Source organism: Vigna umbellata, chromosome 9, assembly GCF_029865625.1.
Source record: "Vigna umbellata cultivar VRB3 chromosome 9, Vumbellata_1.0, whole genome shotgun sequence".
Lineage (NCBI taxonomy): Eukaryota > Viridiplantae > Streptophyta > Magnoliopsida > Fabales > Fabaceae > Vigna > Vigna umbellata.
Window position 1 is genome coordinate 43895375 of NC_142173.1, and position 72089 is coordinate 43967463.

General features: G+C 36.5%; 1 protein-coding gene and 1 pseudogene across 3 annotated transcripts; one reads left to right on the forward strand and one right to left on the reverse strand.

Annotated features, from left to right (window-relative positions):
- Positions 1 to 11424: 11424 nt before the first annotated feature.
- LOC148193647 (uncharacterized) lies at positions 11425 to 14791 on the reverse strand. 3 transcript variants are annotated; one of them, XR_015782350.1, is made up of 8 exons: positions 14333 to 14791; positions 14075 to 14197; positions 13737 to 13857; positions 13602 to 13659; positions 12727 to 12827; positions 12253 to 12330; positions 12013 to 12166; positions 11425 to 11780 (listed from the first exon to the last, which is right to left on the reverse strand). XR_015782350.1 is itself a non-coding variant. In XM_088099648.1 (6 exons), the coding sequence occupies exons 1-6, from the start codon at positions 14425 to 14427 to the stop codon at positions 12316 to 12318; spliced, it is 513 nt and encodes a 170-aa protein (XP_087955774.1). In that variant the 5' UTR covers positions 14428 to 14791; the 3' UTR covers positions 11425 to 12315. The 3 variants fall into 3 exon arrangements, 1 of the variants encoding a protein (XP_087955774.1); XR_015782349.1 differs by having other exon boundaries at positions 11425 to 12166; XM_088099648.1 differs by having other exon boundaries at positions 11425 to 12330.
- A 16221-nt stretch (positions 14792 to 31012) lies between these two features.
- LOC148193648 (uncharacterized) lies at positions 31013 to 33195 on the forward strand (annotated as a pseudogene).
- The last annotated feature ends 38894 nt before the right edge of the window (positions 33196 to 72089 follow it).

Sequence of the window (72089 nt, forward strand, 5' to 3'; positions counted from 1 at the left end):
ATCATACCTGATAGCATGGCCTCTAACATAGCCCAAATAATTCTCAGCTGGATAATCACCAATCTTCTTTGCATTGGTGTAGAATTCTTTCACCACAGCTATGTTGGCAGGTGATGGATAAGTGGCTAGCTTCCCCAATCATTCCCTAACACTTGCTCTCCAAATTGAGGAGCAAAGTTAGGTATCATTCCAACCTTTCTCTCCATTAGAAGTCTCCTGTCCTGAACCACCCTAAAGTGCTTCTCATGTTTCCTAGAGAGGAACCTGCCATTATGGGGCTGCTCTGGTTCCTTTTCCTTTCTCTTGGTTGCCATGGTTTTCAATCTCTTTCCTGAAGAGGATGCCATTCCTGCATTCAAACATAAATCCAAAACCACAGAACATGATGTTAATCATTAGTAAACACAAAACAAACTCCTTTGAAGCTAAACCACCGCTGAGGGCCAGAATTTCCCCTCAGCGCCACCAGCCACATTCAAACACGCAAAAACCAGAAAAAACAAATCTGGCAGAGTGCCGCTCAGCGGTAATACCCTCAGCGGTAATCTGCAGATTTTTGCAAATCAGTTTTAAAGCTTCCTAACTCCACCCAAATGCAATTTTCAGTTTTCCAGTTCATAATCAGCAGTTTAATCGGTTCAAACATCAAATATATCATCAAATCATGCATAGAAATCAAAACCCCTAAATATTCATGCTTTGACAATCACATTCAAATTCAAGAACCCTAGAATGAACAAAATGCATTTTACTTACTTGGGTGGAGATACTAGATGCAATGAGAATGCCTTCAAACTAGAATGCTCTCTTCCAACCCCAAACTTTGATGGCACACTAGTGAAAAAGTGAATAGAAGAGATTTTCTTAAGAGGGAAGAGTGAAAAGATGTGGAAAACCTAGGAGAAGGTGTGTGGAAGTGTTTGTGCAGAGAGAAGTCTGGAAATAAACCCTAAAACGCAGCTTGGGGTATAAAAATACCCTAATGGGCTCGGGTCCCGCTAAGGGGAACTTAAGCCCCTCTGCGATAGTACCGCTCAGCGGTAATTGCCGCTCAGCGGCACTTTCGTGAAGTGCTCCCCTCCTTCTTTTCTTGACCTACGTGCCTTCCCTACATGTCTCTCATAGGTTCCCTGCAATTCAATGTTAAAAATGCTTATGCAAATCCTAACTAAAAATAAACAAACAAAAACAATCAATCAACTGGGTTGCCTCCCAGGTAGCGCTTGTTTAACGTCACGAGCCTGACCCAAAATCCACCAACACCCATCAGTAGGTGTTTCAAACTTACCAGCACCCATCAGTAGGTGCAAAATCTTCTCACCAACACCCATCAGTAGGTGTTACAAACTTAGTATCCTTCAGTAGATACTTAACCACCTAGCATCCTTCAGTAGATGCTAGATCAAACAAAATAATTACAGAATAATATTCACAAATTATAAATTACAAAACCAAATCAAAAGTTTGTAAATCCACTGGGTTGCCTCCCAGCAAGCGCTTCTTTAACGTCACTAGCTTGACCCTGTTAAAGCTCACATTCCATCTTCTTTATAGTTGATGTAGTCCTTCCACCAACCTTTCAACTGCTTCCTTTGGACTGTTTAACTCTCTAGAATATGGAGACTCTATCTCTATCATCTCCTTCTCTTTAAAGCCTTTAATAACCCACAACTTGTTCTTGAGTCTTACAGGTGTGCCAAGTTGGAGTCTTAATTTTTTCCAGTCTCTAGGAACTTCTTCTCCTTTTCCAATCTCTTCTACCTTGGGTGCCTGAAAATACAAACAATGGTTATCAGAAACCTTAAGATTTTTATTTTTACCTCTAGTTATGGGTGCATCTCGAAATGCAGCTTTATAACTGGCTTCTTCCTCCTTTGCTTGTATCTCATCTTTGAACACATCCACCACCACTCTCTCCTCTCTGTCTTGGAGAACCACTATACCTTCATTCACATCAATGATAGCCCTGGCCGTTTTCATAAACGGTCTTCCAAGTATGATAGGTATCTTCTCGGTCTCCATCTTCATCACCACAAAGTCTGCCAAGAACTGAAGTTTGCCAACACAAACTATAATGTCCTCTACAATTCCACTTGACTCCTTTGAAGATCCATCGGCCATTACTATTCTAACCTTTGCAGGTTTCATTTTAACCTTGCCAATTTGCTCCAGTAAAGAATAAGGCATCAAGTTAACACTTGAACCTAAATCAAGGAGAGCTTTCTTTACCTTTTTCTTCCCTATAGAACAAGGGATAGAAAAGCTGCCTGGATCAGATGCTTTAGGAGGGAATGGCTCTTTTTTAACAGCTATACACTTCTTTGCTTCCTCATCTCTACGTCTTTTCTTTAGAGATGTTCTCATCAGATTTTGTGTAAACTGTGATTTTCTGTAGAATCTGCTCCCAAGGTGCTTCATTATCCAACATATTAAATAATTCTGTGAAATCCATTTGTTTCTCCTGATTTATTGGAAAAGGAAAATTATTTTCACTCTCTATTTCTCTTCTTTCTTCTGTTTCTTCTTCTTCTTCCAACTCAATGATCTCTTCATTTACACTCTTGACCACTTTGCACTCTTCTCTGGGGTTAACCTCAGTATTAGCCCCAAAGTTTCTGTTGGGTCTTTCTTCCAATTGCTTGGTGATCTGACCCATCTGAATCTCCAGATTCTTTATAGCAGCTTCAGTGCTCTTTTGAGAAGATTCAGTTTTTGGATGAATTGCTGAAGAGTTTCTTCCAACTTTGTTGATCTGTCATTAAGCATAGATAATTGTTGCCACAAAGTTGGTTGCTGCTGCTGCTTATTAAACTGATTAGCCTGCCCAGTTTGTCCTTGGCCAATGCTTGGATGTGGTTTCCAACCCTGATTATAATTCCCTTGACGGTATGGAAACTGATTAGCCATGAAGTTAACATCCTCCAAGGCCTCTACTGGAAAAGCACACTGGCCATTGATGTGATCACCTCCACATAGTTCGCACAACTGGGTTTGTACCTGTGCAGCAGATTTTAACTCTTTAGGTAGTGAAGCAAGAGTTTTGGTCAGAGTTTCCAGCTGTTGAGTTAGAATCTTATTCTGTGCTAGCAGAGCATCATGGGTTTGTAATTGAAGAACCCCTTTCTGTTGCATAGGGGCGCCTCTTTCATTGTGAAGCTCATTATCACTTGTAGCCATATTTTCAATAATTTCAGTTGCTTCCTCTGGAGTCTTCCATTTGATATTGCCTCCAGCTGAGGCATCCAACATCATCTTGGTTTGTGAACCAAGCCCTCCAAGGAAAGTTAGGACTACTTCTTGATCTTCAAAGCCATGCGTGGGAGTTTTACGTAACAAGCTTTTATACCTGTCCCATGCATGTCCCAGTGATTCCTCCATGCCCTGCTTGAATGAAGATATCTCTTGCTTTCCTTTAGTCACTTTAGATTGTGGGAAGTATTTGCTTAGAAACTTTGTAACCACTGCTTCCCACTCCGTGAAACTTTCTTCTGGAAAAGAGTTCAACCAAAGCTTAGCATTGCCTCCCAATGAGAAAGGAAACAAGCTAAGTTTGATAGCTTCGTCTGGCACCCCATTGATCTTGACCGTGTTGCAGATCTCATTAAATGTTGTAAGGTGCTCATATGGGCTTTCATGTGATAACCCATTAAATTGATTACTCTTTACCAGTTGAATTAATGCTGGTTTGACCTCCATGTTGGCTGCATTGACTCTAGGCCGAGCTATGCTATTGAAGTGCTGAGGTCCAGCAAGATTAGTGTAATCTGCAAGAGTTCTTCTAGCATTATTATTGTTCTCCATACTCCCTGTGCTGTGAACAGAACCTTGTGGTGATGATTGTAGGAGAGTTTCAGGAGAAGGGAAAAGTTCTCTGGACGTTCTGATTCTTCTCCTCCTTCTACTCTCGTCTAGTCCTTCAAGTAGTGGTTCTGTTGTTTTCTTACTTCTAGTTCGAATTGCCTTCTGCATGCACAAGAAAACAAAACCCTAGAAAAGATTTGTTAGCACAAAAAGATATAGAAGAAAATAAAGATTGAAAAGATATAAGAAGATAAAAGATTTAGAAGATAGAATCAAATAAAATAAAACCTAATCTAAAAAATAAAATCTAATCTAAAAGATAAAATAAAATAAAATCTAACCTAACCTAAAAGATAGAATAAGAATAAAATAAAATCTAACCTAAAAAGATAAAAATAAAATCTAACCTAAAAGATAAAAATAAAATCTAATAAAATCTAACCTAAAAATAAAAAAACAGAAAACAGAAAAACAGAAAACAGAAAAATAAAATAAAAATTCGAAATAAAATAAAATAAAATCTAATCTAAAAAGATAAAAATAAAATCTAACCTAAAAGATAAAAATCAAATCTAAAAAATAAAAAATAAAAACAGAAAAAATAAAAACAGAAATTCAAAATTAAAGTCAAAGGTAATCAATAATCACACAAATTAACCAGTTAAACCACGAATCCCCGGCAACGGCGCCAAAAACTTGATGGACAAATTTGTAAGCACCAAAATATGATGTCACAAACTTGTTTCACAATCGGCAAGTATGACCGAATCGTTCAAGTAATAAAACTTGGTAAGACCAAGTATCGTTCTTCCCAAAGGACTCACGGCCTAGTTTAGTTATGTGATTTCTTGATTAGCTAAGACTTAAGAAAACAATATTGAAATTTTAATATGCAAGACGAAAATAAACATGTATGCATGAATTGATCAATGGCAAAGACATAAGATAAACACTTTCAATGGAATATATGAATGAATATGTTGTTGGGGGTCAATTTCATCTCATCCACTCTCATATATTTTAGGAATTCAACATTCAAATCATCATTGTTAATGCCACTCTCTAATGTACCATTCTAGATGGCTTCTCCCTAATCAAATAGTTCATACAATTCCTAGCATTCCTAATGATTAGTTCATAGTGCAGGAGCTTAAGGCAACCAATATAATATTGTCAGTAAAATATTGGGAGAAATTCTCCGTATCTAGATTCCCCGTACGTGTCCGTATCAACAAAACCAATAATCATGCATTAGAATGAGTTAAACAATGCAAGCATTGAGCAAAGAGGAAAAACCCTAACTAATGATGAAAAGAAAGCATATGTCTTAATTCAAAGATGTATTCAACAAATCCATATATGAGAGCTTCAAGAGATTACATTGATTCCCCAACAAACATACAAGGTTTAGTTCACCATATTCATGGTGAACCTAGATGAATAACAATGAAAGTATGAAAGAATAAACCCAATAAAGGTGAAGAGGTAGCCTGAGCATCCAAGATCCTCCTTCAAAGGGGTGGAAGAGAGAGTGTTTGCCTCGTTTCTGCCAAAGATCTCTAACTAAAGGACGTGCAAGCCCTTATATACTAATCTAGAGTTACAAAAGATTACAAAAGCCCAAGCCCAAAAAGTGCCGCTCAGCGCCATTTACCGCTCAGCGGTGGTTACGCGTCTTCTTTCTTCCCCTCAGCGGCCATTTGCCCCTCAGCGGTTCCAACGCCACCTCTTGAGTGCCGCTCAGCGGTAGTTTGCCGCTGAGCGGTGCCTTCGACTTCTCTTTTTGCACTCTTTCTTGTCTTTTCTAATGTCCTCTCTCTCATTCTTCACTTCTTTCACCAAATTCACCTCAAAACCTGCACAAAAACACTCAAATCAAGCATAAACCTGTCCAGCTCTCTTATTTCTGAAAATATAAACAAAATGCATGATTTCAAGCTAGTTTCTAAGTCTAAAGGTTGCTTTTAGTATCACTTTTAAGCATGAAAATAACAGTTTTTCAACTGTTATCAATTACCAACCTAGACATAGGAGTATGATAGTTGGTTGCCTTTAAGCTTTTGTTCATTATAATGCATGATTAATTGCTAGTGAGTCAAGACATTGTAAACTAGTGATTATGATTAGGCTTTCTTCGCCGAGACATCGAGTTTTAAGTAATTTAGAAAGTGGCATTAACATTAATGAAAAGACTGATGAATTCCTAAATACAAGAGAGTGGATAGGATGAAATTGATAAACCCCAACAACATATTCATTCATATAATTCAAATCACGTGTTTTGTTTCTTTTTGCCCATTGATCAATAATGCATACATATTTACTTTTGAGTATTTGCATTAAAATCTTAATCAATCGGTTTTGCAAGTCTTAGCTAATCAACAAACCACACAACTGTCTAGGTCGTGAGTCCTTTGCGAAAACGATACTTGGTCTTACCAGGTTATTACTTGATACGATTCGGTTACACTTGCCGAGGGTTAACAAGTCTTTAACTCCGTTTTCGGGGTTTGAAGATTTGTTCATCACAAGTCTGTATGTTGTTAGAAAATGTTATGCAGGTCTGTTTGTGCTGTGAAAAAATTTATACAGGTTTGTTTGGTTTGATAAGCAATCCAATTTTGCTTGACATTTGAGTGGAACTTACCGAAGGCTTATACCCTTCAGTAATTACCGAAGGTTTGTGCCCTTCGGTAATTACCAAAGGCTTCTACCCTTCGATAATTACCGAAGGTTTGTGCCCTTCGGTAATTACCAAAGGCTTCTGCCCTTCGATAATTACCGAGGGTCAAAGCCCGTCGGTAATGGTTAGCGACAACATGTTTACCGACGGTCTTATGGTCATCACTAAGCCCTCGGTAAATAGACATTATCGACAGCTTTTGGATGTTACCGAAGGATTGTAGCCTTCGGTAATTCCCTCCTTTTTTGTAGTGACTCTTCAACGGAGCAACGTCCACCGCCTCTGACACCGTCTTAAAGTCTCCTCTGTCGTTCGCAGCCACTAGCCTTCACTACCATCTTAAAGTCTTTAGGCACCTTCACCATCTTTATTTTTCTTGCTATCAGACAAAGCCATGACTAACCCAAAACTTCCCTACACTAGAATCTCATATTCGGGCAACCACCTAGTGCAAGCCGCTGCGACTGGCCATCACCGTGCCGGTCTCCGAAAAGCGAAACTGCTTGCTACCACGTCGCAACTGTGTCGCCACCACCCACACTGTCAATGCCGCAAAGCCTTAACGAACCGCTAGTTGTCGTCACGCGCAACCATCATGGTCGCTGCAAAGTTGCCGCGAATGTGCCATAGCCACCATCTCCAACAAGCTTCAACCTCCAGAAACCTGCAGAAGAAGAACTGAGATCGCGAACAATGTCGTTTCTCACGCACAACCTCAGGCTTCCATCAACAACGGCGAGTTCAACGGAGAAACCTAAACAGAGAAACCGAGAATCCCAATTCAGGAACCCTAATTGCGAATCCATCTTCTCACGCAACCTCCATCTCATTCGCGGCGCAAAAACTTTCCCTTCATGCACAAAGCCAACACAAAGCTACAAGGAAACCAAAGAAGCAAAAACTAAAACCAGATCATGAATTCCTCCCTAAACTAAGTGAAGCCGCCGTGAAGGAAAGGGAGAAGCCCTGTTCTCCCACCATAAGCAGAAGCAGTATTCCCCCAAAATCAAAAACCCTATTTTTTTGGTGAGGAAAGGGCTGCCACGTGGACCCTCGAAACCCTAATTAGAAACGTGGCACACACTTATCAGGGATGTTGGCATCCCAAGTGGCTCACCGTTAAACCCCTCACAGAAAATATAAGGTCGTTACCTTTTAAGGACTAAAAATACGAGTTTCCTAACTAAGAGGACAAAAATGAACAAATCTATCGAAGAGTGACGAAACCCAAAATAACATGATAGTTTAGTGACGAAAAGCATATTTAACCCTAAATAAAAATCACTAAAATAATAAATATCAAAATGTTAAATACAAGAAAAAAATATTCTTTTAATAAATATTAAACTTAAAAGTATTTAAATTTGTAGAAAACTTAAACCGTAATAAACTCAAGCTAAGTAGTACGTACCTTCAAAAATATGAATCCGTTTTTTTATTTGCATCACCTGCCAATGTGTAATTTGTATTTGTATATGATATTTTAGAATATTTCTATGATAATTATGGATGAAGCATTCAAAATTTCTGAAACACTAGTTTTTTTTGTTATAAACGAAATGTATATTTTTATTTTTTTTTGTCAATACATGATTTTAATTTCAATCCACACAATTATAATTATATATTTATTATCTTTTAAAAGAATATATACATTTTTTAATATGTATATTTTCTAAATAACGTGTCAGGTCTCTATCATAACTTCAAAATAATCACACAAAGAAACACTATATTATCAAACATTCCAATAAACATAAATGTCCACCCAAATTCATAATAATGACATTTTAGATGTGTAGCATCTTTAGTTTTTTTTATTATTATTATTAATAAAACTAAGATCTAGTAAATTTAATATCATCCCGAGGCAATTTGTTGTTTTCTTAGTTTAAAAATAGGTCTATTTTGCATCTGCTTAAAAAACTTCCCAATGTATTTACTCCATATGGAAGAACACAGCAATAATCAAAATGGAAGAAGAAGAAGACTGTTTAGGGGAACACAGTGAGAGGTACTAAGTTTTATTGTCTTCTGAAATGATGATAATGAAAACCAATAGAATTTATTACAAACAGCAACCTGTGATTCAACATTAGTAATAAACTATATCTATTATGAGATGGTTTTTGTTTTAAGGAAGTCATGCAAAGAGGTTGTAATAAGCTATAATATATTTGAAGTAAAGGAGAGGTAAGTGTGTTCTGGTCCAGATAGAAATCCATTGATTGAGGGATTCTTGTAACCATTTATTGGTTGGGATACATGCATTAAAAGTTGGTTGTGTGAGGAAGTTTCTTGTTGCAGTTGGATTATAGAGCAGAAGATGTAGCAGCAGTAGCCTACCAAGCACTGCCCAGAAAGGTACAGTGAGAAGAAGGGAAGAGAAAGAGGTTTGCTTGTGGTTGTGACAGTGCCAGAGGACCAGTGGTACCTACTGTACCCACCATGCCTATGTCTTCTGCCCTCAGATTGGTCCACACTATGCACTGTACCACTCCATATTCATTCTCAATAACATAATCAATATTCATCATTCCACTCCTCTTGTTTATTACACTTTTTTTTTTAACCACCACCTTTGACTCTCCAAATTACAATCCTGATTCGTCCTTAAAGTTTGTTCATTAATCTCTTCAAAGACTGATTCCTTGTCTCAAGTTTAATAGAATAATCGAGACTAAATCTTCCATTAAATAGAAATAATATAATTAAATAGTATATAAAAAAATATATGATTCAAATGCTTTGAAATTTTAAATTAAAAGTTCCTATTTAAATTCAAAATAAATTATATATATATATATATATATATGTATATATATATATGTATGTACATACATATATATATATATATGTACATATATATATATATATATATATATATACATATATATATATGTATATATGTACATACATATATATATATATATGTATATATATATATATATATATGTATATATATATATGTATATATATATATATATATATATATATATATGTATATACCTATGAAACCCATAAGAAAAAACATGTCCGAAATCAAACTCAGTTTTTTTTTCATACAAATTTCATGCGTATTTGGGTAGTTTAAGTTAGGATTAGGTCTCTTTCAAAAACCTAATTTTACTGTCAATGTTTATTCAAACATTGGAATAGTGTGTTTTTGTTGTAGGTTATAAAATTTGCAAAGCACTTCAAGGAGAAACATGTCTCTTGTTGAATGGCTAAAAGTAAAGGTTGTGTGTGGTCAAATGTTTGATTAAATTTTATTAATGGTTAGTGAGAAGAGTTTTTGGCTTAAGAAGGACCCATGATAGAAGAAGAGTGATGTAAATTAAACTCACTTGTAAAATAAGAAAAACTATAACCATGATTGAATTTTACTAAATTGAAATTAGATGTGTCAAATCTGATTGAAAGTACATATATGTTGATGACTAATTTGTTTCATCAGAAAACATTAAAAAGTATAATAAAAATAAATTAATCTTTTTAAGGTTGGTTTGCTTGGTGTGACATAATGGGAGTGATTCCAATCTCCATTAATAAAAATTAATGTATATTAACAATTAATATTTATCAGCAAAGCAAACAATTTTACAACAAACATATTTAGAAGCATTCATAAAAAGTTGTTCTATACTTACAATGAAATAGAAATACATATACATATCACCGAATTTTTGAACGAACAAAATTTTACACCACTTTTTTGTTTTTCTATCTTTTGAGAATCGCTTAAGTGTTTTTTTAACCAAGAACTATAGAAATTATTTAATTTCTCATAACAAAATTTTATTTATTTTATCACTACTTTGAAAATTATTTTTCATTTAAAAAAAATAAGAACACATATTTTATTATGTCTAATTTGCCACATTAATTGATTGATTTAAATATTAAATGAAAACAATTACAATTGCAAATGAAAAAAAAAAAAGAGAATGTTCAATCAAATTGTAATTTCAGCAACTAAAACTCTGCAGTGCATAAGGGAAAAAAGTATACATTTAAGAAGATTTAGAAGAAGAATATGAAAAGATGAAATAAAATGATTTTTTCATAAAGTAAAATTAACATACAGGATAGTTAATCCATAGAAATTTTCCTATAATTTTTCTAAAAACATGTTTAGAGAATTATATTCGTTCACGGAAACAGTTAAGAGAGAAAAATAAGATTTTTCTTCAAATGAAAATGAATTTATATATAAAATGAAAAGAAACTTTTAAAAGTTAATTTATACATAATTTTAACATTTGATGAAATCCTTTTACATTTTTTTATTTGTTTTTATTCTGAAAAAAAAGAAGTATTTATTAAGAAGATACAAACATGTTCAGTAAGATAGAAATTTCAAAAGTTGTTAAAATGACTGCCTCAACCTTTCTACTGCTACAAGTTAAATTTAGCTCCATAGAAGCAGCAGACTATTGTTCTACTATAGAATCACATCAACACCAGACTATTTGAGCCTAAAGATACACTAATTTATTTATAACAACCCCAAACTACAATAGATTTGAGGAAGTAGGTAACACTCCAAATTCAATCTCAATATGGCACAAAGAACCAAACAACAAGGAGGTTTTTTCAATTTGTAGGGGTTTTTACCCTCCGCAAAATAATTTCCGGAAGTTTTTCAAACCACCGCAGTTTGAGTCGCCACAACCTATCTGCGGGGGTTTTTCACAACCCCTGGTATGAAATTCAATTTGCGGAGGTTTTTTTGCGAAGGGTAAAAACCTCCTTTATTACTGACTATTATTTTGTGGGAGTTTTTAACCTCCTTTATTTTCAACTATTTGATTACAAAAAATATTTGTATTTTTTACACTATTTTTTGTATTAATATATGTTATTCAATTCACAAGCTTGCTAAAATAATAATAAAAAATAATAAAATATATAAAATTGTAAAATATACAAAATTAATTCAAATTAATTTTATTAATGATTTAAAATAATATAAGTACATTCGTTGACAATTACAATGTAAATATAAAAAAGTACATAATATTTAGATAACATTACAAGATTGATCTGGTCGAAAACTACAAGACCAATTAAAAACATATAGACTAATGTTGATAACCTAAACAAAATCCCTAACTCAGATAAAAGTTTAACATGAGACACTCTGCATTTGCTTCCTATGCTGCAAAGTAAAAGAGCTTCACTTCATCAACTACTTCCCTTAAACTCATTCCTCCATCACTACTTTTTTAAAATTCAACAATGTATGTCCAACAAGTCATTGTTCGTAGACTCTCCTGCTTCCATTGCTTTTAATCTTTGGTTGATGATATACATACAAAGTTTTGTGAGATTGTAAGCATGATAAACAAGATGAACAATGGATTCATCATCCATTTCTGAACCTACAAAGTTGAGATTCTTCATACAAAAATTTATGACAATATGCAAACTAGAAAAAGCAAGATAAATATATAGAAAGGAATTTACCTGTCTTTGATATGCAAACTAGAAAGAACAATAAGATAAATATATAGAAAGAAATTTACCTGTCTTTGATGTTGGCACTAGGTTGCATCATCTCTTGCTTGACAAAAACATATGCTCCACATCTTTCAGTGAATTTGTTAAGATAAACCAATGCTCCACATCTTTCAGCTACATCATATTTATAAGCACACGACCCTTTTTCCTTTACATAGCCTACCAATTTCCCATAACCCAAAGATTCAACAGGGTAACAAATATTCAAACCCATTTCAAATAGAACACACAAAATTGAACAATACCTTTTACAAAGCTTATCACCAATACTAGTATTACTTCACACAGTCACCAATGACATATCAAAACTACACGGACTCAACCTGCATATTCAACAAAACCAGCTATTTCTTTACTTCATCACTCAAATCCCTCATCCACTTAATACATATAGAGAGTTGTTACTGTCACTAATTAAATCATCATTATTTAATATACAAAAGAAACGAATCTGTCAATGAAAAGTCAAGAAACTGGTAGAACTCAAAGTTGTAATACTCTGCATATAACAGATGCTCTCATTTTCCATGATCATGAAGTTTAAATTTAGTAAACAGATTAGTTAATTCGATAAATAATGAGAAGAGAAAAAAGGAGTCATTATTAGCTACTTCAATTATCCAAATCAGTTTGACAATTTCATTTGATAAGCAAAACAAGAAGTTACTATCAAGGGGAAACAAACAATGATATTTATACATATAAAAATTTAGTCATACATGTAGTTGCAGCAATGCTGAATGTAGCAGGCTGGCCTCTTCAATAAGATCAGGAGATATCTCAACCCCGCTGACCTCAACATCGTAGTCAGCTTTCTTATCTGAGATAGCAATAGTTTATTCAATAACGATAAAAAAAAAGAAGTAATATAGTGCAACAAAACATCAATAAATAATTAAATAATAAGACTTATCAAAGAGATAAAAATTCTTAGAAACTAAAAGACAATTTCCAAGCAGTAGCCAATACGTTAAATCAACTCAGCAAAACTCATTATTTAGTTATACTCATATTATTATACAAATAAAAAAATCTCCCCAACTGAATAAAACCCCAAATCAAGGAAACAATATTCATTTAAAGAATATAGATCCGGGGTTTGAAAAAACCCGCCACCGAAATTTTGGGGGTTTTATTCCCATAATTTTCCGCATCACCAAGAATTGGCCTATAAATGCTTCTGGATCTACAATTTGAAACCTTATTCCCATAATAAACAAACAGTGATTTATACATATAAAAATTCAGCAATGAAATTGCTAAATGGTACTCCATCACATGCTTGAAATGTCAATGCTTTTCATTCCATAATCTGTTAAAAGAAATTTTATGATGATTAATTAATTAGTAGTAAGGAATCTCGGTAACTATATCCCAAAATTTGAATTCATGATCAGAGCATATAGCTACAATTGAGCTTCCAAAATTTCAGTAAACAGATTAGTCTTCCTGCCTGAGCAAAGCCAACAGATCTTCTTAGTTACAGCAATTATAAATTTCAGCAAAGCTTTATATATATATATATATATATCCATTTTTGTTGAATACAAGTTAGTTAATAGTTTCAAAGCATAACCCTATGAAATACATGTACCTGTTCTTTCAAAATTCCCTTCAGTGCTTTCCACATGTTTTATTTGGTTTTCCTCTACCTGTAGATATACAAGTTAAATTAAACAGACCTTTACTTGATGCCATTGAATTTAAAAATTGCTAGATATTTACTTACAAAGCTCATCCCTACAGAATTATTTCCTTGAATTGCAATTGCCTCTTCAATTTGTGCAATTTCGGATTCTATAGTATAAACACGTTCCAATATCTTTGGAGTGCTCACAAAGCGAACAAACCTAAAGAAGCAGAGGAAATTAGTTCAGCATGCAAATCTATGTGAAATTAAATGTCAACCTAGAATCATTTGTAAGAGGACAAACTTTGAGCTTACAACCTTATAGTTACAATTCATGTAGTCTGTGTGTTTAACTTTCAAAGGAATCCCAGTATTCCCTCTACTTTCGAAAGTGTAAGAACACAAAAAATATAATAGCTCCTACAGTGTTGGAACACCTTCGAGTGAGCTCACTGGCGGTAGTGGTAACGCCGAAGCGGCAAAAATACCCTCTGATGTCGTTTCCCAGAGTCAGATCCCCCATTGTTTGCTTTAAACTCTTCAATATTACTTTCAGTGACCTATTGGCAAATATTACAAAAATTACATAGGAAAAGGAAATTAATCGCATCATGCAAAAATGAAATTAACTTGTGTCGCATTGCATTCCTGTGATTCACAAATCAACTACCAAGAAAAGAAAGATGGCGAAGCACCTGCAATTGACGATCCGTGTCCGTGGCGGGATCCTACATGTTGTGGTCGTGCGTGTTGAAACTGAGCGCAGAGAAGAACGGAACGAAGAAGGCATTGGCGAGTTGCGGATCTGAAACCCTAACCACTTCTCTGCCCTCGACGTCGTAGAGAAGCGACCCCATCATCCAGTACTCCATGCTGTGCTGCTTCTTCAGCCCCCCAATTCGTGGGCCACGGTGGCCAGTCCTCCACGGTGACGGGCGTCTCCACCGTATTGAGGTGGTCAATCAAGGGTGAAGAGAAAACTAAGACAGTGAAAGGTCAGGGAATAAGCTGAGACACGAAGGGTTTCTTTCTTTTGAGTTTGTTGTGTTTTAATTCTAGAAAAGAAGAATCTAAAATTTGGAGTGAAAAAAAAGTAAAATTTTGGGAGGGAATGCTAAAAAAATGTGAGGGAAATGAAAAAAAAAGTATTATAATCTATTAAGCTAACCAACCTCTTCCAAAAGAAATCAAAACCTCCGCTATTCTTGGCTTTAAGATGATTTATCAAAATAATTTTAGATAATGTTTATTTGAGGGGGTTTTTAATAACCTCCCCAAAATAATCCCCACTAAATACAATATTTTTTGTAGTGTATATATATAGTCTTCTGTTACAAACATTTAGCATAGTACCTGTCATTCCCTCTCTGCTGGAACTGGTATAGAACTCAGTCTCTCAGCATATATATATATATATATATATATATATATATATATATATATATATGCTGGAGCATTCCTTCCTTCATGACTTTGAGTAGTTGCACAACCCATCTGCAACATATAGAAGAGAAAAAGGAATTATAGTGATGAGAAAAGAGGGCACAACATAAAATTCCTAGCCAGTTTCTCACAAAAGCCACAAAATGAAAACTGAATCATGATCACCAAATGGGTATATCAATACTTGATATATATATATTTAGAGAGAGAATAAAAATTGATAAATTTATAGATTATACAATATGATAAGAAAAGAGATATACAAAGAAAAAACTAAGTGTATACTAGATATAGAAAAATTAAGATTTATATTTATCATTGCTTCCAAAAAATTTGTTATGAATCTCCCACCTAATATCATGTTACTGTTTTCTTAATGTTTTATTCTCCTGTTTTAAATGAAGTGTTCAGTGACCAATTTGTCATATTTATATAAAGATTTTTATTTTAAAAAAAATTACCCAAATAAATCTATTTACATTTTAATTTCTGAAACTATCTCTTGTATTACCGCCCAGGTTAAGAGTTCCCGTCACCAGAAACCAAATTCTATTTGTGAAATAGTCCTTTAATGTTTTTTCCTAATTTTAAATATTTTAAGAAAAGTCAGATTAAAATTCAATTTTTCAAAAAACTAAATTCCTGCTGTAACATCCCAAAATATATAGTATAAACTATATTAAAGAGAAGTCACATGCATAATAAAGTATTATAGTTATCTATCTAAAATAGAAAGTGTTACCTTTACAATCATCCAAAAACAACTATAAATTTAAAACTTTATATACTTACTATAGGATACTCCAAAACTATCCACAAACGTCTACAATACTAACTACTCCACAGCATCACCTCCATCCAATGCCTGCTCCAGAGACACCTCTTCTTCCGCTGCTCACACCCAAAAGAATGATCATTGTAGAAGAAGAACACCAGAACATACAAAATACAAGCGCACAACAAGATAAGCTAGTTTAAACAAAGATCAATCATATACAATTTCATTAAACTTCATACAATCATACTTATTCATTCGCTCAACATAAACTCTTCACACATAACACCACACTTACTTGACTGTCCGGACTTAGAATGATTGCTGAACTATGGTGAGTCGTGCACTTATGGTGGCTTCTACTGCTTTGCAAAGCCATTGCCAATGGGTTTCACCCTACCACACTCACGAGGTTAGTCCGTTATCACTCACATTGGGCCATACTGGAAGCACCCAAGACTAGGAGCTCCTGCTACTCCTCACGACATGGATCAATCCTCTCTACTTGAGAATGAAAGACCATTGGAGTTTCAGGATAACCCCCAAGACTAAGCTCCTGCATTCATTCTAAATTTACTTGAATCTCAACAAGAGATTGCACTTTGAATCACAACATAGGACAACACCATGTATCCTCTCCTTGAGGATCATGGAATTACGTCCATTAACCATACTTTGAACTTTATGATAACAATTGAAAAACTGTTATTTTTATACTTAATTTTGACATCAAAAACAACCTTTATGACTTAAAAACTAGCTTGGAACATGCTTTTGCTTATGTTTTGGAAATAAGAGAGTTGGATGGGTTTTATTCTTGGTTTTCCTTGTTTTCGTAGGAATTAAGATGAATTAGATGAAAGAAGTTGAAGTATAAGGAGCTGGACTCAGGAAAGGAAGTGAAAGTGCACAAAAGAGGAGCCGCAGTTACCGCTGAGCGGCATTCAAAGGACCGCAGTCAACGCTCAGGGCCAAAACTACAGTTGAGCGTCAAAATAGAAGAACCGCACTTACCGCTGAGAGCTAATTACCGCTGAGCGCCCTTTTATTGGGCTTTGGGCCAATTTTCTGTAATATTTGGAAAGCTATATAAGGTTTTAGTCGACCTAACGATCATATCTTTGGACAGAAAGAGGCGAAATCACACTTTTTTCACCCCTTGGAGGAGGATTTTGGGTGCTTAAGCTCTATTCTTCAACTTCTAGGGTTTTATCTTTCATTCTTTCATTGTTTTTCATCTATTTTCACCATGTCTATGGCGAACTAAACCTTCATTGTTGTTGGGGAACCGATGTAATCCTTTGAAACACTCATGTATTGAATTGGTTCTATGTTTTATATGCTTTCTTTCATTAATTGTTAGGGTTTTTCTTCTATACTCTATGCATGATTTGTTTAACTCATTCAATTGCATGATTATTGATGGTATTTGTATGGACACATATAAGTAAATCTAGAACTGAAGAAATTCTCTCGAGAGCAATATTTCCTGGACATAGGGATAGGACGATTGGTTGCCTTTAAGCTTCTGTGCGAATGTAATGCATGAATAATTGCTAGGGAGACAAGACATTGTAAACTAGTGACTAGGAGTAGGCTTTCTTCATCGAGACATCGGGTTTAAGGTAAATTAGAAAAGTGACATTAACATTAATGAAGAAAGATGAATTTGAATACATGAGATTGAATAGGATGAATCGGAAACCCCAACAACATAATCATTCATATTCTACATCAACCGTTTTTGCATCTTTCTATTCCATTGATAAAAACTTTGCATTCATGTTTATTGTTCGTAATTCAACAACAACGTTTTCGTTTACAAGTCTAATTTAATCAACAAATCACATAACTCTTTAGGCCGTGAGTCCTTTGGGAAACGATACTTGGTCTAACCATTTTATTATTACTTGATACGATTCGGTACACTTGCCGAGTGTTAACACTTTACACTTTAAAATCACCAACTTTCACTTTGAAACACAACTTACATCACTAACCAATTGATGGAAGCAGCTTCAGTCTTCAAGAATGAGTGGCTTCTCGGACCAGAGGTGGCAGCGGAATTGGAAAACGTAGATGTAGTTGGAGGTGCATGGAAGGTGATACAAGAAGGTCTAACACCATAGGACCCATCACAAGAGGAATGGCCAAAAAGCTCCAAGATGAATATTCTCCTCAAGGTCAAGTACTATTTGCTATCTTTGGATGGAAAATTGGAGAACAAGAAGATATGCCAAATCTGCCAAAACATGGAGAAGGGTAAAAAGGACATTTCTATACAAAAAGGGGTGTACTTATCCTTCTATGGGGCTGCATTAGTAAATGTTTTTTTCACATAAAACTCAATTTTCACGTGTTTTAGAAGCCATACATGTAGCACATGGGTTCAGATCTACAACGTGAAAATTGCTTGCTTAAAGCCTTGAGATTAATCTATAAAATCTCATAGGAAAAGCTTGTAAATAACTTTTGGATTTTTAGTAAAGAATTTCTGCTGAAATGCATAGTAAATTCCTTCTCCAAGAGTCTCTTCTTAGCTTGATTTCCATTGCAACTTCCTTCCAATCTAGGAAGCCTTCTGAGTTGTGAATCACCTCTCCAAGCTAGCCTCCATCTCCATTCACCATAAACACCTCTCATCCGCTGCTTCACATCCTAAGTTCTTCACCAATCTGCTCCTGAAATTCCAATTCTGCACCACAATCTGCAGCTGCTACTGCTACTGTTCCATTGGTTTCAGCTGCTGTTCAAGTCTCCTTGCGCCTCCAATCTCTCGGTTCTGCTCCTCTACATCTTCTAGGATGTATCAAGTGGTATTCAGAGCTTAGGTTCTAACTTGAACCGTGAGATAAGTGGTTTCATCTTTCATTTTCCAAACTGTTATTCAATTCCTACTATGTCTTGTTGTTATTCTGAAGTCTGTTTCTGTTTCAGCATCTATGATGTGTTTAGGCTTCTATGTTTTGAGTTTTATTGATACCAGCTCTATTTGCTTGAGTCTATCATCATTTTATTCGGTTATCTCTTGCTGTTTTGAGTCATTTTAATCATTTGAGCATCAATTCCGTTTTGTCTTAGTCATGTTTGGTTAATTTGCTGTTTTGTCATCAAATTTGGTTTTTAACCAAGTTTTTACGGTTCTGAAAGTGTTGGATGTGGCTACACCAATTAAGAGCAATGAACAATCAAGAGATGAGCTCAGGTGTTTAAATTTGCCAACCAAACTCAGATCTGCATGGTTTTTTTAGTTCTGTTCTGTTATTCCAGAAAGTGTTACTGCTGTAACAAAAACTTCACTGTTCATTTAGCATTGTGCACTGTTCTATTGAACAACAACTGAATGAGTTAATGTCTGAATCATTTGGAACATCAAATGATTTGATTCCAAGTGTTTTGTAATGTTGTAAGCATAAAAAATGCAGTAGCCGATCTGCAAGTGTTTTGAGTTAAAAATTCTGCATAATTTGAGTTGGATTGGTACTAGATCATTGCCAATCATTTTTAAGTTGACTCTTCTGTGTTGAGCAACTTTCAAATACCATTTTCAAACTCCTTTTGATGCTTTTAATCCAGAATCAAAGCCAATCTACATTTTGAACCTTGTGGTTGTGAATTTGAGCTGAAAATGACCACTGCAGTATTCCAATTCTGTTACACAATGATTTAGCTCATTATAGCTGTTTCTGCAAGTCTTCACTCATCATTGAAATATGTTTAAGTCATTGGAATGAGCATATAAAATGTATTGTGCATTTGGTCATTTTTCTGGGTAGACTTGTGTTGGCTGCCAAGAGCTATGCAGTAATTTTTTTTTTGGTCCAGAGATTCAAAGTTTGGCTGTTTGATTCAATAAGGGTGGATGTAGTAAAAGCCATTGGTCCATAACATATCAAAAGTTCAAGTTAAAAAGAGTAATTAAAACATTAAAAGGCAGAATAGGACCAATACATCCTGTTTTCGAAATTCTGGTTGCACCTTTGAACATTGCTGTCAACAATTAATGCAAGTTCATTGAGACATTTCAACAAACAGTTTGGTCCACTTTTATTGCATAGCTATTTCGTGCTTGATTCTGGTTTCTGGTCTTTTATTGCGTTTTAAATCTGTTCTAGAGCCATTCCTAAGATCATTTTGATGTGCCACCGTGATTGATAGCCATTTAATTGTTTGTTTTTCTGAATTTTGAACACTCTGCACACCAGCTGTTTGACAAAAGTCCTGGTGTTGCTGTCACTTGGATGTGATTTTGTTGGCAATTGTGGTGGTAGTTTCTGTGATTAACTGGCTTGTTGGATAGGTGAACTATAATTCAAATGGCACAATGCAAGTGGAAGCATCAAAGGAAGTTCAATTGGTGAGGAAAGTGAATGAAGTTGAGTCTTGAAGAAGGAAAAACCGTGACTTGCAGCAGAGTTTTATACTGCAGAAAAATTAATTTCTCTGTTTAAGCACTTTGCAGCTGAGAGAATTGTTTGGAATCCAGTAGATTCAAGTTCTTTGAGAGCAACCAAAGCTGCACACATTGTTTTCCTTAGCCTATTCTAACTTTTCCTTTCCAATTTACCAAATTTCTTTGTAATTTCCATTGGTTTTCTTTGGTTGTAAGTTCTAAATCCAAGCAAGTGAGGTGCTAGAGTTCACAAGTGCTCTTCCCTCATTTGTAACTAGACTCAAAAGAAGTCTCACAACCAAAAATTGAGTAGTCGGTGAGTGTGTCTTAGATCCAAAGTCTAAGCCTCACCTAGGAGACCTCACTTTAATTGCTTTTCCAATTCTCGCATAGATAGTATATATCTTGTGCGAATAGGAAGCTCTCTTAGGGGTCCGAAGTTAGAGTTAGGTTGTGTTCTTTTCTTTGCTTTGTGTTTTCTTTGTTGTCTTTAAGACTTAAGTGGATTTAAGAGTGATTTTGATCTAAGGACTCTAGTAAGTAACTAGAAGCATATTTGGCAAGGATAAGGCTTGGTACTTAAGCATTCCTAGTGAATCACCTCCCTTACCTGGAATATTGCTTTCAAGTGAAAATCTTTAGTCTTTACTTCAAGAATAACATTTAAGTCCATCATAATGTCTAGAAGGCATTCTCCTAGGATTAGTGATAGTGAAAAAGAACATTTTTCTCTTCAAACTTTAGTTAATGAATTCAAGGAAATAAGAAGAGAAATGAATGAAGAGAAAGCCAATAGAGAGCTTCAAAATGCTGTTATTCAAGATGAGTTGAGAATGATAAGGAAAAGTAAGTCTAGGGGAAGTCAGAGTGAAAACTCTTAAGAGGGAGGGATGTCTATGAGTCTGGGTGATTATTACCCTCATCAGCTTTCTACTTCTAGAAGGCATAGGAGAAATTCTCATGCACCCCCACTGATATGATCATAAATGGGGCAACAATGAAGAGTTTTCAAAGTGACAACAAGCATAAAAAAGAGTAGAATAGGTTTCATTGGCTTGTATTTGCCTCTTTTGTTCTTTCGTTATTTCTAGTTGTAGAGACGCTTATAAACTCTTCTTTCTCTTTAAGAACAAGCAATGTGGGACTTTCCATGGCTTGGTCTTAAAAAGAAAAGGAGAGGAAATGGGCATCCTAGGCATTAGTGCAAGGTAGCATAGGTAGTTTTCATGTTTTGAACTATAGGAGAACTAGTTGCCTTATAAACCCTTTGGAGTGGAGAGAATTGAGCAATGTGGGACTCAAAAGTCCCTAGAAGACCTGCAGCAGCTGTTGGACGAAATACACCCTCAAAAGTCCCACATCTCCTAGATCTTGCATCTTAGCTCACTCCAAAGGTTATATAAGAAGGCTTAGGGGTCTCTTTTTTGTACACCTTACCTTGATTCAATGAATTTGAGTTGATTTGCACTTTTGCAATCCTCTTTGAGATAGAATTCTGTCTCTAAAGTCCCAAATTTGGGCAGACCTTTTCTTGTTCAAGAAAGTGGCGGTCCTCCTCTTGATGCTTATCTTGGAAGCTTGTTCAAGTGGCGCATCTTCAATTCCTAAGTTTCCTTTTCTTAATCTCTTCCATTTTTAATTTCTTTCCCATTCTCTTAAATGTCATTTAGTATATTCCCTCTAGGTATGCACTTCCCCATCATGTGGTATCATGAGCCTTAGGTTTTTGATCTCTTAGGAATTGCATGCTAGAGTAGAATAGCTTAGATATGTTCATTTTCGCTGAGCCATTTTCTGTCTCGCCCAGCCTCTGCGTGAAAATACAGTGAACTTGTATGATTTAGTTTAGCTTCATTTCTTGTCCGTTTTCCATGAAATTTTTTTCCTAGTTTCATCTGGATGTCTAGTTTCATGAACAATTTTTACTTTTCTCAAATTCGTTCTGTACTGTTCCCAGTAAATGTTTTTCTCCACTGTGTTCATCCAGTTTTCTGCTGTTGAATTAATACTCCTCTGTTTTGCTTTGTTGTTGGCGGTTTGGACATTTTGGTGGCTGGAATTGCTCCCTGGACGTTGCTACACCCTCTCAATACTCTTAAGCAAGGAATCAACACTTCAAATCAATGCTTTGAGGGACTAAATCGTGGCTGTCCAGAGCCTTGTGCAAGTAGACATTTCATCAAACAGCAACAATGCTATTGGAGGTCTTCAACAAGTAGGTGTCCTGTTTCCTTTTGTTTGTTTGTTCCAGCTATTAATTCTTTGTCTTGGCTGGATTGTATGTGTCTTTCTTAATTGCTTAGTGATGGACAAATTTATGAACACCAAATTATGATGTCACAAACTTGTTTTCAATCGGCAAGTATGACCGAATCGTTCAAGTAATAAACTTGGTTAGACCAAGTATCGTTCTTCCCAAAGGACTCACGGCCTAGTTTAGTTATGTGGTTTCTTGATTAACTAAGACTTACAAACGAAATATTTGGGGTTTAAGATGCAAGACAGAAAATAAACATGTATGCATGAATTTTGATCAATGGCAAAAAGCAAAACATAAACACTTTCAATGAAATATAGATATGAATATGTTGTTGGGGGTCAATTTCATCTTATCCACTCTCATATATTTTTAGGAATTCAACAGTCAAATCATCATTGTTAGTGCCACTCTCTAATGTACCTTTCGAGAAGGCTTCTCCCTAATCACGAGTTCATACAATTCCTAGCATTCCTAATGATCAGTTCATAAGTGCAGGAGCTTAATGACAACCAATATAAAATTGGGAGAAATTCCCCGGATCTAGACTTCCCCGTACGTGCCCGTATCGACAAAACCAATAATCATGCATCGAATGAGTTAAACAATGCAAGCATTAAGCAAAGAGGAAAAACCCTAACTAATGATGAAAAGAAAGCATAAGTCTTAATTAAAAGATGTAAAAACAGATTCCATATATGAGAGTTTCATAAGATTACATTGAGTCCCCAACAAACATACAGAGTTTAGTTCACCATATTCATGGTGAACCTAGATGAACAATAATGAAAGAATGAAAGAGATAGAAAAACCCGTGAAAGAGAAGAGGAGAGCTGTCACCATCTCCCAATCTACCCCAAGGGGTGGAAGAGAGAGTGTTTGCTTCGTTTCTGCCAAAGATGCCTAACCCTAGGAAACCCTAAAGCTTATATATCATTCGTAAATTACAAAAAATCAAGTCCAAGCCCATTAAAGTGCCGCTCAGCGGTAAAATACCGCTCAGCGGTGAGTGCGTGACTTGTTTTCTCCCCTCAGCGGCCATTTTGCCCCTCAGCGGACCTCACGTGACTTCCAGAGTGCCGCTCAGCGGTAAACTGCCGCTGAGCGGTGACTTCGGCTTCTCCTTTTTGCACTTTTTGTTGTCTTTTCTGATTTCAACTCTCTCCTTCTTCACTTCTTTCACCAAATTCACCTTAAAACCTGCACAAAAACACTGAAATCAAGCATAAACCTGTCCAGCTCTCTTATTTCCAAAAATATAAAGAAAAGCATGATTTCAAGCTAGTTTCTAAGTGTAAAGGTTGCTTTTAGTGTCAATTTTAATCATAAAAATAACAGTTTTTCAACTGTTATCACAACCCCAAACTTAAAACTTTGCTTGTCCTCAAGCAAATAAGATGTAACTCAATCTTCAACCAATTCATATGATGGTTCACTCATTCAAAAATCCTCTTTTTCAAGATAAGTAACAACTTCACTCAAACTTATGACCAAGAGTTTAATCAAGATGTGCACATGTTTTAGTGTTCACAAAGTCATTTAAATTCCAACAAATGCTATTCTCATGAATGATCAATCAATTAAGCATGGATGTTCATGTGTTCATGTAATATTTCCTCACTAAGTCAAGTGTTTCACTCACACTCAAGTGTATAAGAGATGATCACTCATTCACTCTACTATCACAATGTCACATGAATCAAATTTGCCTTTCATTTTACCACAATCAAAAACATTCACAAGCATGCATCATCACAAGGACTTTTCTATGGCTTATAATGTGGCTGGGCTAAGAAGAAAATTGGTTTTTCTGGATCACAAAATCCTTGAGTTAAGAGAATCATACAACACAATCATCTTATTCTTTCCCAACTTTCTTTTGCCTTTGCATTGAGCTTTGCTTCTTTTTCTTTTCTTTTCTTTTTCTATGCATATTCTTACTTTTTAGCTCTTAGCTCAATGCTTTTCATGTTTTCCCAACAACCCCAAACTTGAACATTTAACAATACCCCACAAGATCTTCTACTTAACTCAAGGTAAAGATTTTCAACTAAGGGTTTTCAGTGTATATTCAAGGCTAAGGGTTCAAAGGATAGAACACACAATGTTCTCTTTTAGTGGGCTAATTTTATGAATTTGGCCAATAAAAAGGTTTTCAACAAATGGCCTTGATCATGTGATGCAAAACAAGCAATTGATTCAATCATAGAAAACCTGGGCAAAACCATTCATGCTTTCAAAGTAATAGCATTCAACAATAACAACTCTGGAGCTCAAAATCTCACATATAAGCTCATTCACATTTGACATACACATCCTGCTTAATTTCACAATCACAATCATGATATCATGCATTTGTTCACAAAGCTTGTGAATCACCTATATAAGCATTTTAATGTGCACATCATCTCAACATCAATCAATCATAAGCATCATTCTGCATTACTTATCACACAATCACAATTAATAGCAAACCATCACAAGAAACCAGGTTTCAAATAGAGTACATCAAACCGTAATCTAAAAACAAAAACAAATAAGTTCAGAAAACTTAAACCACAAAAGCATAATCATATGATAGCATTTATCAGTAAATGCTATCTCAGCTCCTCATCAGTTTGAGCTGTCCTCTGTATCTTCCTCTTCCTCTTCATCTTCATTATCTTCAAATGCATCATCATCATCAGCTTCATCTTCTTCCATCTCTCTAGCTGAAGCTTCAGCTGCTCCAGCTCCTCCTCCATGCACTGGCTCCTCTGGCCAAGCTACCACATTATGGAATTCATCCATAGTCCACCTGTGGGTTGGAGGTGTATCATACATCCCCACAATCATCTCAGCAGTGGCCACCTGCCCTCTGTGAATGGACTGCAACTGCGCACCTATAAGAGACATGTACATGTCCCTCATCTGGAATGGTTCTGCTTCATGTGTATCAGCAGATGTCTGGCTCTGTGCTGGCCCTCTCTCTCTACGAGCCCGGCGTGGTGGAATTGGCTGAGCTGCATCATCACCTCCACAGTACTGTCTATAATAGGCCTCATCAATAGCTTTTCTTGGCCTCTCAAATGGTGGAGCAGAAGTGTCCACCCCAGCTATCTTGCAAAGGTGCATGATCAAAGAAGGATGTCCCAGTGGTGCTTTGTTGTTTGAAGTATTGGCGCACACACTAATCTCATCAGCTATCACTTGCCCAATATTAACATTCAAGTTTCTGATAGCACAGTAGATGAAGAATGCCCTATTGAGAGTAATATCTGACACATGTGAACATGGCTGAATGTTGGCATGAGAAAACGCCATCCAATACTTTGCAAGAGGAGTCAAATCTGTCCTCCTAATATTAACCACTGAGCCAGATTGATTCCTTTGGAAGTGTCCTCCAGGTATACACAGTACTCTCTCCACATCCTCATAATCAGCACCTTCCTCCATGCAAAGAGCAAACTGGCACTGCTCACCAGCCCATACAGTGTCCAGAAAGTTATTAATTAAATCAGGATCATACCTGATAGCATGGCCTTTGACATAGCCCAAATAATTCTCAACTGGATAATCACCAATCTTCTTTGCATTGGTGTAAAATTCCTTAACCACAGCTATGTTGGCAGGTGCAGGATAAGTGGCTAGCTTTCCCCAGTCATTCCCTAAAACTTGCTCTCCAAATTGAGGAGCAAGGTTAGGTATCATTCCAACCTTTCTCTCCATCAGAAGTCTCCTGTCCTGAACCACTTTAAAGTGCTTCTCATGTTTCCTAGAGAGGAACCTGCTAGAGTGGGGTTGCTCTGGTTCCTTTTCCTTTCTCTTGGTTGCCATGGTTTTCAATCTTTTTCCTGAAGATGATGCCATTCCTACATTAAAAACACAAATACAAAACCACAGAACATGATGTTAATCATTAGTAAAACACAGAACACAACTCCTTTCGAAGCTAAACCACCGTTGAGGGCCAGAATTCCCCCTCAGCGCCACCAGTACCACATTCCATATCACAAAAAACCAGAAAAATCAAATCTGGCAAAGTGCCGCTCAGGGGCAGTTTACCCCTCAGCGGTAACTCTGCAGATTTTTGAAAAACCTGTTTTAAAGCTTTCCTAACTCCACCCAAATGCAATTTTCAGTTTTCCAGTTCATAATCATGCAGTTTAATCGGTTCAAACATTAAATATATCATCAAATCATGCAAAGAAATCAAAACCCATAAATCTTCATGCTTTGACAATCATATTCAAAATCAAAAACCCTAGAATGAACAAAATGCATTTTACTTACTTGGGTGGAGATACTAGATGCAATGAGAATGCTTCCAAGCTAGAATGCTCTCTTCCAACCCCAAACTTTGATGGCACACTAGTGAAAAAATGAGTTGAAGAGAAATTTTCTTAAGAGGGAAGAGTGAAAAGATGTGGAAAACCTTGGAAAAGGTATGTGGGAGTGTTTGTGCAGAGAAAAATCGGAAAGTGTGAAAGAATACGCAGCTTAGGGTTTAAAAATACCCTAATGGGCTCGGGTCCCGCTAAGGGGAACTAAAACCCATTCTGCGAGAGTACCGCTCAGCGGCACTTTCGTGGTGTGTTCTTCTCCTTCTTTTCTTAACCTACGTGCCTCCCATACATGCCCCTCACTGATTCCCTGCAATTCAATGTTTAAAATGCTTATGCAAACCCTAACTAAAATAAACAAACAGAAATATTCAATCAACTGGGTTGCCTCCCAGGTAGCGCTTGTTTAACGTCACGAGCCTGACCCAAAATCCACCAACACCCATCAGTAGGTGCAAAATTTTCTTACCAACACCCATCAGTAGGTGTTACATCCATAGTATCCTTCAGTAGATACTTAACCACCTAGCATCCTTCAGTAGATGCTATCTCCAACAAAATAATTACAAAAAATAATGTTCACAAATTAAAAATTACAAAACCAAATCAACAGTCTTTAAATTCACTGGGTTGCCTCCCAGCAAGCGCTCTTTTAACGTCACTAGCTTGACCCAATAAAGCTCATGTTCCTTCTTCTTTTTCTTCTTCTTTCTACTGAACTTCTTTAGAAATTTGATCAAACCAGGAACCTGTTGCAGTGTCTCAATCATAGGAACTTTAATCTCTAATTTCTTGAAGATTTCCATAAAGCACTTGAATTTCTTTTCCTTCCTATGATTCTTCTTTAGATGAGGATGTGATTTTTCATATGATTTCTTCTTCTTTCCTCTCATCTTCTTTTTCTTCCTTTTTCTCTCCCTAAATTTTCTCTTTTTCTTTTCTTTTATTTTTTTCTTCCCTTTTCTTTTTCTTTTCAACTTCTTTATTTTCACACAAATTTTCTTTCTCTCTTCTCTCTCAACCACTTCTTTCTCTTTTTCTTCATCTTTATTTCTCTCACTCAATTCTTCTTTTTCTTTTCTCTCTATCTTTTCCTCATCGCCCCCTATTTTTTTCTCATCAAGAATCTTGTCACTTTCAGTGATAATGGCTTGCCCTTCCTCCTTAGGGTTAACTTCAGTATTAACCTCATCATTCAATCTCTGATTAATGGAATGAAGCTGCATCTCCATCCTTTTACATGATTCTTCAATGCTTTTCTGAGTAGCGTCAGAATTTTTCAAAAATTGTTGAAGGGTGTCATCCAAACTTCCTGATAGAAAGGTTTGTTGTTGTTGCTTGTTAAATTGCCCAGTTTGTCCAGCTTGCCCACTTTGTTCCTGACCAATACTTGGGTGTGGTTTCCACCCTTGATTGTAGCTCCCTTGACGGTACTGATTGGTCATGTAGTTTACATCCTCTACGGCTTCAACTGGAAAGGCACATTGACCATTGATATGGTCACCTCCACACAATTCGCATAACTGGGATTGTACCTGTGCAACAGTCTTTAACTCTTGTGGCAATTGTTCAAGTATCTTTGAGAGATTCTCCAATTGTTGAGTTATTAACTTGTTCTGAGCTATCAAGGCATCATTGGATTGCAACTGTAGAACTCCTTTTTGTTGAATAGGAGCTCCTCTTTCACTGTTCCACTTATTAGTAGTCATGTTTTCAATTATTTCTGTGGCTTCCTCTAGAGTCTTCCATTTGATATTCCCTCCAGCTGAGGCGTCAAGCATCATCTTGGTTTGTGAACCAAGACCTCCAAGGAAGATTAGGACTACTTCTCCTTCATTAAATCCATGCTTGGGAGTCTTTCGTAATAGGCTTTTATACCTGTCCCATGCATGCCCCAGTGATTCTTCCATGCCTTGTCTGAATGAAGAGATCTCTTGCTTCCCTTTGTTGATTTTAAAGCTTTGTTGCTGCCATTGTTGTTGTGGTTGGTTCTCAAATTGTCCGGCAGCTTGCCAAAATTGGCTTTGATCCATGCTTGAGTCATGTTCCCACCAGTGGTTGAGATTACTTTGGTAGAATTGAGTGCCCATATAGTTAAATTCTTGACCAAATTGCATTCTGCAGACATTAGGCACAAAACCCTAAAAACAATTGTTAGCACAAAAAGATAGAGAAAGAAGAAAAAAAAAAATCAAAGGATATAATTGAAAAGATAAGAAGATAGGAAATAAAAACAGAAAAATAAAATAAAAACAGAAAAATAAAATAAAAACAGAAAAATAAAATAAAATAAAATAAAATAAAAACATAAAATAAAATAACATAAAATAAAAACAGAAAATAAAATAAAATAAAATAAAATAATAACCAAAAAAATAAAAACAGAAAATAAAAACAGAAATTCAAAATTAAAGTCAAAGATAATCAATAATCACACAAATTAACCAGTTAAACCACGAGTCCCCGGCAACGGCTCCAAAAACTTGACGGACAAATTTATGAACACCAAATTATGATGTCACAAACTTGTTTTCAATCGGCAAGTATGACCGAATCGTTCAAGTAATAAACTTGGTTAGACCAAGTATCGTTCTTCCCAAAGGACTCACGGCCTAGTTTAGTTATGTGGTTTCTTGATTAACTAAGACTTACAAACGAAATATTTGGGGTTTAAGATGCAAGACAGAAAATAAACATGTATGCATGAATTTTGATCAATGGCAAAAAGCAAAAGATAAACACTTTCAATGAAATATAGATATGAATATGTTGTTGGGGGTCAATTTCATCTTATCCACTCTCATATATTTTTAGGAATTCAACAGTCAAATCATCATTGTTAATGCCACTCTCTAATGTACCTTTCGAGAAGGCTTCTCCCTAATCACGAGTTCATACAATTCCTAGCATTCCTAATGATCAGTTCATAAGTGCAGGAGCTTAATGACAACCAATATAAAATTGGGAGAAATTCCCCGGATCTAGACTTCCCCGTACGTGCCCGTATCGACAAAACCAATAATCATGCATCGAATGAGTTAAACAATGCAAGCATTAAGCAAAGAGGAAAAACCCTAACTAATGATGAAAAGAAAGCATAAGTCTTAATTAAAAGATGTAAAAACAGATTCCATATATGAGAGTTTCACAAGATTACATTGATTCCCCAACAAACATACAGAGTTTAGTTCACCATATTCATGGTGAACCTAGATGAACAATAATGAAAGAATGAAAGAGATAGAAAAACCCGTGAAAGAGAAGAGGAGAGCTGTCACCATCTCCCAATCTACCCCAAGGGGTGGAAGAGAGAGTGTTTGCTTCGTTTCTGCCAAAGATGCCTAACCCTAGGAAACCCTAAAGCTTATATATCATTCGTAAATTACAAAAAATCAAGTCCAAGCCCATTAAAGTGCCGCTCAGCGGTAAAATACCGCTCAGGGGTGAGTGCGTGACTTGTTTTCTCCCCTCAGCGGCCATTTTGCCCCTCAGCGGACCTCACGTGACTTCCAGAGTGCCGCTCAGCGGTAAACTGCCGCTGAGCGGTGACTTCGGCTTCTCCTTTTTTCACTTTTTGTTGTCTTTTCTGATTTCAACTCTCTCCTTCTTCACTTCTTTCACCAAATTCACCTTAAAACCTGCACAAAAACACTGAAATCAAGCATAAACCTGTCCAGCTCTCTTATTTCCAAAAATATAAAGAAAAGCATGATTTCAAGCTAGTTTCTAAGTGTAAAGGTTGCTTTTAGTGTCAATTTTAATCATAAAAATAACAGTTTTTCAACTGTTATCACTTAGCTTTTAATTGAGTCATATGTGTTTCCTCTTTAGGAGTTTTCTAGAGTATTTTTCTGAAATTGCATAGCTAAGAGTAAATTTTACATCTCCTTGATGGTATGCTGAATTGAGCTTGATCTTTATAGGATTTAAGTGTGTGAACCTTGCTTATATGTTCTGTATTCATAGAGGCATCCATCCATTCTATTTGGCATATTAATCAAACACACTTAATGTGTTAAACTTAGCTTGGCCGAGAACATTCTTGCAAAGTGCACCAAAACAACAAAACAAATTTTTGGTAATTGGTGTGCATGCTTGCTGGCCGAGACTTCCTTGTGTTTAGTGTGTTTGAGCATTATTTTTCAAGCCTCTTTTCTCATTTAAATACAGAATATATTGGTTTGAGGTTTGCCAAAATTATTTCCAGCATTAATTTGGTCTTGCTCTTCATGTATACTTAGTATGTTGATGTATATTTGCTTCTTGGTTGTGTAAATTTCTTTGTTGTCTTGTTCATTTTGTGCCACTGTTTTGACTCCATTTTCTTGCTGTTTTGTCTTCATAAAATCATTAGAGTGTTGCCTCCTTGTTTTTGTGCCAAGTTTCTTGATTTTTTAGGTTCCATTTTCATCATTTGTCTTGTAGTTTTCATTCTTTCTTTGGCCTCTACCGTGTGCTGTCTTGATTTGGCTTCTTTGCATTAAAGTGGATTGTACATCTTTCCATTTGCTTTGGACTTGAGTTGGTGCTCTCAAAGTGGACTTGTGAGACATTTTACTATCTTAAAAGAAGGGTGCTGCCCTTTCCTTGTTTTTTGAGACACTGGCCGTGAGTTTTGAGTCGTTTCCTTCCATTCTTTGAGTGAAACCGTGAGCTATTTTGTGGCTGCTGCTTTGCCTTGATTTTTGGTTGTTTCTAACCTGTTTTGTGTGTAGCTTGCTGCTGTTTCTTTTTTTTAACATGTCTGCAGGTTCCAGCCATGCTTCATCTCATGGAGATAGCAACCATGGAAGCCCTTCTAGCAAGTTTGATGTGATGAAGGCCTTCCAACAAATGCAACATCAACTTGATGCTATGAGCAAACGGTTAAACGCGGAAACAAAGGCTAAAGGGAAGCAATCTCATGGTCATGATCATGGTTCCTACAAGAAGAAGCAAGAAGCTAGAACCATAAATGTATACCTTCCCTCGCCAAAGAAGCATCAAGAAGATAAAGCTATGGACCAAGGCCTTACACTACCAAAGTTGAACTTGCCTACTTTCAAAGGGGAAGTCGAGCCGTCTATTTTTTTAGATTGGATAGCTAAAGTAGACCAAATTTTTGATTTATATAGTGTAAATGGACCTTTGCGTGTAAAGTTAGCTTGTTTAGCTTTAGAGGGATACGCCAAACAATGGCTAAATAGGAGATACTTAACCATGGCCTCACCCGCGAGTACATGGGAACATTGCAGGGACATTTTGTACCAACGTTTCGCACCTCCATACTACCATAGGGACCTCTTGATTAAGCTCCAATGGCTTACTCAAGGTAGACGAAGTGTGGAGGAGTATGCTCGCGAGCTCGAAGTGCTCCTACATCATACTAACCTTAAAGAAAATGATCATGCAAAAATAGTTAGATTTATTAGTGGACTTAATAGCAACATCCAAGATATAATTGAATTCCATGATGATGAGACTTTAGATGTAGTGGTTCATAGAGCCATGAAAGTAGAGAAGAAACTCTTGAAAAAAGAAGCTTGTCAAAACAAATTTTCCAAATCTTCAAGAGATGTTTTCTACAAATCCTCATCATCAAAGGATAAAAACAAGGATGTTTCTAAGGAGCCCACTAACAAATCGTTTTCACATTTTTCTTCTAACCATTCCTCTTCCCCACCTAAATCTTCTTCTAGACCAAGTCACATTAAATGTTTTAAATGTTTAGGACATGGTCATATAGCCTCTGCCTGCCCCACCAAAAAGGCAACATGCATTGAGGGTGAAGTAATTGTGACTAATGAGTCTACGTCTTCCTTAACTTCACCAACCTATAGCTCTTCTTCCTCATCAAGTGATGCCAAAGAGAAGGTCATGCTTACTTGTTTAAATGACGACAGAAAAGAAAGAGAGGAGAGAGTAAAAGAAGAGACTGAAAGAAAAGAAAGAGAGGAGGGAGAAAAGAAAGAAAAAGAAGAACTTGTGAGAGAAATAGAGAAGGACAAAGTCTTAGTCAAAAAGGAAGTGTTACTGAAGGCACCATCCATTCCCATCATCCAAATAGATCTAAACCATGACATGGGAGTTTTTCAATCCTTCAACTTTTCTCCTTTTACTAAGTTTTCTTTCTTTGTTCCAAAAATATTTTGCGCAACTTTTTCACCTCCCTCTTTCCTTCTTTCCAACTATTCCATAAACATTTGTGAAACACATCATGAGTTAGTGTTACCCCTTTGGGTCCATTCAACTCAAAACAAAAATAATTTTTTCTCTAAAAATGGTCTCCTAGTTTTCACCACTAAATGCCATAAAAATATCAGGAGACTTTCTTTTACTATTACTTGTTTATATACATTGATTGGTCAACATAAATTCATTCACAAAATGTTTAATGATTTTTGCAGGTTGACATTTGATCCAGGAGGAGTTGCTTTGGTTTATACACGAAATAAGTCACTAATCTCTATTTGTTGCAGGTTTTTCAAGATTCGAGGTCGAATCCTCTCCAACCTGGGGGGGATGATATGATCATAAATGGGGCAACAATGAAGAGTTTTCAAAGTGACAACAAGCATAAAAAAGAGTAGAATAGGTTTCATTGGCTTGTATTTGCCTCTTTTGTTCTTTCGTTATTTCTAGTTGTAGAGACGCTTATAAACTCTTCTTTCTCTTTAAGAACAAGCAATGTGGGACTTTCCATGGCTTGGTCTTAAAAAGAAAAGGAGAGGAAATGGGCATCCTAGGCGTTAGTGCAAGGTAGCATAGGTAGTTTTCATGTTTTGAACTATAGGAGAACTAGTTGCCTTATAAACCCTTTGGAGTGGAGAGAATTGAGCAATGTGGGACTCAAAAGTCCCTAGAAGACCTGCAGCAGCTGTTGGACGAAATACACCCTCAAAAGTCCCACATCTCCTAGATCTTGCATCTTAGCTCACTCCAAAGGTTATATAAGAAGGCTTAGGGGTCTCTTTTTTGTACACCTTACCTTGATTCAATGAATTTGAGTTGATTTGCACTTTTGCAATCCTCTTTGAGATAGAATTCTGTCTCTAAAGTCCCAAATTTGGGCAGACCTTATCTTGTTCAAGCAAGTGGCGGTCCTCCTCTTGATGCTTATCTTGGAAGCTTGTTCAAGTGGCGCATCTTCAATTCCTAAGTTTCCTTTTCTTAATCTCTTCCATTTTTAATTTCTTTCCCATTCTCTTAAATGTCATTTAGTATATTCTCTCTAGGTATGCACTTCCCCATCACCCACCCCCTAAAGAAGTCAATGTGGTGTTGCCTCACTTCCATGGGAAGGACAATGTAGAGGCTTATCTTGATTGGGAGATGAAGGTGGAACAATTATTTGAATGCCACCAAGTGAGTGAAGAGAGGAAGGTCTCTCTAGCTACCCTAAGCTTTCAAGGGTATGCAATGTATTGGTGGACTGCCTTGGTCCAAGAGAGGCTTAGACATCAAGCTCCTCCCATCCACTATTGGAATGATCTCAAGTCTGCCCTTAGGAGGAGACACATTCCCTCCTACTACAATAGAGAACTCATGGATAAACTCCAAAGGTTACAACAAAGGTCTATGACAGTTGAGGAATATAGACAAAAGATGGAGTTGTATATGATGAGGGCAGGCATAGTAGAAGGTCCAGAAACTACTTTAGCTAGATTTTTAAGTGGGCTCAATTTTGACATAAGAGAAGGGTTGAAATTTTACCTTATAGAGATTTGAATGATCTTGTTCAAATGTGTATAAAGGTAGAACAACAAAACTTGAGAAAATCTTCTTCTAAAAGAATTCAAGTTCAACCTACTTTTGAAAAGAAAATTTTTAAAGAAAAAGATCCATTTAAACCTCTAGCCAAAATAGAAGAGAGACCCAAGAAAGAAACACCCTCACACACCAGAACAAGTGAAATCAAATGCTTCAAATGTCTAGGAAGGGGTCATGTAGCTACTCAATGTCCTACAAAAAGAAACATTATTTTGAAAGGCAAGGACATTTATAGTAGTGAAAGTGACACCCCAACTAGTACAAGTGATAGTGAGGAAGAAGAGAGGGAAGAGGAAATATATGCTGATGATGGGCAACTTCTCATGGTGAGAAGGATACTTAGCAACCAACCAAGTCTTGAACACATATCACAAAGAGAGAACATCTTTCACACAAGATGTAAAATTCAAGAAAATCATTGTTCTCTCATTGTTGATAGTGGATCTTGTTGCAATTGTTGTAGCACAAGGTTGGTTGAGAAGTTGAAGCTTGATATTATACCCCATCCAAAACCTTATAAACTTCATTGGCTAAATGAAGATGGGGATATAATAGTCAAGAATCAAGTGAAGTTGGCATTTTCCAATGGGAACTTCAAAGATGAAGTTTTATGTGATATAGTTCCCATGGAAGCATGTCATGTGTTATTGGGGAGACCATGGCAATTTGATCATCAAACTATCCATCATGGTCTAACCAATACCATCACTATCCATCAAAAGGACAAGAAGTTTGTGCTTCATCCTTTGACTCCTACCCAAGTGGCTAAGGATCAAGCACAAATGAAGTCCTTAAGAAAGCAAGAACATGATCAAAAGAAAAAGTCAAAAAGAAAGGAAGGTATAGCAACAAGTGTGCCACCTAAGGTCACTCAACATGAAGTCCTTTTAAACAAAAAGACTTTAATCAATACACTTCAAGTTAAGCAACCTTCATATCTTCTTCTTTGTCAAGGGACACTTACATGCACATCTAGTAATTCAAAGACTTCAACTCCTTCTCCATCCATTAAAAAACTTTTGAAAGAATTTGATGATCTATTTCCACAAGAAATTCCAAAAGGGCTCCCACCCATAAGAGGAATTGAACATCAAATTGATTTCATTCCAGGGGCAGTTCTTCCTAATAGGCCAGCCTATAGGACAAACCCCCAAGAAACTAAGGAGATTGAGACACAAGTTCAAGAGTTGCTAGATAAAGGCTTAGTTCAAAAGAGTTTAAGTCCCTGTGCTGTACCAGTGTTACTTGTACCAAAAAAAGATGGGAAGTGGCGCATGTGTTGTGATTGTAGAGCTATCAACAACATCACAATCAAGTATAGACATCTCATTCCTAGGCTTGATGATATGTTGGATGAATTGCATGGAGCACAAATATTTTCAAAGGTAGATTTAAAAAGTGGCTATCACCAAATAAGAATTAAAGAAGGTGATGAATGGAAAACTGCCTTTAAGACCAAGTTTCGATTATATGAATGGCTAGTTATGCCTTTTGGTCTTACAAATGCTCCAAGCACATTCATGAGACTTATGAATCATGTCCTTAGGGATTGCATTGGGAAGTTTGTAGTTGTCTACTTTGATGACATCTTGGTATATAGTCAAAATTTGCAAACTCATGAAAATCATTTGAGAATTGTTTTAACAATTCTTAGAACACACAAATTGTTTGCAAACTTTGACAAGTGTACCTTTTGTGTTGATAGTGTCATATTTCTTGGCTTTGTGGTCACCAAAAATGGGGTTCATTTGGACCCAGAAAAAGATAAAGGCCATCCAAGATTGGCCTCCTCCAAAGAATGTAGGAGAAGTAAGGAGCTTCCATGGGTTGACAAGCTTTTACAGAAGATTTGTTCCTAACTTCTCTAGTCTTGCTTCACCCCTCAATGAGTTGGTGAAAAAAGATGTTACATTCCATTGGGGGGATAAACAACAAAAAGCTTTTAAGCTACTCAAAGAGAAGCTTACACAAGCACCCATTCTAGCTTTGCCAAATTTTTCCAAAACTTTTGAGCTAGAATGTGATGCTTCAGGATTTGGCATAGGTGCAGTATTATTACAAGAAGGACACCCAATTGCATACTTTAGTGAAAAACTTCATGGTGCCTCTTGTAATTACCCCACCTATGACAAAGAACTCTATGCACTTGTGAGGGCTCTTCAAACTTGGGAACATTATCTTGTTGCCAAGGAGTTTATCATTCATAATGATCATGAATCACTTAAGTATTTGAAGAGTCAACACAAGTTACAAAAGAGGCATGCTAAGTGGTTGGAATTCATTGAAAAATTCACTTATGTTATTAAATACAAGAAAGGAAAATCCAATGTGGTGGCTGATGCTTTGTCAAGAAAAATTAATCTATTAGCCACATTGGGAGCTCAAATTCTTGGATTTAATAACATTCTTGAATTATATTCACAAGATCTTGATTTTGCTCATATCTATGAGGAATGTCTCAATAAACCTCAAGGAGGATTCTATGTGAAAGAGGAGTATCTTTTTAAAGAAGGAAAAATTTGCATTCCTCAAGGTTCACATAGAAAACTCCTTGTTAAAGACACACATGAGGGAGGATTAATGGGACATTTTGGGGTAGAAAAGACCCTTGGCATGTTGAAAGAAAAATTCTTTTGGCCTCACATGAGAAGGGATGTTCAAAGGCATTGCTTTAAGTGTATAACTTGTTTAGAAGCTAAATCTAAATCAATGCCTCATGGACTGTATACTCCTTTGAATGTTGCTTCCACCCCTTGGGAAGAGATAAGTATGGATTTTGTGTTAGGTCTTCCCAAAACTTCTAGGGGTTTTGATTCTATCTTTGTGGTGGTAGATAGATTTAGCAAAATGGCTCATTTTATACCTTGCCACAAAGTAGATGATGCAAGCAACATTGCAAAGTTATTCTTTAGAGATGTGGTTAAACTTCATGGGTTACCTAAGGTAATAGTTTCGGATAGAGATACAAAATTTCTTAGTCACTTTTGGCGGACCTTATGGTCTAGATTAGGGACTAAGTTATCTTTTTCTACTACTTGCCATCCTCAAACAGATGGTCAAACTGAAGTAGTCAATAGATCTCTTTCCACTTTACTAAGGGTAGTTCTTAAAGGAAATCACAAATCTTGGGATGAGTACCTACCTCATGTTGAGTTTGCCTACAATAAAGTAGTTCATGGAACTACTAAATTGTCTCCTTTTGAAGTTGTTTATGGTTTTAATCCTTTGACACCCATGGATTTAATACCCCTTCCAAATTCTATTGATTTTGTTCATCAAGATGGGGTATCTAAATCTAAATTTATCAAAGATTTACATCAAAGGGTTAAAATTCAAATTCAACAACAAAATGAGAAATATGCCAAGAAACATAATAAGGGTAAGAAAGAGTTAATCTTCAATGAAGGAGATTTAGTTTGGATTCATCTTAGAAAGGAAAGATTTCCTCAACTAAGAAAATCTAAACTCAATCCTAGAGGAGATGGACCCTTTAGAGTGGTCAGGAGGATTAATAACAATGCATATCAACTTGATCTTCCTCCTGAATATGGTGTTCATGCTACCTTCAATGTATCTGATCTTAAACCTTTTACAGGATTTGATAGTGAAGATAAGATCTTTTGGATTTGAGGGCAAATCCTTCTCAAGAGGGAGGGGATGATACAAGAAGGTCTAACACCATAGAACCCATCACAAGAGGAATGGCCAAAAAGCTCCAAGATGAATATTCTCCTCAAGGTCAAGTACTATTTGCTATCTTTGGATGGAAAATTGGAGAACAAGAAGATATGCCAAATCTGCCAAAACATGGAGAAGGGTAAAAAGGACATTTCTATACAAAAAGGGGTGTACTTATCCTTCTATGGGGCTGCATTAGTAAATGTTTTTTTCACATAAAACTCAATTTTCATGTGTTTTAGAAGCCATACATGTAGCACATGGGTTCAGATCTACAACGTGAAAATTGCTTGCTTAAAGCCTTGAGATTAATCTATAAAATCTCATAGGAAAAGCTTGTAAATCACTTTTGGATTTTTAGTAAAGAATTTCTGCTGAAATGCATAGTAAATTCCTTCTCCAAGAGTCTCTTCTTAGCTTGATTTCCATTGCAACTTCCTTCCAATCTAGGAAGCCTTCTGAGTTGTGAATCACCTCTCCAAGCTAGCCTCCATCTCCATTCACCATAAACACCTCTCATCCGCTGCTTCACATCCTAAGTTCTTCACCAATCTGCTCCTGAAATTCCAATTCTGCACCACAATCTGCAGCTGCTACTGCTACTGTTCCATTGGTTTCAGCTGCTGTTCAAGTCTCCTTGCGCCTCCAATCTCTCGGTTCTGCTCCTCTACATCTTCTAGGATGTATCAGAAGGTGTTTGATGAATTGTTTGGTGCGGTTTTGGAGGTGTGTTTGCAGTGTTTCTAGCTCAGACAGCCTTCCAAGGGGGAAGGAAGCTAGAGATAAGTGTGCTAAGAAGGCACAAGTCAATGAACTTGAAAGAAGAAGTGGCTGGAACCAATTCAACAGCATTTCACTATATCAATTCAAGTTGAGTTTACAAGTGATAAGCTCTCTTTTTATAGGCAAAGATGAGCTTGGAAGTGTGCTATGAAAGCTACATCAGCCAAGAAATGATAAACGTGCAGACTTCCAATGTGCAGTAGTTGTTTCCCATCCATGTGCTCCACATATTTCTCGTGAAAAAGGTGTTGACTTAAGGAAGCCACCCGGTTGCTTGTGTTCCACATTTTGCACATTTTAAATGTGTTTCTTCTTGGCTAATTGATGAGGAGCAGCAGTAAAGCTTCTTGGCAGCATAGGTTTCCAAGTCTTTATTATTTGGCCTACAAAACAAGGTAAAGATATTTAGTTAAAGAAGAACAAGCTAAGACTTAGAAAGAAAAGATTAAGTCCTTTATTCAACTTCCCTTTCTTGGTCTTAGAGTAAAGTTGATACTTCTTTGGATGGGAAGTCCCTAAAGGGGTTGCCATCATTCCCTCCTTCTTTAAAAACGATTTGTCCTCAAATCGGGAAGAAAGAAAGAAGCACAACTTTGGTTTTTGTTTTCCTCCTGGATCAAAAATATATCTACAAAATATAGCAAAAATGAGTATGAAGAAGATGTAAACAAAGATAAGAAGACAATAGAAAAGTCTTGTATTTTTGAAAAAGATTTTCAGAAATTTAGGCTTGGAAAAATGGAAAATTCCATAGTCCCAAGTTATTGGATTTTTATCTTGAGTTACTTGTTTACACAAAGGTAACATTAACTCTAGGTTTGAATTGCCATATTTTGAAAAGGATTGCACAGAATATTGGATGGCAATTGATTTAAAAGAAAAATGAATAATGGAAGAGTGCACAATAAATGGAAAAGAAGTAAAGAATGAGAACCCTTCCCTTTTAGGTTCCATGGTGATGGTAAGAGTAGGAGTTGCCAGCATTAGCAAGAGCTCCTTCTCTTTACTTTCCTCTGCTTTCTTCTTTTCTTCTTCTCTTTTCTTTTCCTCTTTCCTTCTCTCTTCTTCTTTTTTCTCTCTTTCCTGTCTCTCTTCTTCCTTTCTCTCTTCTTCTTTTCTCTCTCTATTTCTTCTCTCTGCTTCTTCTCTCTCTCTTTCTTGTCTCTCAACATCTCTTTTTAACTTTAATTCTATTTGCTTAGCTTGCAGCTCCTTAAGATTAATCTTAAATTCTAGTTCTCTAATAAGGAAACCATTGTCATTTAAGCTTTCAAGAAATGTTTTTCCATCTTGAATGTAAGCTCTCAGCAATTGTAGGTTTCTCTTAATAGTTGAAGGCACAAACTCTTTTCTCATGCAAGATTTTAATTCAGACCAATTATGAATGGAAGATTTTCTACCTATCCTAACATGATATTGTCTCTCATCCCACCACTCTCTTGCATGTTTTTCAAATCTAGATGTGTAGAGACTAAGGACATAAGAATCATTATTGCTAGACTGGAAATAGGATTCAGGTTTACTTTTTCTAGCAATAAATGGATGTATGTCATTAATGTCCTTTTCCCAAGCTAGGTATATTAAAGCACCAATATCCGCACCAAAGAATGGAATATTTGCCCTAGCTTGTTTATACAATTCACCCTCAATCCGATCAAATTCATGAAAGGAACAAGTCCTTCTTCTAGCTTCATCAAGTTTTCTTTTAATTTCTTTGAAACTAATGGATTGATCAAAACTAGAAGACCAAGAGGACCTATTTGAACAAGAAGACGGATAAGAAGTATAACAAGACATCAAAAACTTTTTTTTTGATTTTTTTGTGAAGGATTTCTAGAAAGATTCTAGAGGTAAAATGAACCAAATAGCTCCCAGGAAGGAGAGGTGAGTCACAAATGGACAAGCTTAAGAACCTTGTCCTTCCTAGCCAGATTGTCTTTGGTTGTTTCTTACCTTAGTGTCTAGGTAGAAATCTTTCAAAACTTTTTAAATGCAAGAAAGCTATGAACCTAGAAACCAAAAGAAGGTTTATCTATATGAAACGCGCTCCTATGTGTCACGGAGACTTAAAACATAAAAGTCAAGCAAGCAAAGTAAAGGAAAACAAAGCAAATGGAAAATGCTATGCGGTCCTAAGTGAAAGTGCAAGTGACACTTTGAGTCCCTTGACACACTTTCACACTAAGAAGTGGAAACTAAGCTATTACAATGTTTGATGGTGCACTTGGAATTGCTTGAAAAGCATTTTTCCAAGTCACTTTAAATTGAAAATGAACACAAAATGGAAACAAATTACAAAGGTTCCGTGATACCAAGCGAAATTTACAATGCAATGTTGGTACAATGAAATAAAGCAAAGTGTGGCTGCTAGTTCAGATTGGTTGAAGACCAAAGGTGATGTGTTTTTGCTGCTGAAATGGTTGCTGGACCAGCAATGTTAAAGTGCTCTTGGAGTCCAAGCTTGAAGCCCTTTTAACACCTCATCCACTTCCTAAGATGCTACCCTCTTGGAGCAAGGAATCTGAGGTAAAACAGCTGCACCAATTCGTCACAGCACCCAAAACAAACACCAAACCAGTCAACAACAAATCAACTGCTGCACCAGGATTTAATTTTCGCAGAACAGATTTTGGGCACAAATTAGAAGGCAAACAAGTTGAATTCAAGTGAATTTAAGCATTGAAAGACAGGAAGGACACTAAAGGAACCTAGGAGAGGCACTAGAACAGATTAAACAAGCAAGAAAAAACTCAAAACAGTAATGAAATTGTGTGCTTCGAAACTGTTTGATAAAATTCGAAACTGTTTGATGAAATGCCACAAAGAACATCAAATTTTGTGGTTTCTGGTTTTTGACCTTTCAAATCTGGATTGCAGGGTTTAAATTGCTTTTTATGATTGCTATACACTTGGATAAGCATATAAATGTATTTGGAAACTTAAACCCAGCTTTTGCCAATCCAAAGATGAAAAGTAGAATATGGCTAATGCCAAACAACACACAAAAAAAGGCATTCTGCACCAGAAAAATGGTTTGAAAATGGTGCTTTGAGATGCAAAAATGAGTTGCAGTGATTCTAAGGCTTAGTGGAAGCTTCAAGAAAGTTTACATCATCAATATGAAAGTGTTTAATCATTGAAACAGCAAGGAATCACACTGCATTAGAAAATCAGTAGTCCACTTCCAAACTTAAGCAAAACTGATGGTTTAGAAGGTGATTTTGCATATAGGTTCAAAATTCACCAAATGAACAGTGCATTCTAATTTCAAATGGTAAAATAAACTGATTCAAATGGTTACAATGCACAAAAACAGCCAGAATCAACAATTCACACCAGCTATAGCCAAAAGTGAAACACAAAAGCACCAAATCTGCACTAGATTTTGAAATGTGGCAAGAAAAATTTGGAAACTGCAGTGGTGAAAATGAGTAGCAGGGATTCAAATGTGTAGAGGACACTTCCAACAAGTTTGTATCATCAAATGTCATATGTTGAAACACTTAAACAGCCAAAGCAAAGTGCACCTCCAACTACATCTACGTTTTCCAATTCCGCTGCCACCTCTGGTCCGAGAAGCCACTCATTCTTGAAGAGTGAAGCTGCTTCCATCAATTGATTTGTAGTAAAGAAATGCTGCCAATTTTCAGCTTTTACTCTCAAGTTCAACCTTGTGCATTGTTATCTTGCACCTCCTCTAGCTTCTTTCCCCTTTGGAAAGCCTACTGAGCTAGAACTCTACCAAACACAACCACTCAAACACCTCTAGCATATTATCAAACACCTTACGTGCATCCAGAACTCCACTGAATTCATTCAATCCGCTGCCACTTCTCTGAGTTTTGGAGCTTCTTCTGCATAACCTGGAGTAGCTTCCATCACCAATGATATTACATAATACCACTTCAACAGACTTCATAAAGCACTCAATGTTTCATGTAAAACAAGTTAAGATCAAAAGAAAAGTGAACTAGAACTGAATCCCTCGCACAATGCACACAATCGCATAGCAGTTAGACTCGCTATGCGAGAACCTCAGACAGTGGCTCATGCTCCTTAAGCATTCGTAGAGCGAAACCTATTCGTTGTTTGAATAAAACTGACAAAAGTCCCAGACCCCAACCAGTCGCATAGCGACCTGATCCGTTATGCGAATCATCAACCAGAGAGCAACTCTCTCAGTCCATTCGCACAGGGCACCCATTCGCTGTGTGAATGCCTTGACAGAGAGCATCTCACCAAGGTGACTCACTATGCGAATCCATTCGCACAGCGAGTCTGCATAATCTGCAGAACGAAATTCTGCAGAATTATGCAACTCAACCAGCCATTACCAAATTTAACCATTTTTCCCAACTTCTGACACCTCTAGATTGTTGTATATACCAAATTAGACTTGTTTAAGTGATTCTAAACCTTCACAACATCAATCTAAAGTGTTTATGAACCAAATTCTACTCTAAAACATCAAATCTACCAACTTGGGGACCCAAAATTAAATATACCAGTTTGAACACATTTTTGACTAGTTTTATGACTCTAATCAGTCACAATTAACTTCCACAAGATGCCCACATAGTCTAATTGAGTCCATAACCCCTAACTCTCAAAATCACTACTCCATTTCCTCTAAAAGACTAAAAACAACCATAATTCACTATACTTTCTATATAATTTCTACCATTACAGATTACTCACATAAATTACCTCCAACATGTTCAATCACAATAGTTAACTCATCCAAAACAGTTCCTCATCATCGCACTGCAGTTTCACAGATCAACCCTTTCAATACATTCAATTCACATCAGCCTAAAAACTCAAATTTGTGTCTTAATCAGTAAAATACCACCACATTCAACACATATACAGATCATCCAATAAATTAAAAATGTACCTAGGTTCCCTTACCTTAAAGACAAACAGCCCAGCTCACAGAGTTACTCCAACCATACCTTGCACTACAAGGAAACTCAACAGAAACCTAACACTCAACATATGGTGATAGAAAACAGTTCTTAGAACCTAAATTGAGCTGAAAATTGAAGAAGAAAACTGTGAGACACATGCAACAACACTACTTGCATGACCCAGAAACAAGAACAAGAGGAGAAAGGGAACAAATCGCTTACCAACTAGGGAACACGAAATTGATCGGTCAAGATCGAAGCCCTCAACGCTAGGATCGCGTAAACACCTCCTGATCGTCGAACAGATAACTCAGCAGTGAGATAGGGTAGAGAGAAGTCAGAGAACTCTGAGGAATATTGCTCTAGAGAGATGAAGTGTTCTTATAAAAATGAGACGTGTTTATAAAAATTCTATTTATATTATAAGATTATTTTAAAGTAAAATAATTTGTCTCATTATTTTAATACACCTATCTACTCTAATACTCTATTTTTTAGGTCCTTACATTCTCCCCAACAACAAAAAATTTTCGTCCTAAAACATTAGACTTACCAGAGAACAGGTGAGGATAGGATTCTCTCATAACTTCCTCTAACTCCCAAGTGGAATCACCTATTCTACTATCTCAGAATACTTTGACTAGACTGATGGTCTTTCCCCTAAGATTCTTGGTCTGGCTCTCCACAATCCTGATAGGATGCACCTCAACCGACAGGTCTTCTCTGACTTGCACATCATCAGCTTCTAACACGTGCGAAGGATCAGGCACATACTTCGTAAGCTGTGATACATGAAACACTGAATGAAGATTCGCTAGTTGGGGTAGCATGGCTATCTCATACGCCACTGGCCCTACTCGCCTCAGTATCTGATAAGGACCAACGAACCTAGGAGATAACTTCCTAGCACAAATGGCTCTTCCTACACTAGTAGTAGGAGTCACTCTGAGGAATACATGATCCCGAACCGCAACTCCAACGGTCTCCTTCTCTGATCAGCATAGGACTTTTGTCTATTCTGAGATGCCTACATCCTTTCCTGAATCAACTTCACCTTATCTGTTGTTTGTTGAATCAACTCTGGCCCAATCAACACATTGATTCTCCATCCTGAAACCAGCAAAGAGGCGTTCTACATCTTCTCCCATACAATGCCTCAAACGGTGCCATATCAATGCTGGCCTGATAATTGTTGTTGTAGGTGAACTCCATCAATGACAACACCTCATCCCACACTCCCAAATGATCGAAGACACACGTCCTCAAGAAATCCTCAAGTGACTGGATCGTTCTCTCTGACTGGCCATCAGTCTGTGGATGATAAGCTGAACTCATCTAAAGTCTGCTGCCCAGCTCACTCTAAAGCGTCTACCAAAAACGAGACGTGAACCGTGGATCTCTATCTGATACGATACTGGAAGGCATCCCATACAGTCTCACCACCTCTTTGATATACAACTGTGCAAGCTTAGCCACAGACATTCTCAAATTAACTGCTAAGAAATGAGCACTCTTGGTCAACCTATCCACAACCACCCAGATAACATCATGACCTCTAACCGTTCGTGGTAAATGGGTAACAAAGTCCATAGTTATGCTATCCCATTTCCACTTAGGAATCTCCAGCTGCTGCAACAAACCCCCAGGTCGTTAATGCTCCACTTTAACCTTCTGACAGATCAAACAATAAGCAACAAACCGTGTTACATCTCCCTTCATTCCAGACCACCAGAAAGAATCCTTGAGGTCTTGATACATTTTAGTTATTCTAGGATGCATGCTAAAACGAATCTGATGACCCTCCTCAAGGATCAATCTCCTCAGCTCAGAATCATTAGGAACACAGACCCTGCCTCTGAACCGCATATACCATTAGTCCCCACAATGAAATCTCTACCCTGATTTGTACCAATCAACCCTGCTGACCTCTGAAGCTCGACGTCTAATAACTGTTTATCTCTGATACGGTCCAACAACCCACTAGACACCACTAGACTATTGCATCCGATAAAATCTTATTCTAACTCCACTTGTTGTCTCAAATTCCTGAAACTCTCCACGTACTCCAATTCTCTAACCATCAATGCTGACACATGAACCGTCTTCCTACTCAACGCATCAGAAACCACAGATTCGCCTTCCTCGGATGGTAGAGGAGATCAAACTCAAAATCTTTCAAAAACTTCATCCATCTCCTTTGCCTCATGTTCAGTTCCTTCTTATCAAAGAGATACTTCAAACTCTTATGATCACTGAACACCTGAAACTGTGCACCATACAAATAGTGCCTCCAAATCTTCAATGCAAACACAACTGCTGCCAACTCCAAGTCATGAGTGGGATAATTCTTCTCATGAACCATGAGTTGCCTTGAAGCATAGGCGACCACCTTTCTCTCTTGCATCAACACACAGCCTAGTCCCTGATAGGAAGCATCACAGAAAACCTCAAAACGTTTACCTGTGTCAAGGATAACCAACACTGGAGCACTGGTCAACCTCTGCTTTAGCTCTTGAAAGCTAGACTCACACCGGTCCGTCCAAGCAAAAGGATGATCCTTCCTCGTCAAATGAGTCAACGACTCTACTATTCTAGAAAGACCTTCTATGAAACGACAATAGTAGCCCGTTAAACCAACAAAACTCCTGATCTCAGTGGCAGACTTCGGTCTCTCCCACTGAAGTACTGCTTGAACCTTAGCTGGATCCACAACAATTCCACCCGCTGAGATAACATGCCCCAGAAACTGCACCTCTTCTAACCAGAACTCACACTTAGACAGTTTTGCGTACAAGTTCTTCTCTCTTAATACCCCAAGCACTGTTCTAAGGTGATCCTCATGCTCCTCCCGAGTCTTAGAATAAATAAGTATGTCATGTATAAAGACAACAACAAACTTATCTAAGAACGACCTGAAGATTTTGTTCATATAGTCCATAAATATGGCTGGAGCGTTAGTCACACCGAAAGGCATAACTACATACTCATAGTGACCATATCTGGACCTAAAGGCAGTCTTCTGAACATCACCTACCTTGACCAGAATCTGATGATAACCTGACCTCAGGTCTATCTTGGAGAAAAGAGTAGCTCCATGTAGCTGATCCATCAAGTCATCAATCCTGGGTAACGGGTACTTGTTCTTGATGGTTAACTTGTTCAACTGCGTGGAAGACAACAACACTGTCTCTTCTTCCTCAGGAAACACTAACTTCTTCTCACTGCAGTCAATGAGAATACGATTGGCAGATATCCAATCCATCCCCAAGATCACATCTAATCCTTGCAAAGGTAAACATATGAGGTTTACCTTGAACTGACGCCCTTCTACTATCACTGAACATCTAGCACACAATGTAGACGTATTAACCGACCCCGAAGTGGGAGTAGCTACAGCCAAATAATATTGTAACTCTCTCACAACCAAACCCAAATCAGCAACACAATCTTCTGACAAAAGGAGTGTGTCGCTCAAGAATCAAATAACACGCAACACTCCTTACCATTCAGTAAACAACTTCCAACAATAAGAGTACCTGAGCTAGCTGCCTCTGACCCCGATAATGCGTAAACCATGCCTGAAGCCTGCGGCCTGGCATCGCCCCTCACATGAGCTCTCCTAGCCTGATGAGTCTGCTGACATGTCCTCTTAAGATCAAAAGAAAAGTGAACTAGAACTGAACCCCTCGCACAACGCACACAATCGCATAGCGAAACTAGAGGCTTCTCGCACAGTGACATAACTCGTTGTGCGAATCCTCAGACAAAGACCCAACCCTCTAAACCATTCGTGGCTCATGCTCCTTAAGCATTCGCAGAGCGAAACCCTTTCGTTGTTCGAATAAACTTGATAAAAGTCCTAGACCCCAACCGGTCGCATAGCGACCTGATTCACTATCCGAATCATCAAACAAAGAGCAACCCTCTCAGTCCATTCGCGCAGCGCACCCATTCGCTGTGCGAATGCCTTGACAGAGAGCATTGATGACAAAATTTATGAACACTGAAAAACGGCGCCACAAACTTGTTTAACAATCGGCAAGTGTGACCGAATCGTTTCAAGTAATAAACTCGGTAAGACCAAGTATCGTTCTCCCAAAGGACTCACGGCCTAGTTTAGTTATGTGATTCGTTGATTATTTAAGACTTAAGAACGAAATAAGTGGAGTTTAATATGCAAAACAGAAAATAAACATGTATGCATGAATTTGATCAATGGCTAAAACAAAATACAAACACTTCAATAGAATATATGGATGAGTATGTTGTTGGGGTTATCTATTTCATATACTTTAGGAATTCAACATTCTTTTCATCATTGTTAATGCCACTCTCTAAATTACCTTGCAAGAAGGCATATCCCTAATTACGAGTTCATACGATTCCTAGCATTCCTAATAATTAGTTCTTTTAGTGCAGGAGCTTAACGGCAACCAATATACTATTGGGAGAAATTCCCTGGATCTAGACTTTCCCGTACGTTCCCGTATCGACAAAATCAATAATCATGCATTGAATGAGTTAAACAAAGCAAGCATTGAGCAAAGAGGAAAAACCCTAACTAATGATGAAAGAAAGCATAGGTCTTAAATATAAGATGTAAAAACAAATTCCATATATGAGAGTTTCACAAGACTACATTGATTCCCCAACAACAATACAAGGTTTAGTTCACCATATTCATGGTGAAACTAGATGAATAATAATGAAAGAATGAAAGATAAAACTCTAGAAAGGTGAAGACGTAGCCTAAGCATCCAAGATCCTCCTTCAAAGGGGTGGAAGAGAGAGTGTTTGCTTCGTTTCTGCCAAAGATACAAATCCTAGGACGTCCTAAAGCTTATATACTATTCTAAAATTACTGAAAATTTAGGCCCAAGCCCATAAGTGTGCCGCTCAGCGGTAAAGTACCGCTCAACGGTAAGTGCGTGAGTTGGTTTCTTCCCCTTAGCAGCCATTTTGCCCCTCAGCGGATCCCCCGTGAGCTTCTGAGTGCCGCTCAGCGGTAAACTGCTGCTGAGCGGCAGTTGCGGCTTCTCCTTTTGCACTTTTTGATGTCTTTTCTGATTTCATCTCTCTCCTTCTTCACTTCTTTCACCAAATTCACCTTAAAACCTGCACAAAAACACTGAAATCAAGAATAAACCTGTCCAACTCTCTTATTTATGAAAATATGAATAAAAGCATGATTTCAAGCTAGTTTCTAAGTGTTAAAGGTTGCTTTTAGTATCAATTTCAAGCACACTACAAGAAATTGGTGTTTTACCGAAGGGTATTTACAGACGGCCTCAAGGCCTTCGGTAAAAGTGTATTACCGACGACCATTTAGAGTATTACCGAAGGTCTTGGAGGCAGTCGGTAATTAAGTGCTAATTTTAAATACCGAGGGTCTTAGGCCGTCGGTATGTATGAGGGTGAATTAAAACCAAAACTTCTGATTTCCCTCTCCCATTTCGAGCTCGTCTACCAAACCCTATATCCCTCTCCCTGCGAATCCTCTCCTCAGCCGCGTTGTGTGAGTGTGCTCACGGATGTTGTGAGGGCGTGCGTAACTGCGTCATCCTTCCTTCGGTCGTGTTAGTGAGGGGGGACACCGGTTGTCGTTGACGGTGTGAGGACGGTTGTGACTGAGGCGACTGCCGTGGAGTAGGGACGGTTGGGGACTGAGGCGTCCTCCTTCATTGGGTGCGATTGGAGCTTTTGTTGAGTGATTCTCCGGGAAGGGTGTTCGTGGACGGTGATTGGGTCGGTGTTGCCGCTAGGATTGCATTAAGGTTAGTGTTCTGTTCATGTGAATTTTAGGTTTTGGGCTTGCTCCGTAATTGATTGATATTTGTTTTCGTGCTTCCAATTTCTTGCAAATCCTTGGAAGTCATTGTATATTGGATTGTGGTTGTGGCAGCAGGGGTCGTGCTTGGTGGATAACGTGAGGAGGGCATTGCGGTGGTGACGTGTTGTGGGTGCTGCTTTAAGTGGTGGTCTACTTGTGCTGGGGTTGCCATTGCAGAGGGTGCTGTGGAGCTTTTTATCAGGTTTGCTAACTTCCACCGCTATATGTTAACTGCATTTACAAGTTCCTGTTTTAGTGTTGTGGATGCTTCTACTTCTTGATGATTTGATATGAAACTGTACATCACTATGTGAAAAGTACGTATTGCATTTTCTGGTTGTTTTATGTGAATCTGTACATTACAGCCAAGCAATCCAACCAATACTTATGATTCAATAGCTTGTTTCTTGCACAGTTTGTTAGTCTAATTTACAATTCCTTATTCAGAACTAAACTAGTACTAAGTGAACCAACTAATTAAGTTCCCAGACTTCATAACCAAATCAACATCAGCCTAGAGGTTTTATTCTCTTTAGGTTGAGTCCTCTTGTTCAATATAATATTATATTCATACAATGTACTCAGTGCACATCACCCTTCTTTTTTTGACCTTTAAACCAGTTAAGTGTGCCCTTTACCATGACGAGAATTAACTTTACAGTTACCTTTTATTTTCCCTCTCTCATTTACCATTTACACAATTTCATATTGGGCCAGTTGGGGTCCACTTTCTCAGTTTCCCAAACCAGGATCCTGACTCAAACATCATCATCATGTTATGAGTGCAATGAAAGAGTACAAAAATCAGCCTAAAATGTCACAGAAGTAGGAAAATTATAAAGGTTTTGATTTGATATATGTCTGATTGTAATAATTGGTGCCTTGTCTGGCACCTTAGAATTTAGAAGGATACCAGTGCCTTTTTTAGTTGTCCTTGGCCCATATCTATGTGTCACGTATATAAAATTTTATCAACATTTATCATTTTGTGGTTCTGAATTTATGTATGTTTTAGTTATAAGGATTTAACTTTATGTTCTGTTAATGGACCTAGAACATGATTCTGAAATAGAGGAATTGAACAGTGAGGCATAATTAAAGATCCTGCCAAATGGCAAATTTCTTGAACTTAAAACACCACCCATTTGGTACTCCTGGAATGTTGTTTTTCCCTATGCAAAATTTCCCATCTTCCTATCTCATTATTAAATCCGAAAGAGAATAATACAGTCCACAACATTTGCCTTCTCTCACTCCTTTAAACTCATGACCAATTTATTATCACACTGCCACTGACCTTACTTCTACTCCTATTTCACTTAATTTATTCTTTCTCTTTTCTATTTGTCCATTGTATATGTTATTGTTATCCTTTGTTCATCTCTTATTTTCCCACACTCTGTCTCCCCTGGAAGTTCCCTCTGTTAACACTAATTAAAAGACTTTCGCTTCATCATTCACCTTTCACACCACAATACAACAACCACTCCTACTTTTCTTGAACACCAAACTTAACTACATTTTCCTTTGATACCTCAAGTGTGCTCAAAACAATTGACAGTAACAAAAATGTCCACAAGTTGTACAATGTAGCTTACACAAGTGGATCACACTAGAATGAAACAATTAGGGTCAAATTTCTATAACTATAGAATGTGCCAGAATAGGTGCATGATGTTTGAACATATAAGCAAAGGACTCCGTGATTTACTTGAACCGTAATTTACTTTCACAAATAATATATTAAGTAAAGGAAAAAATTCATGAATCATACTGAAATATGTAATATAAGAAACACAGCGAGTTCAAGGAATCCGTGCAAGTGTGAAGGAAGGCGAAGGACATAGTACCTTGAGGAATGTGGTTGTTCCCAAACCTCTGAGAAAAACTACGACCATGTCTGGTTTCTTCTCTAAATCTCTTGAACAATTGTTTTGTGGAAGATGATTATGAGCAATATATAGAGCAGATAAAAAACACTATGTCTTTTGCTATGGGAAATTTCTTACGACTTTCTATGTCAATGTCTGCTACTTTCCAGCATTTAAGTTGTTTGTTAATTTCTTCTTGTCTTGCACAGTCAAGACACTATCTTTCATATGCAAGAAAGTATGTTGAATAGTGAAAAGTTAAGGAAAATATACAAATTAGCATAATTTAATTCAAGTCACTTGCCACTTAGTTATTAATTAAGATTTTCCACAGGTGTAAATAAGTAACTTTTTTTATTTACTATGGTTTTAGTTATTTAAAGTTGTTACAATCTTCCCTCTAGTCTTTCATCTAAACTTCTATTATAAAGTCTTTTATTTTTATTCTTTTGTTTGCAGTTTCAATGAACAAAATATGAACTAAATTTTGAAATTTTTAATGGTAACTCAAAACAACTAGTTTTTTTGTTTTAATCCACTTCTCGTCCTATAATTTTGAAAATGCATAAATTTGTTCTTTATAAACCAACTAAATTGTTTACCTAAAGATGTTACCACTTTGTGTATTTGTAAAACTGTAGTGAGAAAAGGTGAATTTAAGTAAAAAAGATAAACAGTTTTAATTTTGATGTCTACTTTTTTAATTTTTATTTCTTGTTAGAAATTTTATCTCAACGACTGTAATAGTCCTCAACAAAATCATTTTTAGTTCATAACATTTACTTAAAAATAACATTCCTTTTATAAATCTATATGAAGTTTACTATTGACATCGAAAATAAAACAAAAAATTTTCTACACTAATATAGTATTAAAATCTACAGTATTTTATAAACATTTTTATTTAAGTAATAATAATAAAATCATCTTGGTCTAAGAGTGAGAAGTTAATAATTATAATTGTTCAAAATTGACATCCTTTGAAGTGAAGTTGTTAAAGATCCATGGTAAAGTATAGCCGTACAGTGATTTGTACTTTGATCAGCCCTTATTTTCTCTGTTTGAAACAACAGCTACATATTTTGTTTTGTATGTTAAACAAGGATTAAGACCCGAATGAAAATTATATTAAGCAGGTTTAATTTTTAGATCTGAATGACATCTAATAAAGACCTTTAAGAGGAACTTTTAGATAATATGAAGCAAGGGAAACTTCCAGGAAGGTTCCCACATAGATTTCAAAAGGCTTATTATAAATACACCCTTAGCTTCTTCTGTTTCACCGACAAAAATACATGCACACACGTAGCTATCTATAGTAACTGCAAGAAGATACCCTCTGTAGTTTTTTAGGTTTATGCTGCCAAAACCATAGGCTCACTGCATCACATTTTTTGGCTTGTGTTTCTTCTAGCTAAAACCTCCACATAACAAAAATGGGTTCTCACCAACACGAACCATGGCTACTGGAGAACGGAAACCCGAAGGTCTTGACCAGGGAAATGATGTTGGTCTTGACCAGGGAAATGATGTTTGCTTCTCTTCAAGTTGTAGTACTCAAATACATAATTCAGATTGAGGTTTATATGATTTAGAATATATGTACCAGTCTTGTTATTAAACAAATTTATTCCTTCATCATTAGAAAATAAATAATGTTATAGATTGATGATCCTACAATAGAAATTTGGTTCATGAGTTTATTTAGGAAATTAATTTAAATGTGAGTGCAAACTTGTATGGTTGAGTTCATGGCAATTTGTAGTGTCAGTCCCATGAAAATGAACTTCTTCTTAAAATAGCTAAATGGCGTTTCCTTTAACTCATGTTGAGCTTAACATCATTTCGTTTCACTTTGGTTTTAGAAGGAAGTACATTATGATTCCAACAGGGTAATACCATATAGGGTGGTCTTTCCCATGATTAGTCTTTTTAAATCTAAAAAAATAGATAAAGTCATGTGTTGGGAAGTGTTGATTTGCATGCTTTGTTTGTGTAATTTTCATGAGTGAGATGTCCAAAACCAAATCCAACTGCCTTATCTCCTATGTTAATTTGCATGCTTTGTTTTGATATGGTTGAGAGAGTGCTCTAACTTTTGAACGTATAACCGCATTGGTCGACCCTGATGGTGATGGCGATGAATTACAAGCAACAATACAAGGTGATGAAGAACAAGAGGAAGAAGAAGAAGACGAACAAGAAGAAGAAGAGGAAGAAGAAGGAGAAGAAGAAGATGAAGATGATGATGAAGAAGAAGAAGATGAAGATGATGATCATGATATCGATGAAGAAGAAGAAGATGATGAAGATGAAGATGACGACTATTGAATGTTGGACATCTATTGTAGCAAATTGAACTATCATTTGAATACAATTATCTAAAATACTATCTTAAAATTTGTATGCAATTATTTATACATTGACTTTAAAAACCATTGATCCTTCCTTATTCATTTTTTTTTCCTTTATGTGTAACCATTTCAATGCAGTAATGACAGGACAAGGTTCAGAACGTCCTGATAAAGGAAAGGGGGTAGCAAGGCCTAAAAAGAGGCAACGGCAGGCACCAAAGTATGTACTTAGGGTGCCTGGTACACTACCTACCATTGCTGCCCCCGGTACATCATCTGTGGCGCCTCCTCCTACCCCTACAGTACAGCCTTCTCCTACCCCTACAGTACAACCTTCTCCTACCCCTACATTACAGCCTTCTCCTACTCCTGCAGCACACCCTTCTACTACCCCTCCAACAGACCATTCTCCTCCTCCTGTGATTATAAACCCCACTCCTTCCCCTGTGGTTATTACCCCCAGTCCTGTCCCTGACCCTACTTCTATACCTTCCTCATCTAGTATACCGCCTTCTCAGACTGTCACACCATCTGCTGATCCAGATTCAAGTGGTGATGGTGATGATCTTGACCCGCCCCTCCATGATCGACCATGGATTGAGCCGTATGGTAAAGGGTAAGATTTTAATCTCTTCATATAATTTGATGTTTATACCTTACTGTAATTGAAATGACTTCTATTATGCAGGTTTATTCCATCTAGGGTTGCTTCCCAGGCCATCACACGTTCAATTAAGCAACAGTTTTTAAGTCCATGGCCTACTTGGGGAGCAATACCTGACGACGACAGAAAGCCATTCTGGGAGCGTTTTCAGGTGAACAATCCACTAAACTAATTGTCCCTCTTATTTTAGTATGTTCTGTAATCAATGTTTGTTCTCTTTAATGTTACAGATGAAGGTGTAGTGGAAACCTGAACATGAAAGTCAGATACACAAAAATTTCCACATGAAAGCATCTCATCGGCTCTCAGAGATGTTTAGGGATGCCCACAATGCAGGACAGTGCCCTTACTGGCTGGGTGAACAAATTTGGAACTCTTTACTGGCTCATTGGAATACAGTAGAGTTTCGCAATAAGTGTGCCAAAGCCCAGAGGAACAGAGCATCTGAAAAGGGTGGCACCCTGCATACTGGTGGGTCGATAACCATTCATGAGCATGCCATTCGTATGGTAAAATTTCATTCCCTAACTTTTGCTTTCATATATAAGTTATGTATTTTTTATTTCATATGTACACTTATAATTGTAAAATTATGTTACAGGCACAAGCTCTAGGACGGGCGGTCCATGTCGATGAGGTCTTTGCACAGACTCATGTTCGGAAGGGCACTAATCAATTCGTTGATGAAAGATCTCGGAAGACTCATGTAAGCAAATAACAATATTACCATTACTAATTTTTCATTTATGTTATATCATTCCCTAACATTGCTTTTAATGTTTGAATAGGAAGAATTTTCTACGAGATTTTCACAGGTTAGATCTGAACATGAGTCAGCTCCTACACCGGATGATGCGAGTAATGCAGAAGACGACATCCGTAGGACGCAGTGCTGGGTCGACATCGTCGGTGGCAAGAAAAAGGGTCGCTTGTACGGTACAGGACAACTTGCTGCAAACTACACAACATCGAGAGGAGGTACTCTGAAGCACCAACCTTCTTCTTCCACCACTACTCCTGACGAGGTTGTTATCCGCCTCACGCAGGCACTCGAGCACCGTGACCAGGAGCTCACTGATCTCCGAGCAGAGTTTACAAACTTTAAGGGCCTGGTCATGAGAGTGTTGCCTGAAACCTCACAGGACGTACAAAATATCCCTCCGACCCAGCCACGACCCTCCTCGTCATCACCCGTTGCCCCTCAGCAGCCCACATCAGTCCAACCCTCATCAGTCCAACCCATACCAGTCCAACCATCAATAGAAGAGCAGGATGATGAACATCATTCTGATGAAGACTATGTACATTATTAGTTTGATTTTCTTTTTAATTGTTATAGAAACATTTAGATATTACAAACATTTGGATTTTAGATCATTTCAATGTTAGATCAACTAGATGACTTTGGATGTTAGAACATCAATATGTTACATTGTTTTATGTTTTAACTATAAATTACATGTTATATGGATTAATGCATGTTCTATTTCTTAATGGATGTTCTATGGATATGTTGATTAGTGATTGCATCTTTGAGATGTACATTATGCAGATCTGTATATAATTGAAAACTGTTATCCAGGTCTGTTTGTGCTTGAAACTGTTATGCAGGTTTGTTTACGTGTGGTTGGTTTGATAACAAATAGACTAAGTCGTGACTTTTTCTTGCCACTTACCGAAGGCTTCTGCCCCTCGGTAAATACCCATCTTCTGTCATTACCGACGGCTTCTGCCCTTCGGTAATTACCGAAGGCTTGAGGCCCTCGGTAATTACCGAAGGCTTGCGGCCCTCGGTAATTACCGAAGGCTTGTGGTCCTCGGTAATTACCGAAGGGCAAAAGCCGTCGGTAAATGTTTCCGACAACGGATTTACCGACGGCTTGTTGGCCGTCGGTAAGCCGTCTGTAAATGTCATTTTCCGACGGTTTTTGGCTGTTTCCGAGGGATTTTGGCCTTCGGTAATGCCCTTTTTTTTGGTAGTGGCATGAAAATAACAGTTTTTCAACTGTTATCAAGCATCTCACCAAGGTGACTCGCTATGCGAATCCATTTGCACAACGAGTCTGCATAATCTACAGAACGAAATTCTGCAGAATTATGCAAGTCAACCAGCCATTACCAAATTTAACCATTTTTCCCAATTTCTAACACCTCTAGATTGTTGTATATACCAAATTAGACTTGACTGAGTGATTCTAAACCTTCACAACATCAATCTAAAGTGTTTATGAACCAAATTCTACTATAAAACATCAAATCTACCAACTTGGGGACCCAAAATTAAATATGCCAGTTTGAACACGTTTTTGACTAGTTTTTGACCAGTTTGATGACTCTAATCAGTCACAATTAACTTCCACAAGATGCCCACACAGTCTAATTGAGTCCATAACCCCTAACTCTCAAAATCACTACTCCATTTCCTCTAAAAGACTAAAAAAAACCATAATTCACTATACTTTCTATATAATCTCTACCATAACAGATTACTCACATAAATTACCTCCAACATGTTCAATCACAACAGTTAATTCATTCAAAACAGTTCATCATCACACTGCAGTTTCACAGATCAACCCTTTCAATACATTCAATTTACATCAACTTAAAAACTCAAATTTGTGTCTTAATCAGTAAAATACCACCACACTCAACACATATACAGATCGTACAATAAATTAAAACAGTAGCTAGCTCCCCTTACCTCAAAGACAAACAGCCCAGCTCATAGAGTTACACCAACCGTACCTTGCACTGCAAGGAAACTCAAAAGAAACCTACAACTCACCATATGGTGATAGAAAACAGCTCTTAGAATCTAAATTGAGCTGAAAATTGAAGACGAAAACTGCGAGACACATGCAACAACACTACTTGCATGACCCAGAAACAAGAACAAGAGGAGAAAGGGGACAAACAGCTTACCAGCTGGGGAACACGAAATTGATCGGTCGAGATCGAAGTCCTCAATGCCAGGATCGCCTAGGCACCTCCTGATTGTCGAACAAATAACTCAGTAGTGAGATAAGGTAGAGAGAAGTCAGAGAACTCTGAGGAATAGTGTTCTAGAGAGATGAAGTGTTCTTAGAATAATGAGACGTGTTTATAAAAATTCTATTTATATTATAAGATTATTTTAAAGTAAAATAATTTGTCTCATTATTTTAATACTCCTATCTATTCTAATACTCTATTTTTTAGGTTCTTACCGCTGTTAGATTTTCTAGCACCAGAATAGGTATATTGAGAATTTCATTTCCAAAAAATCTATTCGAATACGATTTCTGAAGTCAATTATATATATATATATATATATATATATATATATATATATATTTTAATTTTTCTTTAAAAAATTTGGAAAAACAATATGTGGAAGAAAATCTGATAATACATTTTACTTTTAAGAGAAACCAAATGTCTGATGAACAAAATTTCCGACTTATATGAATTCTAAATGAATTTAGTTTATTTAAATAATTTTTGTTTGAAATGGGTATATTTGAAAAAAAAAATCACATACTTGGAAAATAGTAAGTGAAAATTGCAAGTGGAAATGGGGTCGAAGTCACATTGATAAATTAAAATTTGAAAAGGATGAGTAAATGAATGAATGCCAGTGGGACACAACATTCCAACGAGTGGAAGATTGTTTTGTCACACTTTGACATCAACCTCAATTCTGAAAACATATCCCATCCAACAATGCAATTACAAATACAAAAACACAACACTCACACAAATAAATATTATTATAAAAAACAAACAATTAAATAAAACATGAAACGTTGCATCTCTCCGTCCACGCACTGCCTCCCTTTATTGTCTTGTAGTTGTCAAATTAACACGCAAACGTGTCGTCCTCACACTTGTCACTTCTTTCCTCGCATTCATTAACTAACCATACCAATTACTATACTTAGACTTTTTTTCCTTTCTTTAATTTTTTAATTTGACTAATCTCATAAATTTTAAATGTATGTTTTTTTTTAACTTGGTTAGATTTAATACAAAATTACTTAATTAAATGTTTGTGTAATGATTAAAACCTAAAATGTAATAAAAGCCTAAATTACTAAATTACTAAATTACTAAATTATATATGACAATGGTTTTATCATTATGACACTTCCTTAAATATTGAATTCAGTCATTTGCAAAACTAATTAATATTCTTTTAATTAATATGCTGCATGTGGGTTTGCCCCTATATCTTAGTCTATCTTGTGGGACATAAAACAAACCAGAAATATACTAATATATCTTTATCTTAATGTCTCAAAAGTTAATTGTAACGATTATTGAGGACAGTACTTTTATCCTCATAATTTTTTTACCTTTTTTAAACAGAGAGAAAAATAAAATGAAACACATTATTTTTTTTAGAAATGGAAATGTTTTAATTATTAAAATATTTTTTTAATATGAATAGAGGTAGGTAAAAAAAAAGTTATAATATTATTTTTTTGAAGAGAGGAAAAAATTATTAGGTAGAGAGGAGGGATTGGAGAGGTGATAGAGACATATGGGAAGGGGAAGTGCAGAGACAAACTCATTGGAAAGGAAGGAGGGGACAGAGATTCACTTCAAAGTCCCCTTCTCAACCCTTCATGCCTGGGATCAATGAAATAATGAACCTTAATCAATCAAAACAATCTACATCACATTCACCTGTCATACCTTCCATCCCTACCCACCATATTTATTAAACACTTTTATCTCTTTTTTTTCTGAGAAAATTATATATATAATATTATTTGTTTGCCTCTATAGTTTCCTCTGATGTATTTTCCATGTATAAAATATTCGCATAGTCAACAAAACGCATAACCATAATATTCTTTTTGGAAAACTTCTAAGTCTCCACTTGGAAGACAAATAAAAAGAAATAAAATAAAAATAAATGTTCTTAATTAAAGAAGAAAATAATAAAAATTGGTTTTATTATAATATATTTCATTTAATTTATAACTAGTTGTTATTAATAATATTATGTTATCAATTTATTATAGAAATATTAAAGAAATCATATTTGTGATACATAATCATGTTGTTTTAGCTTGAAAACATAAACAAAGAAAAAAATATATATTGTTATCTTTTTTTGTCTTTGTTTTCCTGTAAAAAAACAAAATATGAATCTTATGTTATGTTTCATTATTTTTCCTCCTTCTTCTCATATATTGTACATGTTTTTGTTTTTTCTTTTTCTTTTTTATTTTAGTTTAATGAAATAAATGTACTTAAGAGTGTGTTATTAATATTATTAAAAAGATTACAAAATTCATGTTTTCTTCTCTCTTTTTTTTCTTTGTTCAGTTGAATGAAACAAATGTATATAAGAATATGTTGTTAACTAACTTATTAAAAAGATTACAAAATTCATGCTAATGTTTTAAATTATATAAGTTTTTTAAGTAAAATTTCAAAAGATTCATGAACCTTGGGCAAAATATTCAAGAGGAGTTGTTTTTTTTTTTGAATATTTTATTTCTTATGTGTCTTTCATGTTTACATTTATACACACAAACAATTATAATTTGACTTCCCAATGGATAATGGACCATGTGGGTATTATTGTTGTAGCTTACTTCTGAAGCTATAAATAATCCAATTTAGGTGATCTAATATATGATTGGATTTAGATTTAGTAGTTATATAATTATGATATGGTGTGTAAATATTTTATTTGTACAAAATAGAACATGCAATGTAAATTAGTTAACACAAATTTATAAAGTCGTAAATAAGGAAACAAATGGTAAATCAAATATTTGACAATATTGAATCTTTTCTTCTTTACTTAATCACTAAATTATTTATCTTTATGTCTGAAAAAACTTAATTAGAGTATATAGTTCTTCATCCTCAAAATAAAATAAGAACAATATTAATTTAATCACTTTAAAAACTCTTGAAAGGAATACCTTAAATTGTTTATTGTACTTACAAAGTCAAATATATATTGAGAAAATGAACTCCACGGACTTTCTCAATTATTGTCAATTGTTTATCTTCCTTCCACCTCGTGATACTCGTCTTCCATGGATAGATGATGATGTGATTACAAAATATATTCTAAAACCCAAGTTAGTTGGGTGTGTAAGATAGCAATAAATCTAATAAATATGAACGTAAATTATTTACCTCGATGGATGTGCTATATTCATAGGATCATTATGGGTTTGTGAGCGTTAATCTATATGGCTTGGGTGGGTGATCGAGGTCGTACCCAAATCAAATTGTATGCAATTAAGTGTAGTATAATACTAGGAAGTGACTCCTAGTATTAGGTCGTACCAAAATCAAACGTGGTTCAGGAATTAGGTCGAACTCGTGGTTGATGACAAATTTATGAACACCGAAAAACGGCGCCACAAACATGTTTAACAATAGGCAAGTGTGACCGAATCGTTTCAAGTAATAAACTCGGTAAGACCAAGTATCGTTCTCCCAAAGGACTCACGGCCTAGTTTAGTTATGTGATTCGTTGATTATTTAAGACTTAAGAACGAAATAAGTGGAGTTTAATATGCAAAACAGAAAATAAACATGTATGCATGAATTTGATCAATGGCTAAAACAAAATACAAACACTTCAATGGAATATATGGATGAGTATGTTGTTGATAAGATGAGAGTGGATAAGATGAAATTGATAACCCCAACAACATACTCACCCATATATTCCATTGAAAGTGTTTGTATTTTGCTTTAGCCATTGATCACACTCATGCATAGATGTTTATTTTCGTCTTTTGCATAGTAAAATCCAATTATTTCGTTCTTAAGTCTTAGCTAATCAACGAATCACATAACTAAACTAGGCCGTGAGTCCTTTTGCATAGTAAAATCCAATTATTTCGAAAACCTAAACATAAAACGCACTAAACAGAAACGCACTTCTTGGTTGAAAACTTGAAACAATAGCACAAAACAAACTTCAAATTAAACGCAACAAACAAAAACGAAATGCAAAACAAAAGTGCAGAGGTATGAACAATGGAAATAGAGAAGACGAAATTGAAGAAGAAAACGAATTCAACTATAAATTGTAATGGAAACGTGTCAATACAATGAAGGAAAACATAAACCTAATGAGAGTTCTCCAAAAACCAAGAAAATGTCCCATGTGCAGAATGAGAGAGCTTAGGAAGTCTACCCCCCCTTTGGCACACTTATCTAGGACAAAATTTTCAGATGGGCCTAACCCTAAATGCCCAAAAACGGCCCAAACATTAATTTTGTCCACAAATGGCCTAAAAACGAAATTACACTTTAATTTAAACTATAATGATGATGTGGATGGACAAAAATGATGTGGCAAATGACGTGGCCTCCCTCTTGATGTCCCAAAATAATATTCCAAAATTTCCCTGCAATTAATAATGAAAATAATTAGCCTCAGATAATTCAAATTAATTAAAATAAGAATTTAGTGTCAAATTAAGCACAATTAATGAAAATGGGGAAATAATGGACATTCAAGCATAATTTCCTAATTAAATCTAGTACAATAAGCCAAGTGCAGTACAAAAAATATTGACTCATCAGCGAGCCATGACCCATTTACCTCTTAAGTTAGTTGTCTGATTCAAAATATGTTAAGTTAAAGAATAATACATCATTAGAGTATGTGAGGTTGAGTTAGGGTCAGTTAGAAATAAGTCGGCTTGTGGTCGGGTAGTATTAAGTTGTCTACATAACATCAATCCCCCAGTCTGCTCATGACTAAAAGACATGTGAAAGACTTTAGTAAAATAGTTGTAGTTAGCCTTCTATTTACGAAACATGATACTAGTAGCAGAAACTTGGTAGTCGTCTTGTACTGTAGAGAAAATGCAAAGAAAAGCAAAGAAAATTAGTATCTTTATCAATAACCTTACATGTATTGTAGGTCCTTAACCTCAAGGAACATAGTGACAAAGAGGTTTTGAATGATGGGATGTAGGGTCTGATTAGATCACTAGTGCAGAAAGGGCTTTAGACGTCTGTTCTTTTGGCTTTTTGACATCCGACCTGTACCCGACGTCTTTTTGGGTGACGTTAGTCAAACGTTCGTTGTGTCAGGCCCGACGTCTATATAGACGTTCGTTGTGTCAGGCCCGACGTCTATAGAGACGTCTGAGGCACACACCCCCGTCGTTTAACCGACGTCTACTAGGCATTTTTTTTTAAAAATCAATTTATTTTTGCATTAAAACCACACCTGAAAAGAAAAAAATTGTCCCAGAACAATATAGTATAGTATATATGCGTTTCATATAAAGAAAGTTCTAGTTAATGTACAAATAATCCAATACGAAAACTATCAAGATATAAACTTAAACTAAAACTAAGCAATGTTCAACAACAAATAAAATTTTTCCTAACTCCATCTTTCCAGAAGATAAGTTGTCCACTCCTACCTTATCTGCCTAATTGTGTCCTCTGGTATAGGAGATGTACTCTTGAAGCGCTGCGAAATTGAAGAAAGATTCATTACGGTTTTATATATGTTTAAAGATGAATTTGATTTGTAATGTATTGAAGGTATGCATCATTACCTCATTCTAGTCATTTGTAATGACAGCTCGAATGATGGTCTTAATCCAACACATGACATAGAAGCCACATTCCCATGAATCCTGCTGCTGGTTACACTAAAATGACAAACTAAATAGTTATGAATTTAGATCATTCAATAACATAGAAAATAAATTAGAACTATTAATGACTTACAACCTTTGGATATAAAATTTGAACTAGTTGACCTCGAGATTTACCAATAACTCTGTATAGATTGAAAACACAAAGTAAAATTATCATAACTATATTTATCATAAAAGTTTAAGGTGAACATCAAATTCAAAGTCATTTTTGGAGAAACACTTACCCTTGAAGCATGGTTCTCAAGTCATTTTTCATCTTCCTGTGCAACGAACAAAACCATATAATTTTACATTGTTTGGGAATAATGACCATCAGCTGCCAGTGCGACCTATCACGAAGGACAAATAGTTATTTAACTAAGTAACTAAGGAAACTTTAATAATGAACTTTTACATATAACAACACCTACCCATCAATGTATGGCACAAGGTATACGTCTCTTTTTGACTCATCCATCCATGTTTGCAAATAATGTTGTCTGTTTTCAAGTGTGTTACAGAAGGTTGAATGGTATGAGGTTTAACAAATCCGTACATGGAAGACCGACCTTGGTCTACAATGATTGTGTCCATGTACCTAAAACAACAAAGTTAAGTTGTTAGAAACTATAGGAATCAAACAAAAAGAAATATGGAAGACAAAATTAACTATCTTACATGCACCACAGTTGAATGATGGAAATATTCAACATCCTGTCTCCCCCAATCACCTCCAATGCATCAGGCAATGTGATATATACTGGCACATGGGGGGGCATACCAAATACTCTCAAATCCCAGTATAGTTCTAATGGTGTTCTCTTCAACCTGGGTAATCTTGTCATTAGCTTTGACAGAGGATCATCCTTCGCTTCAGTCATGTATGACTCTATCATGAATCGGCTGCTTTTGAGGACGTGTGAACTGAAGATAAGAATTTCATCAAAGAGTTATCAACAAATATTTTTAAACTTAACATAGAAATACTAATAACAAATACATTATACTTGTGGAGTAGCGATGTGTGACACATCAATGCTCTAGGCCAGGCTATAAATGATCCTATGGCCTCCCCCACAAAATTAATTTATGGAGTGGGTACAGGCACCTGAACCTGGGGATCCCGAATCTCGTCAATCGTCACACGCACGTGGTGGGGTAATATGGGAACACCATGAATAGTCTGCCCTCCCTCAAGCACTCGTCCGACAGCTACAATGCGTGGGGGATCCCCATCAACCAACAGCTCATATTGATCGCTATACTGAGTAGGTTCAGAGCATGATCCTCTAGTGCTGACACGAGGTGGTGTGGGAGTTTCAGCGGGCCCCGTGTTGCCTTGCGTCATGGAATGCAACTTCTCTTCAAGCGTTCTTTGTATTTCTTTTTGTTCTTGTAGCTGCTCCATGAATCGTTGCTCCATTGATCTCATGTTTTGGTTGAGTCTTTCCTTCCACTGAAGATCCATCTGCCTCAATGCCTCCTGACTCATTGATTGAGTGGTTTTCTGTGTAGGGCCAAAGTAGTCACGAAGACGAATCGCCCCAGGAACTCCACGTACACGTCCTGGGTGCTCGGGCTTTACAATGGTCGTTGTTAGAATGTCGTCCCTACCTTGGCCAACAAATGTTCCCTGAGTCTGTTGCTCAACCAACTCATCCTGCACATAAAAAAACCAAGTCACTTAAAAGACATGCTGTGATAGATACACAATAAAACAATGTTTAGAATTTGAACTTACAATTCTTTGTGAGATCAAGGCAGCTGAGGAAGATGTCATGTTCCCATCAGATTTAATCCGAGAAGCCTTCCACAGCTCGTACTTAGCAGGTGCAGGTGCTAGGTCCGGCGACTCAAGTCCCAAGGCATCCGCTCTAGACTTTCTAATTTTTTTTCCAGTTTTGCATAACCACCTCGTGATAACAAGTGTGGTGCATCGCTTAGCCATTGTCTTTCTTGGGGGGCTAACCTTTTACCCTGTGAAACCATGTATACAAATAAGTGTAAAATCATAAGAACTCAATGAAAGACTTTTCAGATGTTAAGAAACAAACCTTCCATTCCTCAGACTCTCTAGATGCACGAAATAGTATCCATTCCTCCTCTGTGAAGGTATACTGCTGACATGGATTTTCATGTTGTCTATCTCCAAAGACATATAGCCGTGTCAGCCTTGTCTTGAAATCCCTCCATCTTATCGCTATATGCGATAACACTTTCTTTCTAATTTGTATTGTGTTTGGAATATCATAATGTTGTTGTTTAAAACAAAAAAACATGTCATTAATTTGAAAAGATGAAAGAAATAAGTATATCAACAGTGTTGTAAGCAAACATACCTGAATATCTTGCCATAAGAGGTTCTTGTCGACCTCTAGGACGTCATCCCAAGTTGCATGAAGGATAGAGACATGGCTTTTTGCTAACTTACCCAGATAACTCCTAAACCTATCAGCATTTGGCCCTGATTCCTGACCTGATCTGGGGTCAATGTCAACATGTCTCCTCTGCCCATCAACGCGTCCGGATGTCACATCTGTCAATCGTGTGACACCTCGACCACGTCTGGTCTGTCCCAATCCTGAGTCTGTGGCCGACATACCTGAAAAATTATACAAGGTTAGTAATAATTCAATTATGATGAACATAAATATAAAGTCAATACAAAAAATATCACAACCTATTAAGATATTGTTTTCTCCCAAATCCCTTCATTGTGATCACTACGAATTGCCTAGATGACATCGGCAACATCATCAACTGGGTCTTCAATGGGTCTAGATGCAACAGATCAACTCAAGTATATCAAGAGAATCGTCATCATCATGTCCATGCATGTTTTTTCCTTCTAAAACCACTGACCATTTTTTATTCTCTGGATCATTTACGTAAAATATTTGTCTTGCTTGACTAGCCATGATAAATTGTTCATCAGTGTAATTCATCTTGTTCAAGTCTACCAATGTGAAACCAAAGTCATCTGTCATGACACCAAAATTTATATCAACCCATTTACACTTGAAAACTGGGACTCTAAAAGTGACATAATCAACTTCCCATATTTCTTGTATTATTCCAAAATAACTCATGGATGTTGTGATTGGATTTTTGTCTTTAAAACTAGCAAAGTGGACAGCCTCAACTTGTAGTTTGACGCCATTATTTGGAACTCTACTTTTGTCATCTTCTACCTTTGTCTGAAAAGAAATATTGTTTATATAGTACCCACCATATGTAATGACATCTGCGTTCGGTCCACGAGATAACCTCAATAAACTTTCAGAAACATGTGGAGTCGCATAAATCTTTTTCTTAAACCATTGTAAGAAGGTTTTCACATGTTCATTAAGATGCCCTTTTTCACTCATTCTTGGGTTTGCTGCCTTTATTTCATTAACGTGGTCAGAAATGTAAGGAATCACATCAACAGTGTTGTTTAAGATGTACAAATGAGCTTGGTCAACTTCTTTTCTGCTAACACTTTGAATTCTCACACCTCGAACACCCTTACCTTCACATTTTCCTTCTGGTCTATACTCATTCTTGACATATCCCTTTAAGATCTTCATGTATCTTTCAACCGGGTACATTCACCTTAAGAAGACCGGCCCACATATTCGAATTTCTCTGACTAGATGAACAATCAAATGTACCATGATATCAAAAAAAGAAGGTGGAAAATACATCTCCAATTGACATAATAGTCTTATTCCTTCATTTTCCAATTCATCTAAACCTCGAGGGTCAACAACTTTCTTGAAAATGGCATTAAAGAACAAACTCAGACGTGTCAGAATACCCCTAACAGAAGGAGGTAATATGCCTTGAATAACAATAGGTAACAATTGTTGCATCAATACATGACAATCGTGAGACTTTAAACCAACTAACTTTAACTCTTGCATAGAAACAAGGTTACTAATATTTGAAGAATAACCTTGTGGAACCTTCACTCTTCTTAAACAGTTACAAAAACTTTATTTTTCTTTTTTAGAAAGTGTGTGACAGGCTGGGGGCAGATAGGTGCGTCTTCCTATTATCTGTGGATGTAACTCACATCGGATTCCCATGTCAGCCAAATCTTGTCGTGCTTTTTTTCGTCTTTGCACTTCCCTTTGACGTTTAATAAAGTTCCGATAACACTGTCACAAACATTTTTTCAACGTGTATCACATAATACAATGTCTAACATCAAGTTGACACCAATATGGAAGCTTAAAAAATATTGATCGTTTCTTCCAAATGTTTTTTGCAAGGGTACTTTTATGATGTTTTCCAAACACAATGTCAATGTTTTTGACTTTGTTGTACACCTCTTCACCATTTCGGGGTCTGCATACAACCTCATCCTCAACACTTCCATTAAATGCTTTTTTCAATCTACAATAAGGGTGATTACGAGGAAGGAATTTTCAATGTCTAGTATATATCGTCTTATGTCCATGCTTCAATTGAAGGTAACTAGTGTTTTCTTCACATATGGGACATGCAAAATGACCTTTAACACTATAACCGCTCTCAAGTTTCCATACGCTGGGAAATCATTTATAGTGCAAAACAACTTTGCACGCAAACGGAACTGTTCCTGAACATGTGAATCAAACACGTCGACCCCTTCTTCCCACAACAATTTCAAATCATCAATTACAGGTTTTAAGTAAACATCAATGTCATTTCCAGGTTGTCTAGGACTCGATATCATCATGGAAAACATCACATATTTTCTCTTCATGCACAACATAGGAGAAAGATTGTAAATCATCAACATAACAGGCCATGAACTGTGTTTGCTACTTAAGTTTCCATAAGGATTCATATCATCAATTGCAAGTGCAAGTCTTAAGTTTCTTGGATCTGCACCAAATTCTGGAAATTTTTCATCAATCTTTTTCCATTGGGGTGAATCAGCAGGGTGTCGAAGAAGATTATCGCACTTTCTTTCGTCAAAGTGCCATTTAAGGTTCTTTGCATCTTCTTTAACAGAAAACATACGTTTGAACCTAAGTATTATAGGCAAATACCACATCACCTTAGCAGGTGCACCATCATTACCTTCATCAGCAGTGTTTCTGTCAGATTTCTTTTTAAAACAGGATAAACCACATGTTGGACAATACTTTAGCGAAGCAAACTCCTTTGTGTATAAAACACAATCATTAGGACAAACATGTATCTTTTGATATTCAAGACCCATTGGACATAAAAATTTTTTTGCCTCGTAATTACGAATAGGTAGGGTATTATTTTCTGGAAGCATCTCCTTCAACAACTCGGTGAAACTTTTATCGGTCCATCCATTCCTTGCTTTTAAACTAAACAACTTTAAAGTTGCAGACAGACGTGTAAAGTTCGAGCATCCAGGGAACAACAGTTGCTCTGAATCATTTATAAGAGAATCATACAAATTAGCTCTTCCAAAATTATCTTCACCGACATCACGTATCATATCCTCTAAATGATCACTCATCCATTCTTCCACATAATCCGTTCCTCGTGACGTGGTAGGCTGGTCCAATACTTCTCCATGCCAAGTCCAAACGGTATAAGTCCTCATGATGCCGGACATGAATAGATGGTCACGCACATTGCCTAAGTCTTGCCGTATTTGATTAAGACAACGCACACAAGGACAAAAATATGTCTCGTTCACAGACTTAGCATTTTGTTCAATGTATTGCAAGAACTCTGAAACACCCTTATCATATTCTTCACTGATGCGACGTTCATTCATCCAGCTTCGATCCATTCTATGTTCGTAAAATCATCAGTTTAAGTTTTTAACTCTCACAAGGTTAGGCCCTACCCATTCAAAAAAATTATTTTTCATAATTTGTTGAGACACGTGCAAAGAAGTCTTCATCATAAATTTGATAAGATTTTGGCAGCATTTCGCATTGGTCTCCAAAATACACGAAATGAGAGTAGTCAACGATGACCACAATCAAATATGCATTCGGAGAACAATACAAATACTGAACCAAAATTTTATCAATCTTATCCATAAACTCCAACTTACATGTTATTACAAATTATGAAAATTAATTTTCTCAAACTGTCCAATCAGACAATTCAAAATTTAACACAAACAATTAAAAGATTAATCGTTTGTGTTAAATTTCAAACGGGAACTAAGTGTCACTCAATGATTTGATACTTATAATCTAACATGACAATTATAATAACACAACTAATACATGCATATTCAAAAACCAATAACACATGCAAACCTTAAAGTCAAAAACAGGCATACACAAAACCCAATAACATGCATACAAAAAAATTATCAACGAAGAAGCTAACCTGAAAAGTAGATTCCAAATGAAATGGAGAGAAATCGAGGAGTGCACGACCTAAAACGTAGGCCAAAAACATTCAAAAATGTCGCCCAAGAACACGCAAGAAACTACACCAAAACACACCGAAAACGATTTTTAATTGGTTCAAATCAAAGATATTTCATCACAGAACAATTTAATCGAATTAAAAGTAAATTTAAACGGTCCAAAAGAGAGAAAATGCACCTGGAAATTCAATGCCGCAGAGTGAAATCGCGGGAAGACGATGAATAGTGAGCGTAACTCCTTGCGGGTTCGCATTTTAGTATAAAGGGCACTAGACGTCCGATACTGGAAGGCCCCGACGTTTATAATATTATAGACGTCGGGGCCATAACTAATATGACGTGTTTTGGATTTAAATATTGATATTCGCGGGGGGTTTAGACGTCCGTTGGAGGGGCCCCAACATGTATAATATTATAGACATCGGGGCCCCTCCACAACGGACGTTTAAGAGGCTGAAACAATTAACTCTTCAACTACCCTGTCAGCCGCGTAAGCGTTCGCTGAGGAGGGGCCCCGACGTGTATAATATTATAGACGTCGAGGCCCCTCCAACGGACGTTTAAGAGGTTGAAGCAATTAACTCTTCAACTATCCTGTCAGCCGCTTAAACATCCATTGTGGAGGGGCCCCGACGTGTATAATATTATAGACGTCGGGGCCCCTCCGACAGAAGTTTAAGAGGCTGAAGCAATTAACTCTTCAACTACCCTGTTAGCCGCTTAAACGTCCCTTGTGGAGGGGCCCCGACGTTTATAATATTATAGACGTCGGGGCCCCTCCACAACGAACGTTTAAGCAACTGAAACAATTAACTCTTCAACTACCTGTCAGTCGCTTAAACGTCCGTTATGGAGGGGCCTCAACGTCTATAATATTATAAAGGTCAGGGCCCCTCCACAACGGACGTTTACAGTCAAACTTACTTACGAAAATGCCACCAGTCAATTATTTACGTTGGTGTTTTCGTGGACGGACGTCTATTGGGTGACGTGAAAGGCAAATTTTGCACTAGTGGATGTGAGTTGCCAAGGAGTTGTCTTTCATTCAGTCCTCGTCTTTGAGTTGTTAATTTGAGGCATGGTAGGTGACACACAAATATGAATTATTGAAAGCAAAAGTAAGCGACAAATGGGTCTTTGTATTGGAAGCTAATGGTAGGAGACATATGAATCTCACTTATTCGGAGGAAAGGTATGTTAGGTAACATGAATTTGATTGAAAGGTTCAACCAGGACCACCTTAATAGGTAGTAGAGAATTACATGGAAGGTTCAACTAGGACCGCTTGGGTAGGGTGTAGAAAACTGCATGAAAGGTTCAATCAGAACCTCTTTGGTAGGCAACCAACAATTGCATGGAAGGTTCAATAAGGGTCACCAGGTAGGCGACATGGAACTGTATGAAGGTTGAACTAGGACCATCTGGGTAGGCGACAAGGAATTATATTCAAGATTGCATAAGAATCTGCTTGATTGGAAACAAGTAAATTTCTTGTCATTAAGACACATAACTAATGCATATTTATAGAGGTTGAAACATGTTGAGGCTGAAGAAGTCGAGCACTATGGAAGTTGAAGTAGTCGAGCATTGTGGAAGCTAAAGAAGCTGAGCACTGTGGAAGCTAAAGAAGCCGAGATGTAGCGTTGAACTAGTAGTAAGGAGAATTGATCCAAGGTTATCAAAGTAGACAACTAGAGTTGAATGTTGAAGATTTAACTCAAGAATAAGAGTGTGCATCCAAGAGATTTATATAGTGATAGATACAATATTACGTGATTCAACATCAATGTTGCTTCTAGAGACTATATGTTTCTTTTTTGAAGACCACGAAACAATGTTGTCACTAAGGTAGACACAATACCCGATTGTGGAATTTTTATCATCTATATGAGCCCTCCACAATCAGCATCACTCAAGCCATGAATGGATTGCTTGGTGGAGGGAGTAAAGCGAATACCAAAGGCGCGAGTGTTAGTGACATACCAAAGCAACCTTTTTACAACTTTCCAATGTTGTTGTTGATAGGGGGAACTTTGTCTCTTTATATCTTTATTTTTTATGATGAATTGTTAAAAGATTAATAATGGTTTCTTGCATAACAAAATGACATAATAATTGTTTATATCTTTAACATGTGTTTGCTAAATTATTGAATCCATTAATGTTGAATGATTCAAGTTTAAAACAGATAAAAAATCTCATTTCTGGTATAAATAATTGATTAAATAAAGTATATAATTTGTTAGATTTAGCCAGATCACCTACAAAGCTAACAGGGGAAAACTGCTCTATTATAATCGATTATACAAGGTACATAACCGATGAAAACAAAAAGAAAGCCATAATATGTTATATAAGCGAGATAATCTGTTAAGGATGGCAAATTGATGACTAATATGGTTAAGTGTTGAAATAATCAATTACATAAGTTTGATAATCAATTAAAATAG

Excerpts from the sequence above, each read along its gene's own strand:
- LOC148193647 (XM_088099648.1), bottom strand. The coding sequence starts at position 14,427 with ATGCCTTCTTCGTTCCGTTCTTCTCTGCGCTCAGTTTCAACACGCACG. Across the intron at positions 14,198-14,332 it reads ACACGGATCGTCAATTGCAG|GTCACTGAAAGTAATATTGA; the intron begins GTGCTTCGCCAT and ends ATTTGCCAATAG. Across the intron at positions 12,828-13,601 it reads AGGGAATTTTGAAAGAACAG|ATAAGAAAGCTGACTACGAT; the intron begins GTACATGTATTT and ends TTGCTATCTCAG.